Below are 72,089 nucleotides of genomic sequence, written 5' to 3' on the forward strand. Positions count from 1 at the left end.
AAACATCTTCATTAAAGGAAATGAACAACACTGTGTGTTCTTTGCTTTCCCTAATTCACTAATTCATGTATTACACCTTATTCTGCTCCTTCTTGTCTTGTACTAAGCCTTGAGTTTTGTACTCACACATTTTTTTCTTTGCTTGCAAAAGACATATAACATGGCCATAGAAGCCTACTTTGTCAGATTTATAGTAGAAGCCCTTTCTTCCAGCTGCATAAGTCAACTAAGATGTAAAGAGGCAGGAGTAGGACCCAAGAGGTGGCCTCCAGGTAGTGTCTGGGTTTTGTCTTTCTTTTCTGTAGTTTCCACTCACTTGCATTACACTGCTCCAAAGCTGGTCTCATCTGTGAAAGTCACCTTTCTTCCCATTTAGTGAGATAAACTTTTGTTGAAGACACGGTCATTTCCCATGTGAGAATTCTGTCAATCAGGGGAGGAGTCTACATTAATTGTTCCTTTCTTCTTTCATTCTTCAATTCAGACCGCATGATTCCCCAATTACTCATAGTAGGGTCGCTATCAGCACTACACATTATTTTTGTATCTTAAGAGTTGAACTCATAGAATATATTTATATTCCAACAAATTCCAATCATTGCATGCATTAAGAGATTTAGTCAACTCAGTTATTTTGTGGTTCTTTTCCTCATAATGTTCTCCTTGGAGGAGATAAAGATGCAGACAAAGCAGTCAACTCTTTCCTGGCTAACACTTAAATGATAGAAGCCGTTGGTTGGAGTGGTATAGAGAACAGCTGGAGTATATGTCTTCCTCACTCTTTAACTCTGTGCTTTTAAAATTGATTATGAAAATCGTTTATGATGCCATCAAACTAGAAGGTTTATCATGAGCCTTAGTTGAGATAATGCATTTAAAGAATATACCTCAGTGTATGGCACGAAATAGGTACTCCAAACACATCTTTAATATATCACATCAGCTGTCTGAGTAGTATCCCTATTTCTGCCTTGCTCATCTTGTTATTAAAATATTAAGCCAGGCACAGTGATGCTCGCCTACAATCCCAGAGATTCTGGAGGCTGAAGCAGGGGGATTGCAATTTCAAAGCCAGCCTCAGCAAAAGTGAAGCAGTAAGCAACTCAGTGAGACCCTGTCTCTAAATAAAATACAAAATAGGGCTGGGGATGTGGCTCAGTGGTTGAGTGCCCCCGAGTTCAATCCCCAGTACCAAAACCAAAAAAAAGATATTAATACACTAAAGCAATAACCTCTCAACTAGTTTCCTTGACTCACGTTTCACTACTATGAACATAGGTATAGAAATTGATTAGCTAAAATAAATAATTGTAACATGTTATTACCTCATTCAAGGACCTTTGATAATATCCAGCTTCCAGCACAGTAACTGGTATATTTTAATCACCAAATAAATATTTGCTGAGCAAACAAATGAATAGATGGATAAGTGCCCCACTGGAGACTTTCAAGTCCTTCCCCAATGAGACTCTCTACTCATTTATTTTCTCATTTCTATAAACACTGAACATTCATTTAGTGTGTGACTTGAATATGTCATACAGCCTGGGAGTGGAGTGTTTGAATATTCAAGAATGATAAAGGAGCTCATGGTTCCTTTCAAAAAAAACATGTACTTCAACCACATTGATTTATTCATCTTTTGCTTTTTCATTTGCAAGATTATGTTAGTACAGTTTTGCCATTCTAAAAAGCCATTTCTCCCCTTTCATTCCATGCACATTCTTGTTATCCCTCAGGATCCAGCTGAAGTTAAACTCCGCTCTGCATAAATACCTACTTAACAGTCCTGTGTAAAGTGATCTCTCCCTTATTCCTCCTCTCACTTGCTGAGACAATTACTTTTAATTACATCATACTTTACTTTGGATGGGAATCATACGTTATAACTTCTCTGGTATGCTAATACTAACATGTTATTATATAAATACATAGTTTATGCTCTATCTTCTCCTGCAGTGTAAATCCTTTGAAGTCATGTCCTTCGTGCTTAACTTTGTGTTTCTTAGTATCTTGCATAGGCCTTAATATTAATGCTATTTTCCCATAGTGGTTCCTCAGTCAGTATTTTCTGATTGGTCGATGGATAGGTTACTGAAAAATTGCCTTGTCTTTAACAAAGGAATATGTGCCTTCATCTAGAGAGTCAATAAGTGTCGGCCTGTTGACCAAGTACAAATTGATTGTTCAATATTACAGGAAGAATAATTTGTCTCTTGATTGTAACTAAAAATATGCTCCTGAGCATTCCAGAAAAGAGTGAGAGAATAACAGAATTGATTATTTCCTTTTTTGCAGAGAAAGACAGGTTTATATCTCTGTACCTTTTCCCTACCTCAATTCATTATTTATCCTGACCGACTCCCTATTCCTATTTCTCTATTAATGTTTAGCATAGTTATGCATAAACTGGAGTCTCTGGGCCCTTACAAAGTCTATCAATGAATTTCAGCAGCACCTACTTCTATAAAACATTGTCAGAAAGAAAGCCTCACCATTATTTAATGACAAAAAGTGGGGGCTGAAACCCAGACTCATCAAACTGCATAGTGTTCATTCTTCTCACTGTAATACAGTTTGGGTGTTTTCTTAGGTTGTTGATAGAACAACCACTAGGGGTACAGTATTGAGTTCTGTACTGGAATGTCCAAGGGAAGGTTTGTAACAATATCATCCATAAGAGCAAGAACAGCAGAAACAACAACAAATGTGTATATGTTGTTGGAGATGCATCAGGCACAGCTCTAAATGCTTTATATATTAGCCTTTAAACCTCATCCAAACCCATGAAGAAAACAACACTAGGGCTATCCACAATTTATGGGCCAAAAGCCTGTGGAGCCAGACACAGTGGCACATGCTTTTAATTCCAGAAGCTCAGGAGGCTGAGGCAGGAGAATTTCAAGTTCAAAGCCAGCCTCTGCAACTTAGTGAGGCCCTAAGCAACTCAGTGAGACCTTGTCTTTAAATAAAATATAAATCAGAGCTGGGGATGTGGCTTTGTGGTAAAGCGTCTCAGAATTCAAAACCTTGTACACACACACACACACACACAAAAAAAAAAAAAACCTGTGGAACAGAGAAATTTGTCTAAGGACACCATGGTGATGGGTTGGGGACACAGACGCAGGGGAAGGAAATCAAGGCAAAAGCGTCCTGCAATAGGTTTTGTTTCAAGCCATCCTGCATTCAAGACTTCCCTAAATTCCACCTTAGTCATCTTCCTTGGCAGAGTGAGAAATCCATCTGGGGTAGCAAAACATAGAGCCACATAATTCACTCCAACTCCTGACTTAACTTTGAAGTATCAGTCTAAGAATAGACCAGTCACATCAGGTTTGTGAAGATAATCACTTGCTTCCAGACCTCTTAGGAAATAAAAGGGTGTTAGAGGAGGCCTTTCTAGGCTCTGGCATTCTTCACTACCTTAATGTGTTGTAAAATTGAAGTCGCTTGCTTGAGATGTCAGTGAGAAAAAGTGAGTAGCCTTGAAATGAACTTTGACAGCATAAATAATACAGTTGCCCTGTTAGCTAGTGGGCTGTCAATAGAAATCACAGTTATAATAGTTTAGCAGAAGGTATGGTATCTGCTCCGAATTAAAATACTTCACATAAAGTATTTTAATCCAGAGCACTGTATTGCATATATATATGTGTGTGTATGTATGTGTGTATGTGTATATATATATATATATATATCAACCAAAGTTTCAGAGAACCCAGTGTTCAAACATTCCAAGCCAGGATGAAACTAAGCAATCTCTGCATAGACATTGATTCTAGCCTCAAAACGGTTCTAATTATGTTAGATTTCAAGAGACCTGGATTTTAATTCATTTAATTTTATTCGTTTGATTATTTATTTATTTATTTGCTGCCAGGAATTGAACCCAGTGGTGCTTAAAACTGAGCTACATCCCCAGCCTTTTTTTTTTTTTTTTTTTTTGTAAGTTGCTTACAGCCTCACTAAGTTGCTGAGGCTGGCTTTGAACTTGAAAATCCTCTTACCTCAGCCTCTTGAGCCTCTGGAACTAGGGGAATGAGCCTCCCTGCCCAGCCACATATTACTTTTAAAGTAGGCAAAGAAATTAAAAGTCATCTAGGTATATTTTTGCTTCACATACAAAACTCCATCAGTCATATATGGCTTAATGAGGGCCACATAATTCACTCAATTCACTTAATGAGGGCCACATAAGTTCCCCGAGTTCACACCATCGCAGGATAAAAACAAAATGTAAATCTTTACCATAATAGTCCTGCTTTTATAAAAGCAAAATGATCTGTTTATCAAGGTTTATGTCTTTTTCTTCTTCTACTCCTATTCTCCTTCTTCCACTTTTATTTACTACTTTTTTACCTCTACTTTCTTTTTTTTCCTCTCTTTTTTATTAGATACAAATATTGTTATAATTCATCATTATACATGTTAGTAGGGCTGGGTTTTGATAAGGAGCAAATCAGGGGTTGAACCAGACAATAATCATGGTATAGTCCACAGTCAATATTTGACTGTCCTTGCTAATTCATCAAGTATTTCTTCATAATTCACTATGTTATATGATTGTTGAGTGCAAGTACTTTAGAAATACGGACATGGCCTGTTTCCTTCCTAAGAGTAGAACATGTCCATAAATAATGAGACTAGGAGGAAGAAGTAACTGTATATCATCAAAAAGTCATAAATTCTATGCAAGGAGAGCTCAGAAGAGGAAAATTCATTAAGTCCAGGTACGGGGAGTAGGGTGTTCACATGAATGTCAAAGAAAAACTTTTACATGCCTTTTTCTAAACTACCAGAATAACTGGGCATGGGAGTATGAGATATAAAGGATATAGGGAGTGGGGGTAAAAACGTGGGAGGCTAGGCTTGGGAAAAAGCCAAAATATAATGGAGTCACACCCACCCCCTTCCTTTGAATACCCATTAAAGAATTTAATTCCTTCAAGTTGCATCAGGGCAAAAGAATATTTACTGTAGAAGTATATACTTAGATGACTACATGAGGGAGGGAAGGAGGGGGAGATTGGGAGGGGGTTCTTCTCATGTTTCACAGATGTTGACTTTAAGTTTCCACCTGGTAACAGCCTAGGGGCCAGAGCATAAAGATACAAGTCAAAACAAAACATAGAGACTTACACAGAAACAACTCACAGCATCCAGCAAGGGAATTATTAAAAAAAAAAAAAATTCTTTCCAGTGGCTAAATAAATATCTTTCCTCGTATTTGTACTTTCTTTTTTTCCACTTACTGAAATTTGGAAAGAGCCAAAGAATCTATTTGCCTCTTCAAAGTTCTGGATTACATAAAAATATAGCCTAAGAAAAGCAATTTTTTTCAAAATGAGGATTAAACTATATTGTAACCACTTTCTAGTATCTAGGTGTTTTATTTTATAACAGCACAACAACAACAACAGGCAGAAAACAAAACAATTTTTAAATTGTGAGTAATGAAAATAATAAATGACATACTTTTTATATAAATCCCTGGCTTTCTTCCAGGGTACTATAGAAACACATTCAAAATGCACAGAAAGGTCCATAGCATAGTACTTGAATTTGCACAAACCTTGTAAGGTAAGTAAAAACCTGAATGAGGAATTTTGAATAAGCCTACTCAGTCATCTTTGCAAACCACATTTAAAACAACTCCAGGATTAATTTCATTCCACTTTCTGGACTTGTGCATCTTAAAAGCAAGAAAACTTGTCATTCTGGAAGTATAAAGAATGTTCTTGATAAACAAAGCTAGAAAGTTTGCAGAGGGGGGATGGTGTTGGGGGTGGGGAGACAAACCCTTTAGTTACAATATTTTAGGGAAAGAATCGACAATAAGACAAATTTCAAGTCAAGTTGCTCCACTATACTACAAAAGCAGTTTAGAATCTTAAGCAGATGCAAAAAGAATAAAGCAAATGCGGAGGAAAAAAGACCGATAAAGTTTCTGGCTACAATACAAGAGACATATCATTACCATATGATCTAATGTGGGTGTCAGCCGGATTGTGTTCATTGAGGGAAACCTTATTTTTTAACTGTGCTATGGAGTAGAAGCAGGAGGTTTTCAACCTAGTGACAGTCACTGAGCAGCACCTACCCCCTCCTCCTTTCCACACCTGCAAACTCTTTTGCTTGGGCTGAATATTTAGTGTAATTGCATCTCAGCTTTGAGGGCTCCTGTGGCAAGTACCCGGATTAAAAGGTACGGTTTTCAGTAATTGTCCTGAACTCTGCTACAGACTAATAAAACTTCGGTCAAGTCGAGAGCAAAAGGAAATATTTGGTGAGAAAAAGAAAAAAAAAATCATGCTAAACTTTTAGTAATCTTATGCAACCTTTTAAACAAGTATTGCTTGAAAGCAGAAGTTAAATATTTGGTAAAATGGTTGAATGCATTGTTTTACTTTTTTCTCTTCTGTTCTTGCAAAGATGCTTATGAAAAAACTGTAACCGAACACCACGACTATCTATACTGATGTTTTTGTATTTGTACTGATGAAATGTTTAGCTCTTTATGAAATGTTAACAGAAAAGTATTCTAAACTAGCATAGTATTTGTGGTTAGATTATACATTTAAGGATTTATTCCCATCCTGAATTCTTGTATATTTTACAAACTTTTAAAACCTCAGAGAAGTGAACTCTAGTGATTAGCGGTAGAGAGCTAATGTATATTTCTATAACCCCCAGAAATGAATAGAAATTATTACCAGAGGTAAAAAATAAACATTGCAAATACTTATTATGTTAAAGACCTAAGATATTTTTGCAATTGCACAATTCCTTTACTGTAAAGGAGTGTCCTTTTCAGTATTTTAAAGCAAATGGAATTTTATTATAAGGTACATGCACTGTAAAATGAGGGTGTGGGTAATTTTCTTTCTAACTTTAAAACAGGGTAACCTGATGACCACTGGTTAAGTGGGCTCCCAGTGATGTAAATGTCTGTGGCTTTTTCTTCCTCCTGCTGTTTTTAACAGAAAAAAAAAGCCAAATACTTTTTATAGTAGTCCTATTTATGGATAAATGCTGCTATTATTTATTTTAAATTACTTGTATTATTAATGAAGTTTTGAAGTCACCCAGCACTGGGGATTTTAATTTTGATTTGCACTTAATATCCCCCCTTATCATTTAAGGGATATATTTTAACTTTAAAAGTCATACAAAAGGTATAAATGACATTTCATAAATGTTGGTCTGAACTATACAGTGAATTCAATGTGCTGAGGTCATTTTATTATTTTTGATAAAGCATTTATAAGCCATGACAACTAACATTAGTGGAATAATGACACTACATACATTTTGAGAATACTTAATATAGTTGCAAAGAAATGTAAAAAGTTATGTCATTTCAGTAACAGCCTCCTTGCTTTCTATGGGCAAGTTCTATTTGCTGTCCATTTTTTTGCATGTGATTTATTAAGAAAAGAAGGAAATAATTGAAGAAATCAAGACTGTCAGGAGCCTACATTAATCATTTTAAGATGCTGTGTTTTCAGGTACCTATGACACTAATGTAGAAGAAGTTATTTCATGAAAGGATTTACATAAAGTTGCTGGACATGTTAGTCTTTCTTAGGATATTTGTAGTTAAAATGCATTCATATATACAAAGCCAATGAAAGTGATGTCAAAATAAGTCATCGAATCTATGAACTGTGTTACTCAGTTTCTATCAAAAAGAATATTGCACAGAGAATTTGCACCATTTTTAAAAAGAGTAAACAATTCCAAATGATGATACTATTGCTCTGAGCTAATGCTCAACATTTCCTTTTTTGGGTCGTTAGTAAAACAGCCAGGCATTTTCTACTCTGAGGAAAGGATTACAAAATGACATCTGCATTGACTCTCTTTGCTATTTATTAAATCTGCAATTACTTTGCTTCATTTTTTTTCTAAAATTATGACATTAAATATGCAAGGCTAGCAAACTTGTGGTAAACTGTAAACATTGCATTTTAATGTGAAACAGATAGAGGACCTCTCCTTCAGATCAATGCAAGAAAATGTCCTGCCAAAACAACAGTCTCCCCTTAAAGAGAAACTCAACAACTGAATGGGAATGGGCTCAGGAGAACCCCTGACACTGAATTTCAATTGGCAGTGTAAATAATAATATTTATTTTTAAAACGAAAAACCATAAGCCAGTATTGTGTGTATTTCTTTAGACATATTCCAATACTGAATATAAACTAAGAGAAAAAGTGTAAGAAATTGAAAAACATTTTGTTTCTTCTCTAGTGAATCTGGAAAAACTTCCAGAAGACACATACAAATATTTTTTTCCCTTGATTTTCATATGTTTCCATTGGCTCATGTGGCTCAAAACAAGTCTTTAATTCTAATTATGAATGTCCAGCCTTAATATTAGTTCTTATACATGTACAATTCAAAGCAATGATGTTGAGACTAAACATAATATCTGCAATATGTTCTAGGAATTTAGAAGAGTTTCAGTGGCATTTTAAAACACATCTTCTCAAAAATGGATTATTTGTTCTCTAATGCAATCAACCACTTTTTCCTATTCTGACTTATTCAGATTTATCATTGAGTTATTTAGGTCACATCAGCCCATTTAACAATATGGATGTATATATTTATAAGAGTTTGTTTAATGAATAGGTAAATATTATATGCATTTGTCAAAACTGAGCTTTTTTCTTTATTTGACTTTACAAAAGGTTAGTAAAATGTAAAAATAGATAATATATAAATTATCTACTAGTAAAAGTTACCATAGTAAAAAGTAGATAGTATATAAATTATATAACAATCAATTAGGTTTTCCACATGTATTTATTGACATTTTTAAAAATAATCAATTTGGGATTTTAACCAACAGATTTAATTTTTAAATGTGAATTTTTCTTATACCAACCATGTTGAAGCTCTTTCCATTTGATATATGTATATATTTTTTTATTCTAGAAATTTGGATTTGAAGAAAACACTAGATTGTGTCTTAAAACATCAAAATGATTGGTGACTTGGGAAAATATTGAATAAATTATGTTGTTAATAAACTGATGGTCAACTGAGTCATGTGTGTGCAAAACATTGTGCAAGGTTGGGTACAGAACAAGGGATAATAAGACACGCCCTGAAGGACTACATGGTCTAGAGTGGGGGACAGACCAAGCATGCAAAACAAATTACAATATAATGTGATAAGTTCTTTAAAAGAGGTAAGAGTGATGTGCTTTGGGAGCACAGAAGAGGCAGAGAGGAGCATCCTGCCTGTATAAGCCAGGGGACACAGAAGGAAAGCCATTATTTAACTTAACCTTTCCACCCTCTCCACAAGGTAAGTACTGTAAATGGCAAGTGACTTTGAGTGCAAGAGTAGAGATAGGATCTAGTAGGAGAGAGAAAACAGAGAGAAATGTGCCTAGAAATATCAGATGGCACCAAATTATGAGTGGTCTCACATATGGCACAGGGAATGAGGACATTATTGGCAAGCCATCGGAAGCCAACAAAGGAGTTGCAATAGAAATTAATGAGGTTAATTTTCAGAGGATGGCTTGGGTAGAAGAGTGGAAGATGGCCTGGGGTAGAGAAAATGTTCAGGGTAGAAATGAGCAAGCTCTTGCAATTGTTCAAGGCATGATGAGAAGGCCTAGACCAAGATAAATACAGTAGTATGGAGAGATGAGGAATGTTTCCAGAGCTTCATCTGAGATAGGAATTGGTGATCTTTCTTCTGTATTGAAAGAATTTTAACTATGTCATGGTTTGTGATGAGAGTATCAAAAACCAGAATGACTTATAATCATTAAAACTTTGCAAATTAAATGAAAGTATAGTATATCATCTTAATTCAGACAGCAGGTTCAAATAGATTCACAACCTCTTCAAAGTCTTCATAAGTAATTCGCTGTGCAAGTGAAGTTATAATTACTTTATTACCTCTTGAATACATCTTTAATGTTCTCCTTCCTCATAATAAATATTATTTTTTATACTTTCTCCATCTTCACTTTAGTATGGGACATTATATTAAAACCAACTCATGGACTTTGGTCTTCCTATACCTTTCATTTGTTTCTTAGGTTCATAGGTTGTGAAAATAATTGAGATAAATCATGAAGGCGACCCTCATCTTCTTCCTGCTTGCACAAGTTTCCTGGGCTGGACCTTTTCAACAGAGGGGCTTATTTGACTTTATGCTAGAAGATGAGGCTTCTGGGATAGGCCCAGAAGATCGTGTTCCTGAATTTGGAGAAATGGAGCCCCTGGGACCTGTGTGTCCTTTCCGTTGTCAGTGCCACCTTCGAGTTGTGCAGTGTTCTGATTTGGGTGAGTGGCCTACCTAATTTGTCTCTTTCATGGGTCTGGCTTCTCTCAAAGTTGAGGATTTTCGGTTGGTATCTGCAATTCCAAAGACGAGAGACACTGCCACCTAATGAGGAGTAAAGGAAGCAGCATAGGGTAGAAAAGTAGTTTTCAGGTTAGGGACACTTTGTCTTTCCTCCCTTCTTAAAAATCAGGATTCCATCACTTTGCAATCTTGACTAAATCACTTTCTTAAGAAGTCTTTCTGAGCTTCATGGCCCCCTTTTTTTGTAAAATGAAATTTTGAACAAAACTTATGTTTTATGATTCCAGAGGATGGTTCATTTTAATTCTATGATTTGGTGTCATAAAAATTTAGACAGTAAGAAAACCTGGACAATCTCTCTACACTGGATTCAGCCCACATAGCGGAGTTGGACCATGACTTGATCATAAAACTATGGAATTATCAGAAACAAGACAAAGTACATTTTACAACAAAAACTTATCTTCCAAGTACTAAAATGCTCCCTTAATCTCTGGGTCTTAGTGTTGCTTCTACCTATGGTTTTTCGTAATCTGGCTGTTTATATTCTTTAGAAAGTTTCAAAGGAAATATTTATGATTAAAGTATGGTGTAAATATCCAGTGTAATCGTAGAGCATATATCTTTAGCCTAACACCAGACAGTTTGATTTATCTTGTTTTCAGAAACACTTGGTCTGGAAATTCCAAGAGTAATATACTTAAGAGATAAACCTCCAGAAAGTTTGAAGGCCCAATGGATGGGTCAAAGAATAAACTTAGTTTACATGGCAGCCGATTCACATTCTTCCTTTCTTTTGATGTATTTTCTTATTGGAAAAAAAAAGAAAAAGAATCCTCATATTATGATTTTGCCGTGTGTATTTCCTTATGGAAGAAATCCCATAGTGTATAAGGCACTTCTTTCAGAAGCCCTTTATTTATTCAAGACATGCCTGCCAAGAATATTTTGCAGGAAAAAAATTGCCATTAATTTCTACAGTAAAAATAAACTACACAGAAGAACTCAGACAAACATAAAATAAGTTCAACAGAAAGAGCTGAAAAAAATACTTGCAGAAGTTTCATCAATGTCAGTACATATCATATAGCTATCCACAACCTAAATGCTTGTGCACATAATGGTTTTCCAAAGGGTAAAAGGATAAATTCCCTGGCTTCATTCATTCACTCCTGCAATGAAGATACTAAGAGCCCACCATATTTCAATTCTATTCTAGATTATGGGGAAGATGAGGAAGCCATATATGGTCCTTGTTCTTTGGATCTTACCTTTTAGTGGTGGCAACTTCCTTTTTGAATTGCATAGTCACTACAGGGGATATTAGATTACTATGAAATTCTCCAGAAAGTTTTATAAGTGTCTAGAGATAACTTGCATTACTGTCTTGGGCAAGAAATTAATGAGGTTGAAAAAATATGAACAAAATAACACCATTTGATAGGTATACTAGTGGTAAACTCTTTTTTGAAGTTACTAAAATGGCCAAGTTCCCAAGAAGTGTGATGAAGTTAAAATTCACTTTACCTCTGAGAATAAGGTTAAAGGGACTCATTATTACTAAATCTATTATCAAAATGAATGGTTGGTATTTTTGAGAGTGAGCCAGTCACTTTCCATAAGCATTATTTTTGAATATAGGTTCACTTTGCTTCCCTGAGAAATAATTTATAAAGCTGGAATCTGATAAAAGCATTGCACCAGTTTTCAAATTCTCTACTTTTAAAAGGCACAAACCTACTAATAGGTCAAAACTAAATAGAAAATATTTGTCTTAGGAAACATCAAGTACACTGACTTGGAAGACACATAATGCAATTTGTTGTTTTGTTGTTGCTGTTACTGTTTTGTTTATCTTGTTTTGTATTTAGACACTAAAGTTTTCTATATGTTATCTTTTTTTGTTTTGTTTTTTTCCTCTAAGTGCCCAAAGCATACAACATTCCTCCCTTACACATAGATTTTCTGAGTCTTATAGGTTAAGGAAGTAGCCAAGATTCTGACAATGATTTATTTTAAGAAACTACATTTAATTAATAAAACTGAGTTTCAGTGAGCAGTGGGTTCATCCAGGGTACTTTTATTAATTCAGAGATGAATATTGAAATATATCGTAAAAAATTTAATGATGTATTTCTACAGTAGAAAATGGACTTGAAGAGAAGAGAAATCCCCTTGCCTTTAAAGAGAACAGTTAGCGCTATTCAGATTTTCAATTATTATCTGTTACTTACTTTATGATCCTGGAAAGCTGTTGAGAATCTTTACATTTTCATGTGTAAAAGTCAGTCTAGGAGATCCCATTATGTAAGTGAAATACTCACCTCACAGAAGCAACTCAATACATGTCTTGATTATATAATGATCATGTCAAGTAAAAGATAATAGATGAGTTTTTTTAAAAAAAGTAAGAAAAAAATGCGACTTTATTCATAGTAAAGACAGTGTGGTATATTTTGTTTCATGTTCCCTATTGATCTGAGCATGAAGCTTGAATTATTGCAATAAAGAAAAAAATCCAATGCAGTTTATGATGGAAAATGTTGGTTATTTTCTTCATCAATAGCTAATATTATCTGAAGGATTATTCTTGCTCTAGCATTGAATGAAAAGAGAAAAGCTATGATGTTGAAAGATAATAATCCTTGGTTATTATCTAAATAAAATACAAGCAAATGTTTATGTTATAATATTCAACTATTTTTTCCACTAAGAAGTATTTCTGGTAAAGTTAAAGAGTGAACAATTTAGATAATTTTTTCAAAGTTAAGAAGTGAAAACTGTGAAATTAAGTTGAGTAATTAGTCCATGGGCTATTTCAAGTCCCTAGTTGTAACTCATCGTAATATTATCATAATATACTTTTGTAGAGCATGAGGGACTGAGAAAGTACACATGAATTTCCACAGATGGTTGCCAAGTTGTTTTGCATAGTTTGTTGTAATTTAGTGTGTAACTTGAATGGGAATTTTATGAGACCCTTATTTTCTCTCTTTATCTGTCCTCTTCAGGCATAAAATAATTCACTCTTAATCATAGCATTTATAAAAAAAATAAAGGTAGATATAGGACTAGTGACTTCAGAAACCTATGGACATACTCATTCATTTTCATAAAAATACATAAAAATTTTACTATGAATGGGGTACTATGTGATACTTTGATACATGTGTATATTGTATCATGTTTAAATTAGTTTACACATATCTGTCACCTTAGTGTTTATCATTTCTTTTTAGTGAAAACTATCCTAATCCTTTCTTCTGGGTTTTTGAAATGTGTGGAATATTATTGTTATCTCTAGGGCAGCAGCACACCAGAACTTTCTGCTGCTGACTGTAACTTAGTACCCATAGATAACATTTCTTCCTATTCCCACTCTTTCTAGTCCCTGGTAACCACCATTCTACTCTCAGATTCTAAGAAGTTTCCACACAGGAGTGAGATCATGCTGTGCTTGTCTTTCTGTGCTTGGCTTATTTCACTTAGCACAATGATCTCAAGTTTTATTAATGTTGTTGCAAAGGACAGGATTTCATTATTTATGGCTGAATAATATTCCATTGTTGGCATGCATACCATATTTTCTTTACCAACTCATCCATCGATGAGTACTATTCTAACAGGATTACATCAAATTAAAAAGCTTTTGAGCCAAGACACAATCAACAGAGTAAAGAGACATCCTGCAGAATAGTAGAAAATATTTGCAAACTGTAACCATGATGAGGGAGGGTAGATATCCAGAATACAACAGGAACTTCAAACCTCAAAATAAAAAAAAATATTAAAAATTGAGGTTTGAAGAAAAGTCTAAATAGATATTTCTTAAAAGAAGATAGACAGATGACCAAAAGATACATGAAAACATGTTGAATATCACTATCATCAGGGAAATGCAAATCAAAACTACAAAATATTACCTCACCTGGCTGGGTGGGGTGGCATATGCCTGTTATTTCAGTGTCTCCAGAGGCTGAGACAGAAGGATAGTGAGTTCAACCCAGCCTTAGCAAAAATGAGGCACTAAGCAACTCTGAGACCCTGTCCTTAAATAAAATATAAAATAGGGCTGGGCATGTGGCAAAGTGGTTGAGTGCCCCTGAGTTCAATCCCCAGTACCAAAAAAGCAAACAAACAAAAACAATAACAAAAGATATTACCTCACCCCAGGATGAATTGCTATTATTGAAAAGAATAAAGACAACAAGTGCTGGCAAGAATGTAAAGAAATAAGGATGCTTGCACACTCTTGGTGATAATGTAAACTATTACAGTCATTATGGAAAACATTATGGAGGCTCCTCAACAAATTAAAAGAACTAACATATGATCCAACAATTCCAAGCTGGGTTTATATTCTAAGGAAATGAAATCAGCAAATCTAAGACATCTGTGCATCCATGATCATTGCAGCACTCTTCATACAACCAAGAAATGGAGGCAACCCAAAAGTCCAACAATTGATAAATGTAACTCCTTGTCAAATCTTTTTAAAATGTCTTAATATCAGTCTTGTCCTTGTTATCATGAAGGAAGATAGTATTTCTTGTGTGTTCTTTGGTTCAGCCATTCATCTTTTGTGAAGTATTATCAGTTAGCAGAATTTGGTAATGACTTTCATCTCATTGATGAAAGACAGATTAGGCCTGAAAAGTCAAATATAAGTATATATCTCATCTTTTGTATATTTTTCAAACTTAAAATAACACTGATTAACTTTTTTATAGTTAAGTTTCAAAAGATTTGGAGGAGGTTTTAAAATCATTTGATATTGGAAAGGGCTTGGGTCATACAATTAAACACCTCTGAGCTCCTATCCTGCTTTGCCATGGTAAGACTAGAAAATGTGTGTGAAAATGCTTATCATAGCAACTTTTACATATAGTTCATCATTTCTAAATTAACCAACAACCTGAGGTTACTTATGGCACATCCTTTATTTTTTATTTGAAATTGACAGTCTCTCATATATGGTTTGTCAAACTAGACATAAAGAGCACTGTCTTTCTCCTGTCTCCTAAGGAAGGATGTGTCATCTCCAAATATAAATAGATGAGAATTTAAAAAAAAAAATATGTACAGTTATCAAGACGTTTGGTGCTCTTTAATCCAATATTCCTATGAACAAAAACTGCTTGTCTGGAGTTGAGGATGAAGCATGTATTTATTTTATGATAGTAAGTGATTCAAACTTCACATTCTTAACCTTCTGGAAATGGCACCAGAAGATAGAACACATTAAATTTGGTCATGTGAAAGCAACACAATTACCTGCTGGTACCTAAAATGTTCCTCTTAATGTAAAGGATATTTTCATTAAAAAAAACTCAGGGAAACCATAGAATTGTTAAAATTGCATAGTTTCTTTTTAAAACTGACTCTGCTTATGCTGGTGAAAACTTCGTCTGTGATTACCACTTGGGATATATTATGTCACAGCCTGTTGCTGGTCTGGGGAGACTAGTTTGCCCAAAGCAGATCTTATAAAGGAAACAATAAACCATTAGACTTCTCCCCTGAAGTCAATCCATAAGAATAAATCAGGGCTATTTTGCAGGGTGCAGACAGGATGCTAGAAGCTCCCGCTGCCTTCCTAATTTCTAGCTTTATAGCCCAGGGATGCGTGTGGCGGGGGTTAGGGGGGAGTCCCTTATTCAGATTGTCAGATGCATCAAAAGGGCTTCTTCAAAACACACTATAGGAAGAAGGATGTGCAGAGTATGCCCACTGGGTTGCTAAATTAGCATTGGGCAGAGGGTGAGTCTGGACAATCCTCAGGAGAAGCGAGATTTACACTCAGGTCTTACCCAGAGAGCTGAGACTCCTGACTCAGGGGTTAAAGATGGTGAGGAGGAAGAGAGGAATCTAAAACAACTGGATAAGTGTTTGCCTTCCTGACCTGCCTGAGAACTGATGCAGCCCTGGTTTCCCTCTTGGCCCCAGGAGGGAGAGCAAGGCAGCTGTGTGGGATCAAGGCATTTCATTAGACGGCAGCTGGGATGCATTCTCTTTTGGAAGAACATCCTGGCTCCAGGGGACAGGATGGAAATAGGTTAGCTGGAACAGCAATTCCCTGGATGAAAGAGGAAAATCATGAGACCCTGTCATCTTAACTTTTTCCCTTCAAAATAATTACAAGAGGATTATATATTTCCTCAAAAAATGAGGATAAAGAATTTAAACCAGTTTGCAATCCAGTCTCAGTAAAAGGAGAAAGCCCCATAACAACTGCATTGTAATACTCCAGATTTATTTACCCTGGATTTATTCTGTAGACTGCTTTGAGAAAACTTCTCCTGCATGTCTACTTCTGTGCTTTCATTCTATCTATATTCTCCTTGATTATCCTGTAACAATTGATTATATATATATATATATATATATATATATATATATATATATATATAAAATTATGCAATACTTTAAATTACCTCTGTATTGATCTGCTTTCTCCAGCAGAAGGGAAGTGTAGTGATAATTTATATTTGTAACATTCTATACACAATAAAATGTCTTATACTTGATGGGCTCTTAAAAATCAATAAGTAATTAATCAATTAATCGATAAACATATGCACGGCTTGGTGCTTGGGTGAATACTCTATAGTACTCTTGATGCTACCAAACTGGACACCAGAGGGAACATGGCTGATTGGGTATTAGAGAGCATATAAGTACAGTGCACCCTGGCTTCTTCCATTTGAGGATGACTGTAAATCCAGGAAGCTTAACCCTTCCTTAAGTTTGTTTGGAAAGGCAATAGAAATAAAAGAGAAAATTTTCTGTTTCAGAAGCCTGGACTAACTGCTATCACAGTCCGATTACCATTTGTTTTTTAATATGGGAAAAAGGGAAACATGTTTGCCTGAAGTAGAAAACATTTTTTGTTGGCACTGGAGAACCTGAATGTTATTTTGGTGATTTGACAAAAACTGAGGCAAGTGTATCACCACTATCCTAATTATTAAATTGAAGACAGAATTATAAAAAATAAACTGTTGGAAATCAACAAGTATAAATCCTAGAGTTTGGACTCCTGCCACGTGGCAGGAAATAAAGCATGATGTTTTAGGGTAACCTGGCCTTTGTCCAACGTGATGTTTACCAGATTGCTGACATTTACCAGCAGAGCAATGCTCTTCATCACTGGGACTACCAGAAGGGAAAAAAGAAAAGGTAGTACATTTCTTACTAGTCTTTATTCAGAAATGATTTTCTGGTAACAACTTAGTATACTTGTATTTACTTTAATAATCATATTTTAAAGAAGACAAAACTCCTTTTACACAATTTGTCAGAGCAAATAAAATAATTCAGGTTACCTTAGGAAAAAAAAAACTGTGTTATAATAGAAAAATGAAAATTATATTAAAGTTTGTTGAAAACTAAATTTAGGAAATCACTTTATTCCTGTTACTATTGCTGCAGAAGTATTTTATTCCCAAACACGGTAACTTCAAAAAATCATCTTATTTTGCTTGCAATTTGAGGAACAAGATATTTGGGAAGGGCTAATAAGGGTGTTCTCACTTGAGGTTTCTCACTGTTTGCAGTCAAGCATTAGATAGGACCAGAATCATGGGAATGCTTGCCTTAGGCTGGCCACCCGGATGGTGTCCTTTAGACTTATGATGAGCAGTTGGTGCTAGTCACAAGGGACTAGTCAATCTGTTGTCTTCAGAGTGACTCATCTGTCCAGATGGTGGTCTAGCAGTAAACATATTTCTTCAGGCTTCTGGCTGCCCCCAGAGCAAGCATCTCAGAGGAACTATATAGCAGCTGTGAACTAGGTAGCAGCTATGAACTGGGTACCACCTTTTCTGACGTAGCCTCAAATATCATAATACCATTCTACAGCATCCCACAGGTTCACAGAGGCATTATAAGTCCATCCTAGTCTTAACGGAAAGGAAAGAGGATTGCACTTCACCTCTTAAGGGGTTTGGGATGAGTTTTTATATTAGAAGGACATGAAGGATAAGAAATATAATTAATGAAATCTTTGAAAAGTACTATTATTTTGCACATTTGCTTAGATCTTCATGTTTCTAAAGAGAAGCATGAGCATAAGTTACTCTACAGAGTACTAAATAGAGAAGATCCATAGATATTACTTGTCTCTATGAAGGTCAGTACTTATAATTGCAAACTGCTTAAGAAGTTAAATAAATTATATTTAAATTAATTTTAAGCTAACTTCATAGTTACTTAAATCATCTACTTAAGATTGTATGAGCAGCAATCAGTCATGTTATCTGGACTTTGTTATTACTATAGAGCATCTTATTTGAAGCTTATTCTACCTGGCTAACTGATATATCATTTTTAAAATGCTTAATATCTTATTTTCTCTATTGTTTTGTGAATTACTGTAAAATCCATCAATATCTGTAGGAATGATTTTATGAAAATCATATGAAGTTAATATAATTATATGTAATTAAAGACAGTATTTGTTAACTTTGCTTATTTAAGTGGTTAAAAAAATAAGATAAAATAACGGGTTCCATAGAATATCACATAGTTTTTTGCATGGTGATTAGTTTTGGTTCAAATGAGCAACTTTTAATCATCAAAATAATATTTAGCTCAAATGTATTTCTATCCAATTGACCCTAGGCTCAGTTGGTTTCAGATGAAGATATACAGGTTTAGAGATGCAAACTTGAATTCTGGTCATCACTAGTTAGTGGTTGAGGTCATTTTAATCCAGATAATTTTGAATACAGATGGATAAATAAAGACTGCTATTTTTTAGATTTGAAAAATACAGCATTTACACCATCATATGGAATTAAATTAACCAGAAACAGCTAGTGAGGGCCTAGTTACTTATTGGGATTTTTTTGGTGCAGATAATGTGAATGACATATTTGATGGTATCATTTACTTGAGAATTAGAAACAAAATTATGATAATTATAACCAGTTATATCCCAATACTTCTGAAAAAAAGAACTACAATAAAAGTAGGATGTAGAGAGACTTAGTAACAAAATATGGTGGAAAGGATCTCAAAGACATGTTCACAAACTTCCTACCTACGACTGTATTTAAAAATTAATCAGAAAGACACCTGTGTACAAACAGCCAGAGGACATCAGGAAACTTTTGAGGTAATTCATCCTCTTTTTTTCCCACAGGTAGAGACATCTGATGAAAAATGATCATTTGTCTTAGCTAACCCCAAACATGCAGAAACAAACAACAAGCAAAAGATCCTAAAATACAGGACAGTACATCATAAGCTTTAGAAGCAGGGAATCAGTGTTATTTGAAGTGGTAGAGATGAGCATTTATAGAGTGGGGAAGGAAATAAGAGGAAGACTTATTTAAAGCACTGTGAGATGGAAGTAGGAAGAAATGCCTGGATGGAGTTTTCCATGAGTGAGAACTCAAACCATCTTGGTTCTTGGGCTACTTTAGCCATGAGGCACCTAGACTAACCCACCTGGCATTTCTGGGTTTCTTTTTCTCTACCTGTGGAAAAAAAAAAAGAGGATGTGTTAGCTCAAAACTTTTCTTATTTCTGGGACAACTAAATATTTGTGAATGTTGAAAAATTCATTGATTATTAGGGTCAAAACCAAACCTAACAAAATAACAACAACCTGATGTCTACTCTCATAATTGTTTTTTTTAAAGAAGGTGTGTATAAAAAAAAAGGAAATAGTAGTAGCAAGAAATGCTCTCATAAATTGCGGGAGGTACTTTATATTAAAACTAACCAGATTCCCCTTGTTGTTTTTCTTATTTTGATATAGGCCAATAGAAACCTCCTTGTGCATGCTGGAACATTTGGGATCCATAGACTACCTGACATTTTCCCTTTGTGACATTCTAGAAACTCAGCTGTAGTATTTTGCCCGTGGTATTCTGCCCTTAGTTCTTGAACATGCCAGGCAACAGCCCAACACTTGTTAGACTCTTTAAAAATATAACATGATATTGGATGTAATATCTTTTGGATCTGCCCTTAGTTCTTGAACATGCCAGGCAACAGCCCAACACTTGTTAGACTCTTTAAAAATATAACATGATACTGGGTGTAATATCTTTTGGAGGATGTAGATTTGACAGGAGAAAGTATATGTCATGTTGGAATCCAAGAGAGCAATCTTCTAAACACACTTTGTCACTCTTAGCTAAATGAGTTTTCTCTTGTCATTAAACCTTGTCTGAAAATCATCTGGACAAAGGAATGTATCATATTGCCTTACCTGTCACATTGGGCTGTTTGGAAGAAAATGAAATAACATTGTATTTTTTTGAATAATTACTAAAGCCTCAGAAATATAAAGTATTAATAGTAAAACACTCATATATGAATTATCTCAAAAGGATATGAATTTATTAGTGATTCATACATTAAAATAGCTCTATAGGAACTAAGCAGTAAGAATCACAAGGCTGAAGAAGGCATTTTTTAGTACTAAATCTTCAGAAATAAAGAATTATAATTCATCTCAAGCAATTTCTTTTATTAAAACATTCTGAGATAACAACATAATAAAAATTGCCAGTCATTCGGATATATCAATCTCTCCCTCTACATCTAATACTATCTTTGCAGTTTGAATCTGAACAAATGTTAAGTGTAACCAGAATTCAAGTGCAATGATGTGGATAAAGTAAAAACAATGGAAATTAAGACTTATTTTTGACTCCACCAAAATGCCCAAGAAATAATATGTGGGCAGTAACTTTATATCTTTATTGGAAATTATATATTTTCTTGGTTGGATAACAACTAATTATCAAAGATTTGGCAGAAGTGTCCCACCTCTAATTGCATGTAATTAGTAAATTGACATTCTGAAAATGGCAAGGATTATGACTGCATAATGCCATTAAATATCCTCCTACGAGGTAGCTGTTCTGGTAGTTCACTGTTTATGATGGAAAACACTTCACTCTGGCTATTTCTATGGGAACTGTTTCTGTAGTGAGTTCTGTATTTACATGGCATATTGATGTAAGTTCAGAATCACATGAATTTTGATATTGCAATTTATGAAGAGAGTGGTCACTGGATTAGGGACAAGATTATTTTTTCCACTAACAGAACAATGATATCGTGAACAAAAAAATTATTTGGAAAAAAAAACTCATAAATACGTGACTTTAGATATATTTTAAGTCATTTCCATGAAAAGCAATGAGGATAGTTGAAGTATGTCTACCATCATGGTTTATGAATGTATTCTAATTAAAACTCAAAATCGGAAAGGAATTTTCCAAACATAGGAGTTATTCTGCCTCATTATAATTTGATTTTTAATTGAAAAGTTTGGATTAAATTATGTTTTCCATGCAACATGGATAATTTCTGATTTATTCCTACTTTATATTCAGCTGCTAGCAAGTTGATGGTTCCTAGGAGGTACTCAACCACATGCTGTTGAATGAATGAAGACATGTTCTTCAGCACTTCAAGTTACAGATATGATGGAAGATTGCTTCTGTCAAAGACTAAAAAGTATTCCAGATTTATGTTATGCAATCTTAAAATATAGAAAAAATCACATTGAGTTAATAGAATGTCAAATTTATATTTATCATCCCACATCGATAAGAAAAAAGCCAAAGGAAGACCAAAGGCCTCATTTAATAATTTTCCATTAGCTTTCATCCCCTTTACTCAAAGTGGCATACATTTTGAATAAAATTGTTTTAGTGACTAGTGAAATTTTTTAATACCATGGACAAATTGCTTACTCAATATATTTATATTTGTAAACTAACAAAAATAACTCATTTAGACCTAAATGTAAAGTTCAAAAGTAAAATTTTATAGCATTACCTTTAGAGAAGTTATACTATTTATTTTATTCTAATTAGCTAAAAGTTATACTAAAAGTTATACTATTTATTTTATTTTATTCTAATTAGCCTAACATTGATTGATCATAAAATTTCAACTAAAACTAATATTGTTCTGGTATTACAGTTAAAACTGAAAGAATTGATCTCCAAAAGTGTGGAAAAGTTTTCAAGTTGTTGGAGTAACATTTTTCATGTAGTCAACACACATTGATTACATATTTATACAAGTTAAAGCATAGCTCTATGACAGTGTTAAATTATCAATAAAAGCTTTACAGTTGATGATATGACTAAAGTATGTTCTTATTGACAGGGTGTTTATTTAGAAATATATAGATTTACACTTCACTCTTACTAAACAAATGTAGTAAAAAACAGTGTACACTGAAAGATTTGAGCCACACCCTGAGGAAATACAAAATTTCCCCTTTGCATAAAAGTAAATACGCAGGGAGAATATCATGTTCTTCTTATGACTAGGAAATAAAATTGTTTGACTTGGTTAGAGGATAAAACAAACCTTTTAAACTACAAATGATGTAATTCTTAGAAGAAAAATAGTTTGCTGGTAAAATTATCATGGCAACATTGGTTTCTGTATAAATCTAATTTATTTTTTTGTGATTCTGTAGTTATGTGTCCCCTTTTACTGACGACACACTCCTTTTATTCCTATGCTAGGTCTAGACAAAGTGCCCAGTGATCTTCCACCTGACACGACACTGCTAGATCTGCAAAACAACAAAATAACGGAAATCAAAAATGACGACTTTAAGAACCTGAAGGACCTTCATGTAAGAGCAATTTGATTTTTTAGTGATAAAGTGGTATGCTTCAAAGTATTTTTTCCAAACGTAAACTATGTAAGGGCAAAACCATTTATGATAATAAATCAGCACTCAACCACATGTTTATTAAATTCTCTTCCTGGCAGTGGTGGGGGAGCAGAGCAGCATGTTAATTAATCAACAAAAAATCATCAAATGTTCCTCTGTATATTTATACATTTTTAGTATTTAATTTATATCTATCACTTTATATCTTAATCGCCTCACAAGTTTTCATGAGTAAATATATGTATTTTCTCAATTAGACTGTACTTAAATAGTAGAACAAAATACAATATAAATTGATTTTTGTATTTTATTTCTTTGTTTCCTTTCATTCATTCATTTTTCTAAGAGAAGTGAGAATAACCTTGTAAATTCTCAAAGACTGGACCAACAGAAAAAGGAATAATCATTAGTATTTTATCTAGTAAATATAATCATATGTGTATATACACATACATTCACCTATAGACAGGATTGTATTCAGAATCATGCATGCTGCATCCTGAGCTGTGTTTTGATTAAGATTTTCACTTATCTATACTCCATTATGATGTCTAGTCTAATGTTTAGGACCCCCTCAGAAAACAAAAAACAAAACAAAAACAGCATTCTCAAAAGGGCTTCCTGCAGGAGACTTTACAGAAAGAATGGTTTGCAAAGGGGTATGGGAAACAATAAGGCATTGCAAAGCACCCAGCTCCACAAGACTTCAAGGAACTTGTGTTAGTTCCCCATGAGAGAACTGAGTAGCTATAGTCCTGTTCTTTTATTTCCTGCCAGTGTCTCCACTGGCTGAACTTATTTGGGGGCCATATGTGGAGAGCACTGGGTTGGTATTGTCCCTATAGTGAGATCAGTGTCCTAAGACACAGAGAAGGGCCAGAAAGAACAAATAATATAGTTGTAGATGGGAGACAATATGCTGTAAATGGACAATAGGGATATACCTCTAAGGCAGCCTTGTGTAAGAGTAAATCCATGGTCTCTTTATAGAGAGTACTATGAAATTTGTTATCTAGTCCAGCTCCCTACCTATGCAATGAGTATGCTCAACATCTCAGTGTACATTTAGTATAAGTCAATAACATCAATGTTCAAAAGATATACTGTGGAAACCTCACTATGTGTGTTCCACTGTTTGGCCATTCCTGGAGCAGTGGTTTTTTTCTTGGCAAAGAATGGCAATTAAGAGCATCCAGGGAAGGCAGGTCTTATGGGAATGAGGAGACTGGACATCACATGGGCACGATTGATGGATATGGATCTCTAAACTGAATTTAAAAGGGCCATCAGTGAACTTTGAAAGGCTGTGTTAGAGAAGAGGAATTATATTTACTTGCTGCTATACTACAAAATGACAGAATTGTCCTAGTGACTGGAAATTCCAGGGAAGCAGATTTTTGTTCAACATTAGAAATGCAATGAAGCTGTGTGCGGCAGCACATGCCTGTAATACTAGTGACTGTGGAGGAGGAGGCAGGAGGATCACAAAGCCAGGCTTAGTACCTTCACAAGTTCATAAGTAACTTAGTATGATCCTGTCTCATATTATTTTATTTTATTAAAAAATAAAAAAGGGCTGAAGATATGAGTCTGTGGTTAAGCACCCCTAGGTTCAATATCTGGTACCAAAAATTTTTTTAAAAATTATAAAAAAAGAAATGCAATGAAAATAGTTAGAAAATTTTGAAAATTGTTGTATGATACCTGTATATGGAGACAAAGAGTTCATATTTTTCTATAATTAATGCTATAGAAATACATTCTTAAGCTTGATGAACTCTAATTTCACATCTATTTCTTCTAGTCATTATAGAAAGGCTATGTAGTAAAAATAGTCAACTTATAATAAAATATAAATATACAATTCATCATTTGAGTGCTATGTATTAGAAATAAGAAATATAGATACAGGGGATAATGAAATATAAAATAGTAAAAATGGCAACTATATACTTAATGAAATTAACATAAGATTTAGCTATGGATGTACTAAAAGCCCTGGAGGGAAAAGAGTACCATTTAACCATGAGGAGAACATACACCCGATTTTTAAAGGAAGCACATTTTTTTTCCATAAAACTTTTAAGATTGTACATGTAATATATTTTTTTAAATAGCACATAATAAAATAGCCATGGTCAATTTATTGATGTTCAATACTATAAGCCATTATAAGTATTGAGTATTAATAACACAAAGTAACAGAAAAATCAGTCATCATCATTATATCAGAATATCAGGTAGAGTATTAGGAGAATATGGGATAACGGGGATTTAGAAGATGAGCAGAAATTGGAAAGGTAGAGAAAAGAGGACATTTTTTTCTATAAGAGAAAAGCAAAGGCAGAAGACAAAAAGCAGTAGATGATAAAATAGAGGCAGACTAGAGTATGGATGTGGGCTCTGAGATAGTGCAGGACTAGGCCTGAGCAAGAGATTCCATAGCTGGGCTGCTGGGTTCTGTTTCCACAGGTAGTAGGTGGGTCCCGAGCTGCTCACCTGCTCTCTGCCTTCACCTTAAGATTTCACTGGGAGTGAGGGCATGCCGAAACCAGCAAGGTTGTCAGTGACTATTTGGAATACGTTTAAAGAGGTGATAATAAAGAATGAATATCATTAATTTCAGTGAACTAAAGTATATAAAAAGCTTTATTTGCTAAGGTTAACCTAAAGCTACCTTTTTTTTTTAAGGAAGAAAAATTCTCTTACTCTAATCTTAACTTCATATTTAAATATATGCCAAATAGTTTTTTAAAGCTGTTCAATAAGAGACATCTAAATGATGTCTCTTTAAATCCAGTATTGGTAACAATGTGTTCTTTCTTTCCCTAAGTCTCCTTCTAAGTGTGCTTTCAGGCAACCATTACCTTGGCAATCCCCTTCTTTCTACTTCAAAGTGCACATTGGAAGAGACAGAGAGCTTATTAGAGCTTCTAACCTTTCAGAGGATGTCAAACAGCTATTTTTCTCTTACTCTTTCATTCCTGATCTTTACCATCCTTGTTATTATCCAAACAAACATCATAATTTCAGCTAGGAAAGGTACACTTGAATGGGAGGGAAGGAGAGCAATGAAAAATAAGCAAAGTTTAAAATAGAAAGGATTCAACTGGAAAAAAATCTTTATTCTCCAATAATTATATCCATTTGCAATGCTGTGGCTTAATATGAGTGATACTTGTTGCATATTAATAGTTTTATACCTTAGAGTAGAAAACTATATCATCTTTCTTTAAAATAATGGAGATATTGTGTGGCAATACTAACAAAGTATTTCTTTTGAATTAAAATTTAATATATCTGGTAAAGAAGGTGTTTTTAAAATTAAAAATCAACAAAAATTGCCAACAAACAAAAACTTGTCAGCAGTTTCTATATACTAGCTGCTCTTCTTAGTAACGTAGATATATGGAAATATTTAATCCTTATAATTATTCTTAGCGATTAAGAAACAGAACTTGGGTTTAGAATACCAGGATTATTCTTCTCTTGAGAATTTAAATTAAAAATTGTCAATAAATATGATAGTAACCTTACAATATCTAGTACAGTGTAAGCCCTGCACAAGGATGTTATTAAAAGTCAGACTTTAACATTTAACATAATAGAAACCAGATTTTAAGACTATATTGCATACATTTGATTGTATCAACCTTCAGAATTTTTCTCTATGGATGGTAGTCAAAGATGTACCTTGTATTTCTCATGCTTTGTATTTCTCATTGAGCTTCTGCCATTCTATGTGTCTGATAAATATAAGTTTTGCTCACTCGGCTCCTCTGCTTTGACTTGTACTGATTTCCATAGCATTTGCCTGTTAATTTCAATTTTATATTACTTAACCCCCATAAATGCTTTTAACTTTCTGTAATATACATTGGAAACTTTTAGAATTTTTGTATTAATCAACCAATGTATCTTTGGATTAATTAAAAGACCAGGTTACTCATAATAAGTTTTAATTCATAAAATAATGTGAATAACATGAGGATATACTTCTGAAAGCCACTGCTTTCAGAATAGATTCTTGCATTTCTGGGACTGAAATTTTTTATGTATATACTTTTTAATTTTAGATGGACACAATAGCTTTATTTATTTATTTATTTATTTATTTATTTATTTATATGTTTTGCTGAGAATCGAACCCAGTGCTTCACATGTGGTTCAGATGTACGTCTCTGAGCTACAATCCAGCCCTGTGATTGAAATTTTACCATCCTATTACCTCAATTACTTTCCCTCACCCCTGAATTCTCATTAATGCAAAAACATGAGTTCTGCATTTGAAAATTCATGTTTCCTAGACCTTCATAAAATTATCTCAAGTTCCTTAATAAGAGCAGATAATGTGACTTAAAGCAATAAACACAGTGTGGCTCTGTTAGAACAAATATTGGGACAGAATAAAGTGTCCACAACCATGTTTAGAAATTACTATAAATATAGCACTAATTAATTAAAAATAAGTTTTTGCATTAGGAGAACTCAGATACAAAAATCACCAAATACATTGTTTTATAAGGCCTTTTAATTGTAAAAAAAAAAAAAAAGAGAGAGAGAGAGACAAAAAAGAAAAAAAATTGCTTCTTCATGTTATATTGGCTACTTATTTATGTTCTAAACCAATTATTAAAATATATTACAATTTGTAAAAATTAAGAAGCTTTTCTGATCTGAAAATGTCTTCCCTAAGGAAAAAAAAAAAACAATACCTGGCAAGTAAACAAAATAAAGTTTAATTTTTCAAGAAAAGACAAAACAAAGCAATGATCTACAACATAATTAATGTTAATTTGGCAAAAGTTTTTTAAAAAGAGATCAAATTTTGTGAGGCTACAATAAAATTTCAGTCTCTTCAATTGTTGATGATAGTATAAAATGGCACCACCCTCTGTATCAGATTCTGTGATACAGTCAATGACAATGGACCTTTAGGATGAAGACCTGACTGGGGCATGAATGTCTGTTACTAGGAAGTACAATCTTGGGGAGTATTTATTGTTTAAAGATTGCATATGTACATACATATCTATGTATATAGACATACAGAGACACAGATAAAGTGATCATATTTGCTGATTTTTCAGATTTCTTGCAATTTTCCAGATTTCCTCCTCAAGTACCATTAATGGAATGAAGAGACTACATACTTAAAATATGTGTGTGTGTGTGTGTACTTATATATAAAGTAGTTTGGAACTTATGAAAATGCTTCTGTTTTCTATCTATAGGCATTGATCCTTGTCAACAATAAAATTAGCAAAATAAGCCCTGGAGCATTTACACCTTTGGTGAAGTTGGAAAGACTTTATCTGTCCAAGAATCAACTGAAGGAATTGCCAGAAAAAATGCCCAAATCCCTTCAGGAGCTTCGTGTCCATGAAAATGAGATCACCAAAGTGAGAAAAGCGGTGTTCAATGGATTGAACGAGATGATTGTCATAGGTACAGATATTCTTGAAACTTGAAGACCAAGGCACCAGTTGGACCTTAGAGATATCAAGTATTCTTTAGCTGCAGGAAGGTGAACCAGCTGGAGCCTGTGTGCCTGAAACCTACATGGTGTAGAGTAGCAGGGCCCTGGGAAATTGGACTGAATTTGTACTTTACAACATTTTTCTTTCTTGATTTTGAGGATCTGAGGATATAGAGGAGATCTAAGACTGAAGTTACCTTGCTGTGTGCTCAATGTGCAGGATGGACTTAAGTAGTGCTTAATTAGAAACATTTTTGTGTAGGGATTTGCCATATCCTGAACATTCATAAATCATTTGCTTTAAATATTATGTTATAACATTTTGCTGGAAGGATGGTCAAAATATATATAATTATATAACCAGTTTGCAAAAAAATAGATTCAGACATTTTTAGCAACACTTTAAAAGTATCTTAGAAAAGAAATAGCATAATGTATGATTTATAAACACTTTTTTAATGTCAGCATTTTCTGAAAAAAAAGAAAAAAAATTAGATACTTGGTTGCGATTCTTTTTTTGTTTCATATGTCTTTGGTTTTTATGGTTTGATTTTTGCTTGTTTTCGTAATGGAATGTATTATTCCACTTTGCTATTCTTCTGAAGAACATGTTCTTTTATTTCCCTTTTGCTTTCCCATTGTTATTAACCCAAATTTCTTTCTAGAAGCCTGATAGAAAGAGATACTATTCTGACTTATAATATCCTAAAATTCCCTCTAAAATCCTGCACTTTTCACACCTGTAGAACTGGGCACCAACCCGCTGAAGAGCTCAGGAATTGAAAATGGAGCCTTCCAGGGAATGAAGAAGCTCTCCTACATCCGCATCGCAGACACCAACATAACCTCCATCCCACAAGGTGACAGAAACCCTCCCAAACATTCTGAAACGCCTAAGTCCAAGGGATTTGATATTTTAAAAAAGTGGATGTGGACACTTAAATTGTGACTCAAGTGACCAACCTTATTTATGGTAAATCCTCTATCCCTAGAACGGGTCCTGTGGAGCCTGGGTGACTCTGAGACTATCCAGGCTCATTGTAAGGATGGAGAGATTCCTTAAAATGTCCTTTCTACAATGAAAAAATAAACAATGAATTTATATTTGTAATTGTGATATAGCAAGGAGATAGTGGAGTTATTTTAAAAATAAACTGAATGCTTTGGTACTTTGTTTTAAAAAAATGATACGTAGAAGTACCTCTGGAACTGAGACACTTTTTAATTTGTGTCTCCAATTCCTTAGGGAATTCTTTCCATTGTAGGATTTTCCAGTCCTTAATATCTGAAGGGAATCACCACTCTTATTTTGATACCATTGGTTCTAAAAAGTGTGGATTTCAGAATCTGTTTGCTTGAGTTCAAGTTGTCATTGACTCAAGGACCCTTAATTACTTCATCCATAAAGTGAGAACAATATTAATATATACCAGAATGGGTTGTTTTAAAATTAAATAGATAATCAGAAAAAAATCTGGCATTTAGATAAGTAGGGACTAATGTTATCTCCTATTATTCAAAAAATGTTTTCAACCTTCACTTGGCTTAGACAATGTACAGAATATTGGTGACAGAATGGTGAATAGGAGATGCTATCTACATTTAGCAACCAAAAAATAAACAGCAATCACCACAGTCAGAGTAAGCTCATCCTGCCTTTTTCTTGATCTAGGTACAAGATATAGGTACTTATCTGCAGAAAACACCAATTTTACTTTATTGCATCTTCAGAGAAACTTTAATTTCTGAGAGTACATACACCATAGAAGCTTTATTACTACCACTTGTTCTATCTACAGTCATCTCATACAGAGCATGTTTTGGGTGCCCTTAAAAGTAACTGCTGGGGTGGACAGATGGATGAACAGATAGCTATTTCAATTTAAAGTTTACAAGCCATGTTCTTGCTGAGTAACTTGCTGCATCTAACAAATGACTTTTAAATAGAAAATCACCAGTGGCTCCATATCCATAGGTTCAACCATCTATGGATCAAAACAATTTTTTAAAAAAATTTTCATCTAAAATATGTGCTTTTTTTACTCCCTAAACAATACAATATAGCCACTATTTATGCATCATTTACATTGTTTTTTATAAGTAATCTAGAAATGATTTAAAAACAAGAGGATTCATGTAGTATATACAAAAATTCTATATCATTTTATATAAAGGCCTTGAATTCCAGCAAATTTTGGTTCATAGTAAGGTCCAAAAAAAATACCCTAAACCCCTACAGATACTCAAGGACACTGTGTACACACACCAGACAGAAACAAATACACACACACACACACACACACGTAAAAATATATAGATGCAGATTAATATATCTGACCTAAAGGCATACTCATAGGAGGTGAAGCAGCTGGAATTTCCCCATCACTTCATGTTGCCATAAAAATTTTATTAAGCATTTTCTTTGACTTTGTAATCCCTCCTGATACCTCCTATAAAATATCCCTAAGTGACACCTTTCATCAATGATATGTTTTCTTTTACTGTCCTAAATTTTCTTTCTCTCCTGCTTTACTCTTTTTCTTATCATTTCTGGCTTGCTTTTATTTACTATTTTATAATAATATAGAAGTTGTAGTAACTACATTGTATTAAGCACTTGCTGCTAGTATCATGCCAAACACTTTTCATGGAATCAAAAAACATCCCTATATGGTAGTATCATTCTTGTTCTGTAAATGAGGACAAAATGAGTCTTAAAGAAGTGAAATAAATTGTGAGCAATGTCATAGAGTTAGGAGGAAGTATCACAGTGAGATTCTCTGGACTGTATTAGAGTTCGTGTGATTAACTACTTTACTCTCTTGCCATCCACCATATTTATGTTCTGCATATTTATGTCTATCTAAAATAAGAATCTACTGTTAGACTGGGCCTCTTATGCCTGCCTGCGTATTATCCATGTCCTGATTATAGTTTCTCCCACTACTTATTGAAATGTAAAGGTGGGATAGTGTAGTAATTATAAAATCTAAATTGAATAAAAACAACACAGTGAGAGAGATCTCAGCCACTTAGCAATTCTTCAATTTTGCATTAATTATTCATTTCTCTACAAACATCAGTTTTTCTAACTATAAAATGAAGGTATTAATAAAACCTACCTTCTAGGATTATTACCTAAAGTAATATTTATATACATATAGTACCCACACCTGAGTAATCTTCATTTATTTTTATCTCATAAAACAAGGAAAAGGAAAAGAATTAATAAAATTAACTGGAGAATATGTTTTCTCAGTCACATACCAGAGTGGCTAAGGGTAAGAAGAGTGTGTATAAATTTGCCTTTCTCTGTCCTGTTGCAAAGATTTTTCTATAGACACTCTTCTTCCTGGTTCTAACTTTATTTTGGGGAAACCAACACTAAAAAAGGAAGACACTAAGAAACCAAGAGGCAGTAATAGCTGTGGGATAAATGGTGCACTAGAGGCAGTGCATTTTAAAGAAATCTTTTCCTGATGATAAAAAAGAAAGAATGTGTATTCAGTTGCTTTGATATATCTATATCTATATCTATATATATATATATATATATATATATATATATATATATAGAGAGAGAGAGAGAGAGAGAGAGATAGATAGAGATAGATAGATATAGAAAGATAGATAGATATAGAGAGATAGATATATAGATAGAGATATAGAGATATATAGATATATAGATATAGATATAGATATATATAAATTGCTTTTCTCAGAGGATAATGTAAAAATGTAAGTGCATTATTCTAAGGAGAATTAAGTGGTTTAAATCCTTTATTGTCAAAATGGCTACAATTCCTAGATTCTATTCATAAGAAAAATGCAATTGTTTTTTCATTTCCTCTAGTTGAAAACAGTCTATTTTAACTTCCTTTGGCTATCTGGGATCATATTCTACTCTTTACCTAAGATACAGATGGCCTACAAAATCTGTAATTTTGAATCTCTGTTTCCTCACTTATGACAAGGGATTAATTATCAATAATTTATACAGTGAGGGAATAATGAAATTGAGTTAGGACAAGTGCCATAGCAGACACACTATTTCCTTAGCATCTTCCAAAAAAAAAAAAAAAACATATTTCCTTAGAGAAGCATATTCATATATTCATTTTTTGGTCAAATACAGAAAAAAATTATTGCATTAAATAGAAAATATTGACATAATTCAGTGGGATGTAATGAAAGTTTCACATCAAATGTAACCTGTGATTTTCCAAACTTATATCTTTATAGGCAAATATGCAAGACATTTTGCAAGTCAGATTTTATTTGTTCATGTAACAGATTTGCTATTTTTTTTTAAGTTCTTGCTATTCTTCTAAGTGGAACAATGTGCTATTTAAAAAGCTGTATAAAAACATAATATATCCTCAGATGGCATGAGGAAATGAAAATAAAATATTTAAACTTTTATATATATACTACTCAGTCTTTGGACATTATAGCCATTCCGGAAGTACTATTCCAAGACTTAGTGGGCATATTGGATCTTAAAATTATTTCTCCAGGTGCTCTACATATGGCAGATGACTTGGTTATAGGCCTGTGCTTTCTTCTCATATAAAGAATCGGCCTTGATTTAATACATTCAAGTAAGCTTTAGCTTCTTCTACACAACCAGATTTCAGAGACATTTGGTGATTTTTATGGAAAGATTGGTAAGTGTAAGACCACCATAGCTTATCATTGTGGGTTATAAATGATTCTCATTAATGAAATGCTTAGTTAAATTTACATATATACTTAACCAATAAATCATCCCTTTGTTATATTCAAATGCTCATCTTTTTTTTTATGATGTATTTCTTTTATCGGTGGCAGTGTTAGCCCATTAAAAAAGGTAGAAAAAAATAGTGAGTTTCAACATTAGATTGCACTTTTGCCATTGCTAGTACAATTATCACGTGACTAGAACATTTTATGATTTTGTTTAGTCCATCTAGGAGAAAAGTAGGAAGGTTTTCTACTACTTTCAAAAGCATGCATCATTATAAATGGGATGAAGGAAAAATATGAAAAGCAGAACTAATTCTTCAAACCTCATTGTATGTTTAATGGCATAAACTCTCATTGAGTCTTTCTACATTCTGTACTTAGGTTTATTTGCTAAGTTAACATTTCACGTTTCTATATTCCAGGCCTTCCTCCTTCTCTCACCGAATTACATCTTGATAACAACAAAATCACCAAAGTGGATGCAGCTAGCCTGAAGGGACTGAATAACTTGGCTAAGTAATAATCTTTTTTCATTACTCATTATCAGAACAATGACTAGGCATAATCAGTGTCTGCATTCTAGAAGATAGAAACATGATGATTGGTTTTTATTTAATATTTGCTACACTTTATTGTTGTTTCCAACAAATTCAAACTTTGGTCTATATGATTATTTCTTGAGAAAAAAAATCAATGAAATGGAATGCCTACTATAAACACCAACCTTGACCTTGCATTTTTGTGAATACTGTATAGTTTTAGGTATTACATACCGGGTATTTTATTAACAGATTTTATTTAAATGTGTTTATTCAGTATATTCTAACTTGGTATCAAGCAGAAAGTTAACAAAATTGTAAGTGTCCCAAATACAAAAATGCTGTAAAATGAACATTACCAAAATCTAGAAATGTTGGACATCCTACATATCACTGCTAGAGTACTTATACTGAAATTCTCTAACCTCTTATTCTCCAAAGTTTATAATAAAATGCATCTGCACAATAAATGTAGGCCAACTAGAAATTATTTTTTTATTATTTTGGGTGGTATTGTTTAGCCTTCCTTAACTTTGTTTCTTTCTTTGTAAACAATCACTAGTGTCTGCTTCCTATCTTCAGTCTCTCTACATTTGCAATCTGGCTAATTATAAAAAGAGGAGAGAGCTGGCAAACTCTGGGAATACTCTGTTCTTGATATGCATACATTGCCGAATGTCCTTCAAGAGTATATTCCCACCATGGTTTTATGCCAAATCAACTCACTCCTCTCTTTACATATAAATTTCATGGGAGATAAAAATACATAACATGCATCATTTTATCTCTGATAAATATCTAAGTCCAAATAGATGTTTAAGGTGGCTTTTCCCATTTCTGTGGATAATACCCAGTGGAGTGGGCTGAAGATAAGCACATGCATGTGAATAGAGTTGACATATATTAACCCCAATGTCTCAAATAATAAGAAAAGCTTCATTTAGACCTGTTTGAATGCTATTCACTAATATAGAAAACATTCTTCACATAATATTACACATCACCTACCTGTATTTGTAGATCAGGTCCCCCTAACTACAGAAATGTATATTCAGATAAACTGCATTGTTTATCAAGATCATTATTATTGGATTATTATAATTATTATTGTTGTTGGTGGTAGTAGTAGCAGTAATAGTAGTAGGGAAAACAATATTTTAAAGTTCAATATATAGTAAATGAATCATTATAAGTGTGCTTTTTTAGAAAAAAAAAAGAATAAATTCATTTTTTACTAAAAGTGGTAAGGAGATTTTAAGATTCTCCACTTGAACACTGATTTCATATGCTTTGTATCAAATACAAAATACAAAAGAGCTAATAAATATTGAAAATGTCAACAGAAATTTATATTTCTCTTCAAATGAATTTTGAATTCCATTCATTGCCTTATTGGCCAAGCAAACATTATAATTTCTTGAATTCATTGAACATATTTTTTTTCAGAATCAAATCCAAAATCTTTTGATTAAACCATGAAATAATTATGTTGTTTATTGCTTACTTATGTTAGAACAAGAAAAGTATTTTGATGTTGAAAATTAAAATGGTGAAATGAAAAAAAAAAAAACCACTGACCACAGAACATTGTTTTAGGGTAAAGGTTACCATTTGTAGTAAAGAATAAAATTGGAGAAATCAGTGCATGCCCTTCATCAGAAGCATGAAATTTTTATTTATTTATTTATTTATTTATTTATTTATTTAGGTAGGTAGGTAGTTATATACATGCATGCATACACCATCATCACCTTTACTAAATGAACTATTCCTTGATGATAAAAATCATTTTTGAACTATTTCACCTCATCATTTCTACAGTAAAATCATGCATATACTGTGTTCTCAAAACTACTTTTTTGAAGATTGGGGATGTGGCTCGATGGTAGAGCACTCATCCAACATGTGTGAGATTCCCAGTACTATAAAAAAAAAAAAAAAAAAAAAAACGTTGATTGAATAGATAAATAAATGGTTAAGTAATGATTTGTATTATGAAAATCTTCTTTGAATAACTTCATGAGGAATGCTCTATTTTCAAATTTAATATTGGGACTTGGAGTATTGTAAGACACAATAGACACAATTCTGGAATAGAAAAGGAAAGGTCAAAAAGAAGACAGGAATGTTTCAAGACTGAGTGTAAAACAAACTTTTCTGAGCCAAGATGCCAGCTTAATAATCAATAGCTAAGACAATACAGTACTGATATTAATAATAGCCTAAAAGCAGTTAACCTTAACCCTTATTTCAAATATTAATCCGTGATTAAAACTGGAAAATTTTGATACCTAAACCAGCATCTGAATTCTGAAGGAGCTCAAATCAGAACTAGCTGGAGCGTAGGAGAAACCATCCATGGCCAATGACTAGATCTCTTCCTTTGCACTTAGGAAATCTGACATACTGTCCCTCACCCTCCTTGGAGTGTCTGTCTGTCTGTCATTCTCTCTTTCTCTCTCTCTCTCTGTGTCTCTCATGTGTGCGTGTGTGTGTGTGTGTGTGTGTGTGTGTGTGTATGTTTCTTTATTTTGCTGTCTCATACCTGGTATCTTCTGTCTGCCCTTTGATTGACATCACTTTGCTTTTCATTCCCAGAGTATTATACAAAATATTCATATCTCTAAGTCAACCTCTCCTGGCCTTGAAATCCGTGAAGGGACATTGCAGAACCCCCACATATTATGCATTTAATTTTTTTAAAACTAGGAACCAAGACTTTGAGTGAATTAAATTTGAAGGAACATGTATTAGGAATGTCAAAAGGGGCAAGAGAGGGAGATCTGAGTCAAAGACCTGGGTCAGAAGCAAGAATGCTGGCAGCAAAGCAGAGTTTGAAACTATTGATGGTCAATGAGGAATATTTTTGATCTAGAAAACTGAAATTTTCTAGAAGGTGGGTTGTCAACTTTTTAGAATTTGGCAGCTTTTATCATCTGTGAATAAATTTATATGATAAATGCACTGTAGCTCCATTTTCAAAAAAACAAATTGGTTGTGCCATTTCTGTTGGTTCTCTCTCAAATGAATTTAATGTGTTCATTACACATGGAAATCCATTTTGTAGCTATTTTTGAGCATGGCAAGCACTACGTTAACTACCAAGGTAGTTACTGTTCCAAAGGAGAGGTATGCACATCCACAGGCCTTTAGAATACAGAACAGTCTGTTATGTAATACAAGCAGTTGACCACAGGATGCTACAGAGCATTTAAGAGAGGTGCCTGTCTAATCTTGTTCTGTTAGAGGAGTCTCAAAGAAGGTAACACTGAGCCATTAAGAATAATGGGCTTTGTGTAAGTTCAGAGAGATCAGATAAAGCATTGTAAACAGTGGGAATAATACAACAACAAAACCAAAAAATTCCCTTTTCTATTTACTTGCCTAATCATACAATGCCTGCACAAAAGACACCTGTGTTGGGGTATGTGTTCATTTCTGCTTTGCTTTGCAGGTTGGGACTGAGTTTCAACAGCATCTCTTCTGTGGAAAATGGCTCTCTGGCCAACACTCCTCACCTCAGGGAGCTTCACCTGAACAACAACAAGCTTCTCAGGGTGCCTGGTGGGCTTGCAGAGCACAAGTACATCCAGGTGATGCATAAGCAAATACTCACTGTGAGGGATTCAGAGAGCAGACCCTCCCTCCTGGAGGCTGGGAGGCAGGAGGATCTGGTTAGACATGGTTTCTACAATGTTACAGTCAGCTAAGCTGCTGTACCAAGTCACCATAAACGGGGTGGCTTAAACAGCAAACACTCATTTCTCACTGTTCTAGAGGCTGGAAGTCTGAGATCAGGGTGCTTTGCATATTATGTTCTAGTGAGGGCCCTGTTCCAGGTTGGAGAATGCCAACATAACATTCTGTCCTCAAGTGACAGAAAGACAACTAGCCAGCTCTATGGCCTCTTCTTATAAGGGCACTAATACTATTCATCAAGGCTCCTCCCCCATGTCCCAATGACCTTCCTAAGGCCTTACCTCCTAATACCACCATGTAGGATTAGATTTCCAACACATGAATTTGGGAGGAGATACAAAATTCAACCTGTTTCTCAGAAAGACATATTTAATATTTCCACATAAATATTCATTTTCATTTTGTCAAAGAAAAAAAAACATCGAAATTACTATTTTTAAATTAGTGCTATTCTTTTGAACACACTACAATGCTCGCTGTGAAGATACAGCTTATTATGAAGCAGCATCATTTCCAGGCACTGATCAGTGTAACAAATGCACATTGTTGCACAGGATGATATAATCACTGATACACTGACATGAACTAAAAATAGTAGTTTTAGCTTTTATCTTCAGCAGATATGATATCGCTCAACAAAGAATGTTTAGCTAGTAGTATAGCTGAATTAACTATATAGAAATTACCAAATTATAGTGCTTAATAAGAATAAGAAGATAAGGGTCAATGGTCCACTTTAATGATAGTGTTTTCCATTCTGCAAATCTACAAATTAAAGTAAAGCTTATCAGTTTAAGTAGTGATAATAATTTTATACATATATAAATTTCATCATTACTTTGAAAAAATAAGTTATTCAAACATTCAATTAAAAATTCAATATTGCTTGTAAAATTTATATATATCCTTGTTTTATCTAATTTTTCAGCTTTTTAAATTGAGTTTCTTTCAGAAGTTTACATAGGTACTTAGGTCTGTCATGGTGAATCAGAAACACTATCTTGACACTTTTTTTATTGTCAAGTCATTTTATACAGTTGCCCTTTTCAAAATCTAATATCTAAATTTTGCTTGGGGTTCAAGATACATTAATCTTTTATTCTAATATAAACAATGTAAATAAATTACAAGTCACTTATTATTGATTTGTGACAAAACTCCAACTTAAATTGACATAGGCCAATTTATACTAACTCAATTTCTATAACATGTTTTATAAGTAGGAAGATGAGACTTAAAATAAACATTTCTCTCTTTTTTTTTTTTTGGTGCTGGGGATCAAACCCAGGGCCTTGTGCATGCTAGGCAAGCACTCTACCAACTAAGCTATAGCACCAGCACCTAAAATATTTCTTGATGGTTGATTTTTTTTTTTTCAACAGGGTCTTTGGTGATGCTGGAACAAGTAATAGGCAGTATTAAGTAAAAAAAAAAAAAAATGCTTCAAAGACTTAATAAGACTAGATATTGTTTCTATTAGTTCTTTGTTGCTGTTGAGTTTTTGCTTGCTTATGTCTTTATATCCTTGCATGATCATTTTCACATTCTTGATTCCTATTTCTCAAGTGTCAGGCAGGACACATTATGAACTTCATAAGTTTTAAGTTCATTAGGAACATTTAAAGAATGCAGTAGACTAGAAAACAGCTGATCACTGTATCATATTTTTTTCATATGCACAGATGCATACATGCTAAAATTCCAAACATAATGCATTTATTATTTATTGTGAATCATAGAGAAAAATCATGAATGGAATAGAGTGAAGCTCTCTCTGATAAGAAAAGATTGATCACATGAGCTAAGTGCCTACAGATGTCTTGTAGCTTATTCCAAGTGGAGGAAGCCTGTGTGTGATAACCTGCAGAGGAACCATAGTTCCTAGTAGTAGAACAGCAAGTTGACAGTTATGATTGGTTGATCAGTGAAGGGAAATGAAGTCAGATCATGTAGTATTTGTAGGCTATTGTGAGAACTTTGGATTTTTTAACATGGGAAGGGAAACCACTGGAGTGTGGAGGCAAAGAAGATAATAATGTGTAATAAAGTTTTTAAAATAATTTATCTGGGAGGTAAATTAAACCATAAAAGTTAGAAGGCAAAAGATAAAGCAGAAAGAATGACTAGGACAACTTTAATAGTCCAGAAATAGACAATCGCAGTTCAGAGAATGTTGTGCGAGTAGACATGGGAGATCTGGCTGGTTGTGTACATTTTGGAGGCTGAGCTAGCAGGATTGTCATGAGGGTATAAAGGATAAGAGAAAGGGAGGCTCATGCATGATGATAAGGATTACAAACTGAGCATCTGGAAGATTGGCATGTTATTTACTGAGAAACAGAAGATGAAGAAGGCAAAGGCAGTTTGAAAATGAAGGGAGAAAGGAGAAGTTTGATTTGTGCACTGCTAAGTTATTCAAACTGAAGGATGAGAATATTAAAAATGAATATTCTTCTTTAAGGCTGAGTAATATTCCATATATATGTATACCACATTTTCTTTATCCATTCACTTGTTGAAGGGCACCTAGTCTGGTTTCATAGTTTAGTATTGTGAGTTGAGCTGCTATAAACATTGATGTGGCTGCATTACTGTAATACACTGATTTTAAGTCCTTTGGGTATAAACCAAGGAGTGGGATAACTGGGTCAAATGGTTGTTCCATTCCACGTTTTTTGAGGAATCTCCATAATGTTTTCCATAATGATTGCACTGATTTGCAGTCCCACCAGCAATGCATGAGTGTAACTTTTTCCCCACATTCTTGCCAGCATGTGTTGTTGTTTGTATTCTTGATAATTGCCATTTTGACTGGGATGAAATCTTAAAGAGAAGTTTTCATTACATTTCTTTTAATTGCTAAAGATGTTGAACATTTTTTCATATACTTCTTCTGGGAAGTGTCTGTTCAGTTCATTAACCCATTCATTTATTGGGTTATTTGCTTTTTGGTTTTAAGGTATTTGAGTTCTTTACATATCCTGGAGTTTAATGCTCTAAGTAAGGTGCATGTGATAAAGATTTTCTTCCTTCCTCTAGACTTTCTCTTGAAGTTATGGTATCTGCCAGTAAATGGATGGAGATGCAGAATATCATGCTAAGTGAAATAAGCCAATCCCAAAAAACCAAAGGCCAAATGTTATCTCTGATATGTGAATACTAATTCACAATAAATCAGGGTAGGGCCTAGGGAAAAATAAGAGTTACGTTAGGTAGAGGGAAGTGAAGGGAGGGGAGGAGGTTTGGGGGTAGGAATGATAGTAGAATGAATCAGACATTATTACCCTATGTACGTATATAATTATACAACAGGTGGGACTCCAGATCATGTACAATCAGAAGAATGAGAAATTATACTCCATCTATGTATGATGTATCAAAGTGCATTGTATTGTCATGTATAACTAATCAGAACAAATTAAAAAATGAATATTTACATGAAGGGCCTCGAAATATTTAGAAGAAAACAATCATTCTCTCCTGTTTCATGTTGCAGGTTGTCTACCTTCATAATAACAACATCTCTGCAGTTGGAGCAAATGACTTCTGTCCACCAGGATACAATACCAAGAAGGCTTCTTATTCGGGAGTGAGTCTTTTCAGCAACCCAGTCCAGTACTGGGAGATACAGCCATCCACCTTCCGGTGTGTCTATGTGCGCTCTGCCATTCAGCTCGGAAATTTCAAGTAACTCCCAAGAAAACCCTAATTTTCATAACCTGGCAAGATTCTGTTCATGCCATTGCTAAAAAGAAAAAAGAAAGAAAGCTAGATATTGGAAACTTAACTGTATTGTGGATGTTTTCCCACATGACTTATTATGCATAAAGCCAAATATGCAGTTTAAATAATTGCCTACAATAAAAATAATTTGCCTGACATTTTCAGAATCATTTTTTGAAGTTTTCTGTTGATGTTAACTAAGCTACTATAGGTATTTTTATTTCACCAAGTATAAAATTTGGAGTAACTATATATGTCAAGAATTTAATAAAATGTGTTCTTTTAATTTTTAGAAGGAATCAGAGTACCAGTCTTCTGTAATTCATAGGGCAATTGGCTCTTTTGACCTAAAGTCAAAAGCGAAATGCTAATTCTGTATTAATTTGAGTTATTAATGGTAAAGCCTAATTTGAATATGGAAATTCAATACAGGCTGTGTCAAAGTTTTGCTAATGTCATTATTTTAAAGAAAATAAATTAAAAATGCATTCAAAAATTGATATTGTATAAAAGCTTAATTGTAAACATCTCCTAGACTCAATTTTCTGAATAGAGTTATCAACAACAGCACAGATTGTTAAGTTCTTGGTCACTTCTTCTATCCATTTTTGATATTTGGGTATGGCACCTGTTTACAAGTCAGCTTTTTCACTGTTGTGACTAATGGACCCAACCAGAATTATATAGAGGAGGAAGAGTTTATTTGAGGGAATCATAATTTCAGACATCTTAGTCCATAGAAGGCTGACTCCATTTCTTGGGGCTCAAGTTAAGGCTGAAAATCATGGCGGGGTGTGTGGGAGTGGGAAGCAGTTCACATCATGGTGATCAAGATGCAGATGCAGAGAGAGAGAGAGAGAGAGAGAGAGAGAGAGAGAGAGAGACTCTATATACCAGATAGAAATATATACACCAAAGCCATGCCTCAATTTCCACCTCCTCCAGCCACACCCTACCACCTTATTTAATTTCATCAGGGATTAATTCACCAATTAGACTAACCTGCCTGAACATTTCTACAGTTACTAGATATGGTAGAAATATCCATTGCCTTCAGTTAACCACTGAATTTAGAAACTCTTTTCAGTAGGATCTGGAAACATCTATCAAAGCAGCCCATTAAACAAGCCCAGAGGATGGGTTGATTTACTAGGAGTAATTATCAAATAATACATCTATATTACCAACATCTAACAAGCAAATTTGTGAACACAGATTCTTATACAAAGCTGGATTTTTTTTGTCATTGCAGATCCCATAAAGAAACCCAAACTGATTTAAAATATAAATGTGAATGCAAAATAGTTGTGCCTTCAGATGAGCCTTCAAGTATAGTATGATCAGAACTCTAGCCAAATTTTTCTGCCATTCCTTCAAACTTTCTCCTTCTTTTCATTGTGTGACTGGTTTTCCTCATGGTTCTATAACATGAATCCCCATCTCTTATTTCCCCACTCTGAACAGAAAATCATACTATCTTAAGATTTATAGGAGTATCCCTGAGTTTTTCCCTAATTATTATATACCATCACCAAAACTTCATAGAGCAAATATTACAAATGCTATTTTGCAAAGAGGTAAACTGAGGTGAGAAACTGAATAACTTTTCCACAGTCAAATACCTGGAGCTGGCACTAGTGCTATAATCTTGCACAAGTTGGAATGTGTTGGAAAACGTAATTAAATTTGGAGGGTTACAATTAAGAAAATTTAATGAAGGAATTATTCTAGAGTGTAGACAGAGTTTACTATAGAAACAAGGGATGGTGAGGTATCCAGAGATTGGCTATGATGGGAAGCTGTTCCTATCCATATGGCAAAATGGACATCAAAGGAGACCACCAAAAACCAAGTGAAGATGGAAGATCTCTAAGCCCAGACAGCCTTGATTCTGCACAGCATGCAACATCTGCCACTTGTGTAATACTAAGGCAGGGTACCTTAGTACTTTGTTTCACTTCAGATCACCTGCTGGTGCTTCCACTAACCAAATCCAATAAAGAGATGAACATCAAGAAATCAGGGGGTTAGGGCTGGGGATGTGGCTCAAGCGGTACCGTGCTCTCCTGGCTTGTGCGGGGCGCTAGGTTCTATCCTCAGCACCACATAAAATAAAATAAAGATATGTGTCCACCGAAAACTGACAAACAAATATTTTTAAAAAATTCTCTCTCTCTCTCTCTCTCTCTCTCTCTCTCTCTCTCTCTCTCTTAAAAAAAAAGAGAAATCAGGGGGGTAAGGTGAGGGAGAGAAAGGAGAAAAATGGATCTGTTCAAACATATGGAGAAGAACCAGTAACTAAGATGGCCCAATGAGTTCTTCAAGCCACAGATAAGACTACACTTACATCATTACTTGGAGGGTTGGAGAGGAAGGGAGGGGCCATGGGGTTATTAATGAACTCCCATTATAGGCTCTTACAGACTTTTCTGCAGTGATCTGAGGTACAAATCAGTTTTTTTTAATTTGATAAAAAGTTGTCAAATGTTTAGCTGAATCTTGTTTTTCTTTATGAAACATCGGGTTGTTTTTAAAATGACTATGACTAAAGAAGAGTTTTGAAATGCAGGTGCCATATAAATAATAACATTTATACTGTTGATACTATGTATCAACTGTTGACATACAAAATTTTATTAGTATTTACAGTAAACCTATGGACTATATGTGGATGTTTAATATCCTTTTTTTCAGATGAGAAAAGTGGGTCTCAGAGAGCTCAAATAATTTGCCTATGGCCCATAATACAAGCAAGAAAGGCAGACTTTTCATCAGTTCATTGTGTTGGTACTTGATAAAAGAATGCGCTCCTGTCTAACAGTTATATATTACAGAATATATATAGTATTTTCCATCTTCTTTGTAATAATGAGTAGCCCACCAGCCTGAATGAGCACCCTTACATTTGAAAAATGATGAATTTGCTCACAAAAAATTTAAAATATTTTACAATATTATTCAATGTTGCAAAAGTTCCTTATCAACAGTATCCAGTATGGTATAAACTAAAGCACTCATGACTGTTGAGCACTAGAAATGAATTAATGAAGTTGAGAAACTTATTTTAAATTAGTTTAATTTTAATGAATTTGAATTTAAATAACCACTTGAAACTAACTGATATTATATTGAAAGGGCAATTCTATTCACTATCAATTAAATTTAAATATTACTTGCACGGTATAGAATGGACTTTCGTCCGAGCAAAAATATTTATTAGGACTGTGATAGACCCTGGGGATATAAAATTAATAAGATTCCATCTTGATTTAAGATAATAATTATTTAACAGAAAAAAAATGATAATTAAAATAGAGCAGGGTAATTATATCTTAGAAATATGTTCAAGTTACCGCAATGGCTCAGAAGAGGGGTGATGAGTTTTGCGAAGGGTGGTAGAATGAGTGAAAAGGAACAGGGAATACTTCAGAGAGGAGCCAACAGTTTAGGGGTGTTTATGTAGGTGCCATGAGAATTCAACAGGGAGATATAGTGGAAAGGGGGAGACTTGAAAGACGCAGGGGAATGCCTGGACATCTTCACAGGATTTTCTGTTTCTTTACCTTCTTCTCAAGTACAGACTGTAGTTTACATTTCCATTTATAAATACACAGCTAAAGAGAACATCAGAGGAAGTCACCATTTTCTTTCTTTCTCTGAATTTGAAGAGGGAGAAGGAAATATCTCTTATGTTCTCTCTTCTCTCTCCTGAAATATTCTATATTCATGTCTGAAGTTAAAAAAAAAAAAGTGTCCTCCATAAGAAGGCATTTGAGAGCCATGATCATCATTGGAATGAATATATATGTGTATGTATGCACACACATATATATATATATGAAGGGTAGAAACAGAAGAAGGGAAAGATCATGCTGGATTGTCATCTGTCTGTAGGGCAGATCATTCAATACATCTTTTCCATTAGTAAAGCTATTTCTATTTTTATACCACACCAAGAAGACATAGAGGCCTGATTCTTCATTGACCCTCTTTTACATAGCAACACAATTTCCTGTTTCATATATATATTCATATGTATGTGTTGTATGTGTGTGCATATATACATATATTTATATTTCTTTTTCTTTTATTATTAGAGCAAAACCTTGTGTGACATGCCTTTCTATCTGTTGTAGCAATGAATGACGTGCTCTCCATGTCACAGCCCATCTCTTGAAGGAGTTCTAAGGGGGGAAACCTGCAATTACTCTGCTGTTTAAATCATGTCCTGTGTATTAATTGTCCTATGTGGAAATAAAAACCTGGGATTTAATAGGTTAAGAATAAGTAGGCAACTAGGGGAAAGATGGGTAGAAACAGAAGAAGGGAAAGATCATGTTGGATTGTCATCTGCAGGGCAGATCACTAAATACATCTTTTCCATTAATAAAGCTATTTCTCTTTTTATACCACACCAAGAAGACATAGAAGCCTGATTCTTCAGTGACCCTCTTTTACATAGCAACACAATTTCCTGTTTCTTATGTATCTTTCCTTTGAAAATAAAGATAAACACACCTCATTCTATATTTAGCCTTTCTCTGCCTTATTTTCTGTCTATAAAACAGTAATAATAATAACAGTACACCTCTTATAGGTTGAAACATGAATTAAGTGAGTTAACATAATGTAAAACTCTTAGATCAGACTCCTGCACATGGAAAGGGTTAAAATACACTTGCTTCTATTGCTGTTGGTATTGCCCAGGCAAGTAGTTTGGGGGTCAGTCATCTCAAGGGCAATTCTATGCCTCAGGTGCAGACTTAGGTCTGAAATTCTGCATTTCAAATAAGCTCAGAAATGTTGTTCCTCCTTGGTGCATGCCTTGAGGAACAAGGCCACAGTCTTCTCTTTTCTTGTTGAACTATGTCTTTCTCATCTCCTGTTCATTGGCCATTGTGAGAAACCCCTGCTATATGAGATACCCAGGGCTGCTGTCAAAAAATACTACCAAGGGATTGCTTCAAAGAATAGATATGTTTTCTTTACATTCTGGAGGCCTCTTTTAGGTTCTGGGTGGTTTCCTGGGCTTATGGCAGAAAAACTCCAACCTCTGGCTCTATCTTTCTGTGAACTTCTTTTCTTATATTTCTGTGTCTCTTCTCCTCTCCTAAGCAACTACATGGACAAGGGCTCCCTCTAATTCAGTATGAGATCATCCTACCTTGATTATATCTGCAAAGACACAATTTCTAATAAATTCACATTCACTGGGGGTTAGACTTTGAACATCTTTTAGGGAGAGACACAAAGTAACAATAACACCCACTTTCTTTATTCTTTATAAATTTTTCATTTACTTCTTTTTTTTATTTGAATTAAATCTTTAATGTGACTGTGTGTGATTTACATCAAAGGTTAGAAACTGAATTTACCTTTGACTCTTTTTGGTCCTTGATACATGTATGCTACACCCAGACTTTACCACTTTCTTAGGTGCTGTCATCTTAGAATATTCAAGTGACCCAAATATTCCGGAACACCATATTTATGTTCTTTTAATGCATTCTTCATCAGTGACTTTGATCTGGCAATGAATGTTACTCTGTCATTCTTTATCACACAAATCAGGCATTTCCTGGGTCTCTGCTTTCTTTCTAGCCCCTTTGTTTTACTGACTCATCACAATTATCCTTTTTTTTTTCAAAATTTTTCCTTCTCCCTTCTTCATAATATTGTGCCAAAGAACTCCTTTATTCCATGATTTTATTGCTAAGGCAGATGTAAGATATCATCATCTTATCTTAAGGCAAAGAAGAAACGCCTAATCCCTCAAGTAAATTTAATTGTCTTATGCAGCCATTTCCCATTCTACCCAGGTCTGGTGCAAGACTGCTTCCACACACACAGAGCTCTTTACAAGACCTCCTTGTCCTTCAGATGCTGATCTGCACCACAGGGATTATAGTTCACTGAGTTAATGTCACAATGATTTCTCTCTTTGCTGCCCACATTTTAATTCCCACCCTTTTAAAATTTAATTTTCTGTGTAGAATTTATTTTATTGGCTCTGTGTATGTCTTAAATCACACCATCTGTCACAAATACTTCAAGTCACAGGTCCATGGCAGTCCACAAATGGAAAACAAAGTGAAATCATGAGAGGGAAAACACTCATTAAAATCACATACAGCTATAAATATCCTGTAAAGTAAAACAAACTCTGATGAGGTTAAATTATACACACACACACACACACACACACACACACACATATTAGGTACAGGCTACAGGTGATTTAACTCAGAGATACTTAAACCCTGAGCTACATTACCAGACCTTTTTAATATTTTATTTAGAGACAGGGTCTCGCTAAGTTGCTGACACTGGCTTTGAATTTGTGATCTTCCTGCCTCAGCCTCCTGAGCTCCTGTGATTACAAGTGTGCACCACATCACTGGGTTAAATAATCTAGAAAAAGAGGAAAGACCGTGTGTTCCCCAGGGTAAGACAAACAGAAAAAAACCAGGTTGAGATGCCTCCTAAGTAAATGACACTCAAGTCAGGTGTTAGACTTTGGTGGTCAGAAGACTTTCTCTCTAGGTCAGTTATTCCACTAGGAATAGTGAAGGCCAAGTTGATGTTTGCAGATCATCAGGTGCAAGCATAACAACAGAGATCAATTGAAAATACTATAAAAGTATTAAAATAATACATCTCATCTGTCCTGGTTTGATATGTCTGACAGCACTTATTACTTTATGTATTCAATGATATTTATTCATGATCTTCTGTGTATCTGACACTGCACTAGCCTGAGTCGCAGCAATGGATGATGTCTTGCCTTCTTGCATTGCACATCACAGTGGGAGGAGGCCTTGTAAGGCATAGCAACGAAAGTGTAGATAAGAGGACTGAGGAATCATAAGAGCAAGAGGGTGAAACATGCCACTTTTATATAATATAAGGAAAAGAGCCTTGTAATCACAATGACATTTCAGCAGAAAATGTGAGCAAAGTACAGTGAATAAAGAAAGATATGACCCCACGTCAGAGAAGTGAAGGGAACTGAATCCTGTAGGACTTCTCAGCCAGTTGCAAAGATGGGCTTTCACATTGAGCAAGCTTTGGAAGAAGATTCAGCAGAGGAATGACTTGAATGGATTGTCTTTGAAAGGAAGCTCTGCCTGCTAAACTGCAGAGGGACAGGAATAGGCCAAAAAACAATGTTCATGTTGCTACTGAAATACACAAGCAGGGAGATAATGGTAGCTTTGACCTGGAGGAGCAGTAGACAGTGTTGAGAAGGGATCAGAACACAGATCCGTTTTAAAGATAGGAGAGTGATGGCTGAGTTATCATAATGGGTATGACAGAGAAAGAATAGAAGCAGAGGTGATTCCAAGAGTTTTGGCCTGAGCCTCTGGAAGGATGAAGTCACCGTAATAAGATGGAAGACTGAGGAGGTTGAGTTGAAAAGACGGGAAATTGAAAATTTGGTTCCAAATGTGTTTTCTTTTGAGATACACATGCAATTTCCCTGTGGAGCTCTCAAGGTCTACTTAGATTTGGGACGTTGCTACAGACACAAATTCTGAAGATGCCAGAATAGAGATTGTGGTCTGTCTTTATCAGCAAAGAACTGACTCAACTTTATCCAAACTAAGCAGTCACACTGTACATGTTAGTAACACATTTTGCAGGGCCAATTCTGGTCTTTTGCAATGTTCTCGTGGTTTCTAAGACAAATAAACGCAGTATATATTTTCCTCTGGATGCCTTTGCTGTGATTCTGTCAGCATTTCCAAAACAGATCTCGCTTGGAGGACACCAAGAAAGAAAAACCTCTCGAGAGAGGATTTTATTGCTTTTTCAAACATTTCTTTGTTTTCTCTTACGAGTTTAAACTTGTATAAAAATACTGTAATTTCTACTTCACTCAAAAGTTCACATTAATAAAAGTTTGCTTGGTGCCTGCCTTGACTGTGGGTTGATAACGTGCTAGTGGTTTGACAGTTATAAATAAACAGCCCTGAACAATAAAGAAAGCATAGTCCTGAAACTGCATGTGGTCCCAGTAGACCTCAGGCACTGTACCAACACGTTGAACTAAAGAACCTTGGAAACACATATTAATTCTACAGCTAAGGCCCTTCTCCATGAATTCCTAACACAGAACAACTCCAGGAAATTCTTTAATAACCTCCATTAATCATTAGTTCATGAAGAGCCCACATGACCACTGAAGCTGACACTGACTGATTTGAAAAAAATGTAAAAAAAAAAAAAGTGAGTAAAATTATTTACTTTTCCTCCTCTTTTCACAAAACCAGGCATGTATGCATTGTGGAAGATGGGGTTAAGCTGTTACGCTTACCTGAAAGAAAATAAAATCTTCATTGATTGACCACTTATTTATTTTATTCATTCATATATTTGTTGAGAACTTAGAATATGACAAGAATTATGTTAGGTCTGGAGAAACTAAAAATGAAATATGTATATTTTGTTCCTCCTAGTAGATAACTTTGGAATGTGAAAGTGAGATTTTATTTCATAAGTTTTACAACAAATAAAACAACAATATCTAAGAAGGCTCTGAGAGGAAATGAAAGACAAAAGTATGAAGTACAGGTTCATGATTAAAAATTATAATGCCAAACAAATTTCCTGCTGCTGTCCTGACTTAGGAAAAACATCTGGAGCACTTTAACAAACACCAGGCCACCTACAAGTCACAGGACAAAGCTTTTACTGAGGTCCAGGAAATGATAAACAAAGCTTAGAGGGCCAGATGTTTCTGGATGCTGTTATTTTGCCCAAGACTCTTCTCACACTATCCAGATTGCTAGGTGGATTTTTTAAAGACATTCCTTTCTAGCTTCATCGACTCCCATTAATAAATACACAAGAGTTATATTTTCGAAAGAATGTTAAAAGAGTTAATCGCTTTCTGGAAGGAAAGTTAATGCAGAAAACTCTGCTTGAGTAGGCTGTCTGATTTAATCCAAGCTTAAAATCTATTGTCACCCTCACAGAATCTACAGTTTCTCCCATTTCTCCAGATGCTAGTTTCTTCTTCTCAATCCCTTTGCATAAAGTGTGCCTTAGACCTTATATGGGAAAAGCTGGAAATCAGGTACAAATGCAGAAAACAGTATTTTTGTAGGCTGCAAATATCCCTTAACATTTGGTCCATTTTAATATATATTTTTAGCTAATACACAGAAACATGAAAACTATACATATTAATGGACTAATGTGCAGTTTGGTACATGAATCCATTTTGCAAAGTTTATCAGGTAAAGCATGTCTGTTTCCTCAAATAGTGCTTCCTTATGGTAAAAACATTCAAAATTATTTCTTTCAGCTTTTTCAAATATTTAGTACATCATTGTTATCTATAGACACTTGTTGTGCGATAGCACACCAGAACTTTTTCTCCGGTCTACCTATAACTTAATGCTCATCCATCAGCCTCTCACCATCATTCTTCCATCTGCTAGCCCCAGCCTCTGATAACCACCATTCTTCCAATTTCTGTGTCAGTAACCATTTTATAACCCACCTTTGAGTGAAATCATATGGTACTTGCCTTTCTATGCCTGGCTTCTACTATTTATGATCTCAAATTCTATTTGTTGACATATATGCAATGTAATACTATTCAGCCATAAAAAGAATGAAATCCTGTCCTTTGAGACAATATGGATGGAGCTGGTCTGGTTTTGGCTTTTGAAAATATCTGTTCGCTTGGTTTTTCAGCATCAATAATAACTATACTACTACCATTGCTACCCTGCATTCTACATGGTTTATTAATATATTCACATGTGGAATCTCATTGCTACTTCATGACTACCATTGTAATTAGGCTAAGAAAAAGACAATAAATAAGTATTTTAAATGGATTTTGCTAGAAATGTCAATAGTGCCATGAGATAGTATGGCTTATGCTGGTCATGTTTAATAGCTGAGGGAGAATGTGATGGTGGTCTAAGTATATCGGGGGAACCATGCATGAAGGCCTGCACTGTAGCAGGAAGGTTTTCCAGTCATTGAATGCATGATCTTGAAGGAGATCGTGGTACCCTGCTTCTTCCTTTTATCCCCTTTATACACCCATCCATGAGTTGAATTAGTTTCCTCTGCCATTGTGTACTCAAGCCAGAATTTACTGTGCTAATACAGACCCAAAGCAATGGGCTTCCAAACCTATTAGCCAAAATCTCCAAATCTGTGAGCCAAAGTAAACCTTTCCTCTTCTTATGTTGACTTATCTAAGATATTTCTTATGATAATGGACTCTAACACACATGTTGTGATATCTTTTGTACTAAATCTAAGCATTCTCTGTACTTTGCAGACTTAAGAAAATAATCCATCTCATGTATAAGGTAGACTTAATTCTTCAACTAGTATTGAAAAATTTTTACCAAAAGATCAAAGAGAGCTTGTGAAGAAGTTCAGGTAGAAACAACACAAATGGAAGTAGTCCTTAAAATTCCCTTTCATATGGATTCTTAGATACACACAATGAGGGGATTTCATAAAATTCTAGCAGTCATGTAGGATGAGGTATTCGATCCATTGTGTGTGTGTGTGTATGTGTGAGTGTTCATTAAAGAAATGGCAACTCAAAATGGTTGGACAATTGAAGGGCAGTGAACTTCTCATTGCATCCTGAGATATTTTTGAGAGCCACTGTAAAGTTGGTAACATTAGATCTGACCTTCTCCACCTTCTAAATGAGACACCAAACATATACAAGTTTTAGTTAAGATGATAATGGCTGCTTTAGGGGGAAAAAAGGAAGGTTTCTTCCTTTAATTGAATCTAATAAAAGCAAATTCCTTGGTCATACAACATTTCAATATAGATATTCCTGGTTGATACACAGGTTTCTTGTAAAAGGCAGGGATCCAGAAGTTTTCTAACTTTTGGCTCTACTTTCCTAAGAGTCTTGACTTTCTTTGAATTCCGCGGGCAGATGAGAGTTACAAAATAAGAAGACCCCTTCTCATATACTCCTAAGCCTCCAAAAGACATTCCTCACTTTGCCTCACATTATATTGATGAGTTTTAATCAGGACATCTACTTTTGCCAGAGGAAGGCTACAAAAAGAAATCCCTAATGAGAAGGCAAACTCCCAGATGAAGTGCAGCTATATATACAATATGAAAGAGGTAGTATTAATTTGTGGGAGGATCCTTCCCAGAAGCGACCTGTTTTCAGCAGGATAGTAAGTTAATTATTGACTTGTCCCCAGCGCATTCCCCTAAATATCTCAGACACAGAAAAGGACTGGAGAGGCCATGGAACAGAATTTTCTTGCAATTGGGAAGAGACATGGAAAGAATGTAACAGTCTTTCATCCATACTTCCCACTGAATTATCTTACTACGAAACTATTGTTCTTTTGTTAAAGTGAGGAAACCAAAACTAAGTTAATTAATTTAAATTAATGTGGCTAAAAATAACTAATTTAGCTAAAATCAACTTGTGGGATAGCAAAATTTTAAAATTTCCTCCTTTGTTTCCAGTTAACATTTTTGGTACTAACTTTAGGATCAGAGTTTCCAAAAGTACATATAAAATTGGATAGAAGATAGTATTCCATATGCAATGATGTCAAATTGGATATAGGAAGGCAATTCATCCTAGAACAACTTCTATAAACTTCTTGTTTTTATATTTCCTAGAAGACACAAAAATTGTGTACTATGGAGCTAATTCTTAAACATCCCTTTTACTGTGTTGGCCAAGACAAAAACTTCCTCATTAGTCAGCACATACATATTCAAGAAAATATTACAAGAACCCCCCAAACATTGCACACTACTTTGTTCTCCTCCTTAATATCTAAAACAATTGTTCTTTAAAAGCTGAAAGAAAGCCAAAAAGAATGTCAAAATTTTGTTAATGGGCAAAATTCCAACCTGGACAGAACTCACATAGAGATGAGATAACATTTCAAAAACAGCAATAACCTTTGTATAGAAAAAAAAAAAATCTGTAACAGAAAATAAAGACTGAAATTGTGAAAAGAAAGCATTGTGTTAAAAAGAATTTTTCAGGGTGCATAAATTTTGAAAGTCTTGCCTTCTACTTTAAATTAGTATTGAATATGTAGTGTATGAAATAGTGAAAAAGAGGGAAACAAGGTTGTTTAAATGAAAATGAATATGAGAAGAGAAATTCAAATCAGCAATGTTTTTTTGTTTTTTGATTTTTTGTTTGTTTGTTTTTGGTTAACTACTAAGGCAACCAAAAGTAAAAAAAAAAGGGATGATTAATTCAATGAGATGACAAATAAAAGTGAAGAGGAATCCATGCTATGGCTAATTGGTGTTCTTTAGAAAGGAAGTATTCCAAAAAGTGCAGAACACATCAATCAAAGGCAAAATGGCGGAAACATTCTTTGAGTTGAAATTTTGAATCTGCAACCTGAACACAAGCCAAAGAAAAAGCAAAAAAAAAAAAATAATAATAAAACCTGGTAAAGTACTTGAAGGTCAAACATGAAAGTAATTTAAAAAAAAACATTATTTTAATGATAATAATTATTAAAATAATAAATTATGCTTATTAAACTATTTAATATTGTTTAATAATTTTTATTATTAAATTAATAATAAGTAACATTTATTATTTAAAAGTAATACTTTTTCCACACAAGTATCATGTGGAAAAAAATAACATTAGGAGACTTTGTATGAAAGAAAAATAATTACAACTGTTTCATCTTCTCCACAGCACTTAAGTTCAAAAGAACATGGAAAAAAATAGATGATATTTAATAGAAAAAAAACTTTTGACAATATCTATGTGCTTCTTTATGGTATTTTTCCCAGGACCTGGATTACAGTAGACAATCATTAAATACTTGTTAACTAACTGAAAGAAGGAATAAATATCAATATGAGGGGAACACATCTTTTGACATCACCAAGGAATGGAATAATAATATTGCTAATAAGCCTCCTGAATGTTAAACAGAAGGAATGGATTTATCTTTTCTTATGCATTTTTAAAAACTAATGAATATACCTGGTTTTAAACTCTATTTTCTTCTAATCACTGTTAACATTATTAGATTTGTTTGCATAAGAGATTATAGTATGATTTTAATTGTTTTGGAGTTGTAGAAATGAGCATAAGTTCCCACTTATCTATATAATGCACACCATTTATTCATTCATCCAAAATCTAGGAAGCATTTTTGATAATCCCTCAGTTAATGCTATCGACATAACAGCCAGAACATATCCTCATCGTGTGTCTTTATGATACATCTCTGCCTCTACCACCCCATCCAACACCATGATCTCTCACCTGGGCTCTGAACTAAGCAATGACTTTTCCACACCCCTCTTACAACCCCATTTATCCACTCAGCAGCCTCAGTTCTTTTATAAAAATGGATCATATCACTCCATGCTATGAACCAACACTCAAGGGCTTTCCATGATATTTAGACAATGTAAATGCTGTGGCTGTAGGGGATCATTTCTGTGTCCAAAAGTCTGCACTTAAGTCATCCTCCTACCATGCCAAGCTTGACATTCCTCAGGACATTTGTACTTACTGCTTTCTCTGTCAGGGACACCTGTCTTTTCCCTGGCAGCCATTTATAAAACAACATAGATACTTGTCACTTTCCAATCCTTTATCCTATTATATTTTATTTCTCATAGCAATTATTAGTTTTGGAGATCATATTACCTACTTACCGATTTATTAACTTTCTTCTCCCAAATGCATAAGCTCCTTGAAAGCAGAGACACTTTCTGTCTTGTTAGTTGCATTCCCACAACATAGAGTGATTCTAGACACACCACTGGGCATTCCAAATTTGTTACTTTATTAAATGAGTGAATGATAAAGTAAATGAATGATTGAACAAAGGAAACTATTTGATAAAACACCATACTCACCGTCATAATTATTCAGAAGATTTGGAATTATTATTAAAAACCGTGCAAACCATCTGCTTTTATTTAGCTCCTTTCCCTTATTTTGGAGTGATGGGGGCTAAAGTGGGGTTAAAGGAACATTTTATCACTTGGGTTCCAAGAGAGGAAATGGAGGGAGGGATCTGGATACTTGAGGGGCAGCAAGTTCAAGGTTACAGTACCAGTACATTTAGCGTGGTCTTGACTTCCTGTAAATATCCACACATACTTGCACCATGGAGTCTGTGTGCGGTTAGCACTTGGTTAGCACTTTAGGTAATGAAAATTTGTCCTTTCATCAAGATTACTTCCATGTTGCTACCAGAGTCCAAAGAGTGATTAAAGGAAAGAGGGAAATAGAGGGGAGGGAGGGAGGAGGGAAAGGTAAGGAAAGACTGGGAAAAGGAAGGAAGGGGGAGAGAAAGAGAATCCATCTATCCATCTATCCATGCACCCCTCCATTTCAACAGATGGACCAAATTAGAAAACGCAATGAAATTCTCGGGTTTGGTTCCGTAGAAAACTGCACTTGTGGTCAAGTACCACATTGTTTTAAGCCAGCAACATGAAGGAAAGCCACTCTGGCAACTCCCAAGTTGTGTGAGGGTTGGTGACTTAGGCAGATACCACAGGGAATAGCCCTCAGGAACTGTGGCATTTCTGGTCAAATGGAAAATGAGAGTTAATGAAGTTTAAAAACAGCCACCTCAACGATTCCATTTTGCAAACTAGACCAGGTCTTGTCTGAGGTTTGCTTGTGTTTACCCTAGACTTCATGTCTGAAAAGCTTTCTTTGGTCATTGGACTATAAGTCTATTTAAAAATAGTATTTTTTCGAGATGAGGTAATGAATTCTGAGTAACTAGATTATTTCCTTTAAAACATAGACATAGGTATAAAAACAAGGGGAAAAGTGATTGATGACTTACATCATAATATTTATCACACAATAGAAAATGTGGTGGCATTTATGGAATATACAATTTACTTTATATTTTTTACTTTATATTTTCCCAAATTGGTATCAGAACATGTAATTTTATTTCATAAAATTATCATAGCTGTCAAAAGATGAAAACAAAATAAGGCTTTTGAAAGTTCATCCAGATTGTCCCAATTAGTTTCATGGGTGAATTTTTCACTTTATTTCTTATTGGCATAGGAATGTAGAAATAAGATGAGATAATGGAATCATTATCACAAAAAGGGGTCATGAAGTTTATCGTGCATCTGCCTTTAAAAATATCTTGTTGATATACCTATTAGACTGGCATCAAGTTTGTATAAAATTATGATGCTAAACCTAAAGTTCAAGAAAATATTTACTTCAAAAATGTTACTTTCATTTTGCTCCATTGTTAGGTGAGTAGTCCTATCTAAGCATGTTGTTATAAAATGCAAATATAAATTATTAAAATTTTATATTGCATATTTAATGATTTATATTCCTTGAATAGAAATGTTTCTACTTCATTACATAATACAGGAACAATTTTTAACAACTCATATTTCATTATGTAAATAATCTATTTAGTCACTTATCTGTGCTCTTATTACTCATTTAAAATTGTTTAATGTTGCTACTATGCAGTATTAAATATGGTCCTAATGATAAGCTGTTTAATATTTTGATATCTAGATATTGAAATTATCAGATGAAATAAATTAATATTTTGTTACATAATGGTAATAAAAATGTTTCTTAAATGTACATCATTATAAAATAAAATACATATATTCAATTTTGTTATTTCCATAGGTCCAAAACACTACCATATTTCAGCAGGCATTTTCTACCCTTGCAACTATTTTTGCTATTGTGCTTTACCTGGTTAATTTTTTTTTACTTCATTAAAATGATAAAGATCACAAAAATCAAAGAAGTTAAATGACCACCCTGGAAAAATCAAAACCAAACAGAAAATTAGTAAAAAAGTAACATTGCCACCTGTATTCTAGTCCTGTCTTCTTACCATTTACATGTAACTTTCCTGTTAATGATATATGTTACATTGGCAAAGAGAACCTCTTAAATCTTTGAGAATTAGAGCATGACTGTTTTTTTTTTTTTTTTTAAATACAAATTGGTGAAGAAGTAAAAGTTTTAAGGATACTGTGATGCAAAAGGCTACAATATAAATACTTATATGATACAGCTTGAAAAGTGTGGGGGAATTCTTACTCCCAAATTCTTCAAAGACCCTGCATCATTACTGAATGCCTCCGTTATGGTTTAATTCTTTAAATGATTGTAAGGGATTCCTAATAAATTTCAGAGCCTTTTGGTGCATAGAATATTTTGATCCATGACTACATTCATCCATGGTCTTCATGGATGAATGTGTTTGTTCACTCAAGGAGTATTTGAACTTCTACCCTGGGAAAGAATATTATGACTGATGTTGGAGGTCTCACCCTGCACACAATTACATTGAAGCAGGTAGGTATGGTGCATTCTGATAACAGACACAAGTGCACACATACATGTACAATAAAAATAGGCAGAAATCTAAATAATAGGAGAATCAGTGATTGATACTATGTCAGAAACAGTAGAGTAACTGAGATAGGTAGCCAGCATGCTGAGACACTCCAGGGCTTGTACATACTAAGTATGGTAGAAGAATCTGAATGGAGTTGGGTGTGGTGGAGAAAGTACCCAAGATGACCAGTACTCAAAGGCAAGGAGACACATAAGAGGAAAAACTATCAACTTAAGCATGATAGAACCAAAAAATCATGGAATTTGGAGGCAGAAGTCCTGTTTCTGAGGTTTGATTTGCTACATCTTTCCATTTTATTTTGTGAGGTTTTCATAAGAATCCAGTGAAATAATGCACGTGAAAGGGCTCTCTATATTATAAATCACTGAGAAAATGTTAATGATTATTATTATCTTTGGTGAAAACAGGAAGTGGGTGAGTTTCTCTGGCTCTCTTTCACTAACATGAAAGACTCTTTTAAGGAATAAAGGATTAAAATAAGCTACTTATGGAACTCTGCTTAGATGAGGAAGTGTGTTTAGATAGCCCAGATTAAATCCAGAGCTTTTAGTGTCACAGTCTACAAATACAAAGTAATGTTCTCAATATTAGATACTTGTCTTTTTTCTTTTTTTCCAAGGTGACAACATGAGATGATGATTCATTTCAAGATTTCACCCTGAGTCATGATCAAGGCGATCACAAATAAATCCAGAGTAATGGGCACTCTTGCCTCCCTCTTTGGATGCTGTGTCTACTGTGCAGCATCACTTCTGAGAACAGCAATCCACAGACCCACAAGAAATTTCCCAGTGTACTTCTTAAGTTATTCCAAAGTCTTTTCCCACAAAGGACATGAACCAGACCCAGAATAAATCCATTACAATTTTATTTTCCCTGGCTTACAAAGGAATACGTATTAAATTAACAATGTGGAGATGTTAACAGCTGAATTACTCTACTAAAGATCACATCTCAATTCACCTTTTTTAAACAGGATTTTAACATAAAATATCAGCATAAAAATCCACATTTTCTAATATTGAAGTGTGAGGTAGAAGATACTATCTGATATGGCTACAAATGATTTTTTAAAAGTTATCAAATATATGAGAAGTCAAGGTCCTAGAAGCAGAGTTTCTTCTAATTAAACACCTTTGTAGAGTTTATTTTGGTGGATCTATGATTGCACAAAAATGTTTTGGAAACTAGCATAGACAGAATAATGGATTTTCAGAGACATCCATATTTTAATTCCCAAAACTTGTGAGCATGTTACCTCATATGGCAATGAAGAATTAAGGCAGCTGATGGAATTGAACTTGGCAGTCACTTCCTTAAGAGAGGAAGTTTTTCCTGTGTTATCTGGGTGGGTCCAATGGAATTCCAGAGTCTTTAAAAAATGGAAGAAGTCAAGTGAGTGCCAGAGTGACAGGATGGAAGGGAAGCCCATTGCCCTTGTGACAGTCAGCTTTTTCACTGCTGTGAACAAAACATCTGACAAGAACAAACTTAGAGGAGGAAAAGTTTATTTTTGGACTCAGAGTTTTAGAGGTCTCAATCCATGAACAACTGGCTCCATTCCTTGGGGCTGGAGGTGAGGCTGAACATCATGGCGGAAGAGTGCAGCTGAGGAAAGCAGCTGGAAACATGGCACCAGGAAACAGAGAAAGATAGCTTTGCTCAGAAGGAAAAAATATATACCCCAAAGCCATGCCCCCAGCTACCTGTAGCCACACCCTACCTGCCTATAATTACCAATAAATTAATCTCTCGCAGGGGATCATTCACTTATTGTAAGGTTCTCATAACCCATTCATTTCACCTCTAAATGTTCTTGCATTGTCTTACACAAGAGCTATTGGGGGACAGATATCTAAATCATATTACCATGGCTGTCTTTGAAGATGGTGGTTGTAAGTGTTAAGGAAGGTGGGCTGTCTCCAGACCTGAACAGATAAATGGGTTCTATCTCAGGACATAGGAAGGAGTGCAATCCTGCTGACACCTTGATTTTAACTCCCTGAAACTAACTTTAAAATTCAGGGTTCCAGGGCTAAAACATAATATATTTTTAAATATATGTGTTATTTTGTAAGTCCACAAATTTGTGGTAATTTTTATTATAGGAGTAACAAGAAACTAAACTACGAATTTGCCTGGGTTTCTTGCCCCTTTCCCTTACTATACTCCAGGTACTCTATCCTTGGTTCTGTAATTGCAGAATCAGTGACCTAGCAAAAATTTGATCAGGAGTCATTGACAGGTACATCAATGACCTAAGACCCATGACTGACGACAAGTTCATGAGCCACAAGTTCTAGTTGCATAAATCACTCAGTGAAGACATCCAGAGGAACAAAAGAAAACTATTATGCAGCTCCCTAAGGCCACTCCTTCGCCCATTTCACTGCCAGTGGGAGGATTCACTAGCTTCCTCACATCTAAATTCCATCTAAAGAAGACAATGGTGAGATTATTAAACCTGAGAAGGTTAAAGTCATTTTAACAAATTGAAAGTATCCGATTAAATAGAAATAAACAAAATGCCAGTTACTAATTTCAAACTTCCTACCATCCAGTGTTGATGAAAGGAAGAAAATATAAAAAGTGAAAAAATGCCAATTTTTCATACATCTGAATATGGTATGCTAATTTTCAGTCAACATCAAACAAATAACTCAACCACCTTCAAATAATATTAAAGACCAGCTAGGTCTTTTAATATCATTCTTTAAATTTGCATTTTTTTGTGAGCAATTAGGTAAAATGACACAGGCTATGCTGAACTTATCTCTGTAACCCCTGTGCATAGCTTCAGTTTTATTAAATTTGAATTTCCTCAGTGTATTTAAAATATTTTATACAAATATATTAGGTAGAGACAATATTTCTAGAAAAGAACAGGAAAGTCACAGAATTTATAAAAGAACACCTTGATTAGTGTAGGAAACTAAAAGAAATCAGGGATTTAAAATCCAAGGTCCCTAAGAGATTATTTCAATAGTGGAAACTAGGGAGCTATTAATGACTTGCTAACTTAACACCTTCAGACTTAGGATGGTGAGTTTTTCTGCTACTTCGCAGAGATGAAAAAATAGAGGCATGGGTAAAGTATAACTTTCCCTACTCCCCTGATTGTCCTATTTACTTTGAAAGCTTGTTAAAATGTAGATTCCTCAGCCATGCATATTCAATCAGGATCTTCAGGGGAAATCTCTCTTGGGAATCTATATTTTCTAAAGTTACTTGAAGGATTTCAATCAACAGCCAACTTTAAAAAAGACTCCCTATTTCAAAATTTGACATACTGCCAACCCTAACTAGAGAAACCAAAACAACATGACTCTTTTTTAAAAAATAAGGAAATATTTAAATAAACAAATCATTGCCAAGATTAGCATAATGTATTCACCCAATTTTCTCCTTGGAAACTTTGGAAAAACTTTTATTGACATCAAGGTAATTCCATTGTTGTGCAAAGGAAGAAATTTTGCCTGGGTTGGATGAGTATACAAAAATATATATTTTGCAGAAGGGAAATTTAGAAACATTCTATGGTTTCCCATATTGAAATAATTGACATTTAAACATCTTTGTGGTTTCAGAATAAGTTAACTATGACTTGTTTTTCAAAACCTCAGAGCTATTTTCTGAAACTCCCTTCTGAAACTTAGAGTAAACCATATAACCCTGAAAATGTGTTTCATCTAAAAGTATATTAACTAATTAATCTTAAAGCTCAATAATTTCCTTGCAAATATAATAGAGGAAGGATATTTGGAATGGCAGGTATGTTTTAAATTTCAAGACCAAAACTTTTAACACTAAAATAATGAGTACTTTTGCCATTTGCTCTTACAAGTTGAATTGTTTTTAGTGGAAAGTATTTTATAATGAGTCAATATTATGTCATTTTCCAAACATCCTACATGACTTTGGTACTAAAAAAAAAATGCTTGAATTATTTAAATCTTCAAAACTTTACATTTTATCAGGATATCCTATTAAACTCCTAAGAAAGTGTTCATTTATAAATAGAGGGTTAAAATATTTTTAAATGTATACATTATTTATCCACAGATTTAAACTATTCTGAGTCATCATAGTTAATCTGGTGAAAAAAAGGATTTATTTCTAACTTTGAGTATTGCTACAGAACTTCTATTCATGAATCCAGTTAAGGTAATCAGTCAAGCCCCCAAAGTATTGGCTCTCTCATTCATGTGGGTGTTAAGCTTTTCCTCTTCCTTGAATTGGCTGGACTTCTCTCTTGGCTAATTCCCCCTCATCTTTCACTTTGAAGCTTTTCTTGATCTTCCCTTCTTGGGTACCTTTTTCCAAAACCCCTGGGTGAGGTTGATACTGCTTCTCTCCAGTCTCAGCATATCATATTTTTCTTCCTGTGGAAGAAGTTGCCACATAGGACCATAGCTGAAGATTTATTTGTGTCTTTTTCACCTAGACTTTGTAATTCTCGAGGTCAAGGGTTGTATTCTAGTACAAAATGTTGGCCAAGTGGTTTTATAGTCATATATGGACTGATAAATACACGATGGAGTTAATCCAAGAGGCAACTGAGCATTTTAAAGAGTATCTTAAACTTATTTCATTGCTTTGAATTGATTATAATCCAAATTGCAATTGGGGGAATAGCACTGTTAATTTTTTATTATATATATTTTTTTCTGAGCAAAGGATCTTTTAAGTTCTTTACTTGACCCTAAATACAGAGGTGAAAGGGATAATTTTATGCAGTTAATTCATTTTCCTTGATTATACTGCCATTGCATATGGTCCATCTCCAATGTCACTTCTCTGATTCAAGCCACTGTTGTCAATTCTTACCTGTACTAATGCTGTTGTGCACCAACTGGACTTCTTGCCTCTTTTTGTCATGATATAAGAAGTCACTGTCATTTCAAAACACTTAAATAAATGTTCAGAGTGCATAATGTTCCAATGTGACCACTACATGAGCTGGTCATCATTCCATGTACTGCCATATGCTCATGCCATTCAACCAAAGAGGTTTTACCATCAGAGCCTTCTTCAAAAATCCGGAAGCCTCTTCCTCAATCCTTCTTTCCCCTACTACCTCCCTTTTTCCTATTTAGTTTAAATACAAGTTTGCCAAGAAATAGGCCTTTTCAGCTTTGCCAAACTTGTACAGATGCTAAGCAACATATGATGGGAAATATCCCGATAAATCTACCATAAATTGAAAATATCATAAATTTTGAGAATATCAAAATATCATAAATATCTAAAATGCAGGTAGGGAGTGCTATTCAGTGGTATAGCACTTGGCTAGGATATGTGAGGCCCTGGTTTCAATCCCCAGCTCTACTGTGGGGGGGAAAGTATCTGATACACTTAACGTATAAAGCATTCATGCACAAAGCTTGGCCCCTGTTGTGACAATGTTGAGAGAGATGAAACCCTAGAGAAGGTTATTAGATCACTGGGGTCTCTGTCCTGAGAAAGGATACATGAATACATATGACCCTGTTTTCAAGAAAGTACTTTAGTGTGAAGGAAAGCCTCCCCATGTTCTTGGCCCCTTACTCACATGTCTACTTTTCCACATGGTGTGATCTAGCCAAGAGGGCCTTAACCAGACCCTAAATATAGGGCTGACAAATCTTGGGTTTTCAACCTCCAACACTGTGAGCTCAATAAACTTCTTTTCTTTATAAAGTAATAAGCATCAGATATTTCATTATGGCAACAGAAAACAAATGAAGACACTGAAACATGATAGTTTAGCAACACAAAACACAGAATTAATTATGTACCCTCACTGTGTGACTTACTGAGAATTATGGTTCCCTGGATGCATATCACATTCACATCATCGGAATATGAAAAAAAAATGTGAGTCAAAATACTGGAGGTTAGAAACTGTCAGTAGTCTCTTTTCATTGTTTCTTTCTTATTTTATTTTTTAACACTTATAATAAATTTATCATTTTATTTGGCTTTGCACCTTTTAAGATATCTTAATATAAGTTATTAATAGAAATATTAGCCTATTTTATGTTTTGTCTTACAAAAATAAATTACTAAACACCATCAATTTCTTAAGTACTTTGAAGTATCACCTCATTTGCTATTAAACATTTCCATGAGAGAGGTAATTAACCCTAGTTTGCAAATATGGAAAATGAGAAGTATTTTATATATATATATATATATATATATATATATAGAAAGAGAGAGTTGCATAGCAGACAACAGAAGAGAAAGAAACAAAGATCACATCTCAGAGAGCTTGCTGTTTGTGTGCTATGCACTGCCTTCCTTGTCCCTCCTCGATCATGCTGAAAGCGGAGGACCTCTGTCACAATAATAGCAACTGATGCTGAATGCTCCCGCTGTGCAAGAATTCTTCTAATAATTTACCTGCATTGACTCCTTAAAGCTTACAAAGTTAATTTTTTATTACTATGCTCATAATTTCATTAATATGCCACTATGATAATACCCATTTTATGTGGTGCTGAGGATCGAACCTGGGCCCGCACGCATGCCAGGCGAGCGCGCTACCGCTTGAGCCACATCCGCAGCCTCTAATGCCCATTTTATAGATGAACACATTGAAGCTAAATAAATTGCCCAAGATCAAAGAGTACATAAATCATGGCATGCTTTCAATGTATTTACTACAATGTATTCACTAAAGACACTTACACTGATTATTGGGGCACAGAAGAAGGGAATACACAGAAGAAGGGATGTTATTACTTTCTATTTTTAGTAAATGTAGTATCCACTTTATGTGTTTTGTTTTTTAATTTTCATATTTGAAATGATACAGTGCATGTCTTCCTATTTCACTTAAATTATATCGTGGGCTATGTGCAATCATTATATATATAATAATAGGCTTATATAAACCATGACATCTGGAGGATGTGCTTCAGAGTGGAGTTTATCTGTTAGGAGAGCTGTAGATCCTTCTTAGAGAAATTTCTAGGCTTGAACTTTTTACTCAAGGAAAAAAAAATGATAAACGTGTATGTCTTGTGATTTACCTGCTTTCTTTTAGAATAAAGGGAAGTTTGATTCTTTCCTGCTTATCTTATACAAGGAAATTGAAAACTCTATTGGCATTGCTTATAGAATTATGTTTTCTAGATTACCTCCATTCATTGATTGAAACCAAGGTAATCTGGAATAAACTGCATCTGAAGAAAAGACAGAAGAGATTTTAAATTCTCTGATACTCGGAGGATCTATACTCTCCCATGAATCTCATAATGTGGAATTTTCAAATGTAAATTTATTACTCAGATTCAGATAAACACACACACACATACACAAACACACATACAGAAATACTAAGACACTCTCTCTTTGGGTATTGAAACCTAATATTATAAAGATGTCAGCTTCTCCAAAATCAGTGTGATCACATTCAAATCCAATTACACTTTTTCATTATGAAACAAATATCTATAAACATTTATCTGAAAATTAGAGATGTTGAGAGTCAGAAGCAATGTTCTGGAAAAAAAAAATTCAAACTAGAAATGAAAAAGCCATTGGGAAGTATTTACAAAAATGGAAGAGACTAGGATTGCACTGCGGATGCAAAGTCAATACAAGAAATCAGTCAGCCACTTACCAATGATATTCATCAAAGTGAATTCATCAAAGTAAAGGTATATCCAAAATGTGTAGACAGCTAATGACACATCTGCAAAAAAATTCTCCTTACTTGAAAATATCTATGGGTAACTCTGCAAGAACTAGCAATATTTGTTTTATGAGACATCATTTTTAAATTAAAAATGTGACTGGCATACAACCTACAATTTATCAGATTAAGGTATTTGATAAAAATATTCTCAGAAATCAAAGTGCATCTTTGACTTCAAAGAAAATAGCAGACAATATTTGACAAAACCTGAGCTTTCAAGCAAAAATTAAGATTTTAGAAATCAGAGTGGATGTAACTTGATTTGATTTAATCATCAGTATGATTTAGGTTCCATATTTTAAATAACCTTTAAAAAACTACCTCATTTTGAGTTTAGATGCCTGATTGAGGAAGAGTATTTTTAATTGCCTAAAAAATTATTCATATATTTGTTTACCCAATTATATATTTTTATAGGGTGATATTTTCTTCATATGCATCAGACAATGTAACATCACAACAAATTGAATAAGAAAGTAGATATAAGAATCTGACTCACTTCTATTGATCCATACATACAGTAGATTTGCAAATATATTAGAAAATTCTTATATATTCCACTCTTCACTAGGCTTTTTAAAAAAAAATTAGATATTTTTACAAAAATATCATTTATGCTAACATGAAATGTATTTATTATTGTATCTTAAGCAATTATTTAAATGCAACATCTCTTTTAATATTGAGTATAGTAGCTAATGAAAGATGAACCCTCAAATATATCCTCAGAGTTCTCAAAATAGGAATAATTTTTAATGAATATTAAAATTATATGAAAAAAATATTTGAGTAGTACAAGAATGTGGAATGAGCCTTTCAGTTAGAGAAGACAGATGGTAACTGCCCTGAAGTAGCAACAGTCTGGGCACAGGGTGGGGCAGAACATTGAAGTGTAAGGAAAAGGAGGAAGAAAATGGTAACAAGGAGCTCACACACTATACACTCTCAGATCCTACAAGGTCTTATAAACCTAAAGTTCTGTAGTGACGAAGGGAGGTTGGCTTTCGTCTCTCAGAGAGAACATGCAGAACTTGTCATTCTACCTGAACTATTTCACAGAAAATATGTCTTCCAGTTCCATCCATTTTTCTGTAAATGATAGGATTTCATTCTTCATAGTTAATAATATTCCACTATGATATGAAGGGATGTTGGAAAATGGGTACCAAAACACAGTCAGATAAAAAGAATAAGTTCCAGCATTCTACAGCACACTGGGATGACCACACTTTATAATAACCTATTACTTATTATATAAACTCCAGAGAAGAGTGACTGAAAGCCTCCAAACATAAAGAAATGATGGGAAGAGGGAAATGTTAATTATTGATTTGATCATTTCTTTCTGTAGGCATATGTTGAAATATCAAACTGAACTCCTATAATTTTTATATATTAAGCAAAAATAAAATAAATTATTAATTTTACCAGAAATTATTTAGGAAATAAAATGGGATCTCAAAAATTCTAAACATAGCCATGTTCAATTTTCTTGAATGAAGGTTCTACAGTATCAAATGGTACACTGTGTCTCATGTACCACTGATCGGTAATAATCAGAACATTCTGTAAATGAATAAGGAATCATTACAAAATATTAAAATAAGTATAAATCATTCTCCAGAAAGTCTTCTCACCTTTGGAATTCCCCTAAAGCTATATTGCATTGCTGTACATAATGTGTTCATTATAGTACTAAATGCCATAATAATGAAATAATTTTGAAAACTCAAAGTCCTTGAAACCACTGTAACAGTTACCATCAAATGAGAGCATAGATTAGTTATGAGATACCCACATGGTCATACTCTGTAAATATGTAAAATATGATGTAGAGTTATATGTATTGAAATAGCAAAATATGTAATATATGAATTGCATGTGAAAAATTCAGGATGCAGAAGTGAGGAGGAGAATGCAAGGAGAGATTATTTCTCCCCAAAACAGACTAGTGATCATGCATCTACCTAAGTGAAGGTATCTGAAGGCTGAGTTATCCGTGCTACCTTACATGCTGAAAAGTCAAGGAAATCAAATTCTATGGTGTATATGTCATATGTCTAAAATTTCTTAAGTAATGAAATCTGAAAAGGGATACCTTCTAGAAAATGGGATTAAATAGCCAGGTGGGCGAGGGATCATTGCACATTTAACTTATATCAGGGGGTGCTGTTTAATGTTGCAGTATATTGTATTTATATTACCTTACCATTATAACGCAAATGTATTAGTAAAAACAAAAGACACTTTATTAATAAAAATTCTACAACTATCCTTGTCCAATATCAAGACAAATGGAGGTAATCATAGAATGAGTTTAAATCCACGTAGTTATATGAGGATAAACACTATGCAGATGAAAGACACTTTCATGGTTCATAAAATTCTCAAGCTAAGAACAGTCATATTAATTTGAGGAAAGAACAAATCAAAATGAATTCCTTTATTATCTCATTTGAAAATAAACCACTTAGGGTGTTTTCATTTAAAATAAATCTACTGAAATAAGTGGTATAGATAGAACATGTACAACCAATTTAAAGAATAAAATTCCATGATCTGTGTTAATACTTTACAAATTATAAAACAATGTTTAATATTGAAAACCAACAACTACATTATGGTACAACCTATGTAGCATAACTTCATGTAGCATATAACAATAACATTAAAGAAGAATATTTAATGAAATAGAAAAACATCCACAACTTCCTGTTATATAAAAATGGGTGTGAAACCATAAGCATTGTATATAAATAAATGTAAAAACAAAAATATATCTCACACACACACTCAAAAGTATCTCTCTCACACACAGTGACCTCTGTGCTAGAAAATTAATTTCTTCTTTTCCCCCAAAAGAAATTTCCAAATATACTCAAAATTTTAATATTTTTTACCCTGTATTTACCAAACACACTAAAACAAAGTGCTTTTTATGAAATCTGTAATAAGACAAAATTTGAGTTTGAAATCCCAATGTATAAAATAATAAAATAGCACTTTTTTCTCTAACAAGGACTTATCATCTTATCATGGTATTTCATATTACTCCATGCTCTCAGATAAGTGATGTCTGTATATACACTCATGTATCTCTATATACACACTGTAGGGAAGCAATACCATCTATCCATGAAAAAGAGAAAGAACGTCTCAGTTTGTTCAGATGGAGCACTGCAAGCATATTAACTCTTCACATATGGAAAAAACATAATGGCAACAGAACTTTGGGGAATTTGTTTAATCACCAATGGATGATCTCTGAGGTTCATTTCATATAGAATATATATAGAAGTATTAGTCACTTATATCTTGCTAAGCACTATAGCGAAGGCCCAATACATAAAGGGGTACTTTGATACCAGAAGCATTGATGTTCATCTCATCCTACACACTGTAAAGATGTAGACATCAAAGTGTCAAGATTATACATTTCTTTTTTTTTTTTTTAACCATTCATTAGTTTCATGAGAACATTTAGAACTTGGTCTATTGTTCCACACAGCCTGGGTTCTTTACTACTTTCCTGTTTTAGGACTACCTTTTCCATTTACCAACCGGCCTGGGACAAGCCCATCTCCAGCAGAATGACAGTGGCAAAGGGAAAACCTGAGCAGAAGTGGTATGAGGGCTCTGAAAGTGCAGGGTTGGGTTAGAATGAGGTGGGTTAAATAGTTATGATGTTCCTCAGTGTCCTTGATGGTCTGAAGTGACAAGGAATCTGGTAGCAAGACTGAGGCAGACAGCCCAATCACTTTATTCTGTGTTCCCATGAAACAGATTCACCTCTAACACCTGCTCTCGCAAAAAAAAAACAGTGAATTCTATTTGCCAGGATGGAAAGTTCACACATCACCCAAAAGTTGGGAAGTGTGGATGTGGTTGTTCCCTGGCCCGTGACTGTGGGATGCACAGGGAAGTTACCACTTAGTTAACATTTGGCTTTTCTTAAAATTTATTGCCCATTTAATATTTATGCATTTTTCAACATAAAGAATACCTATAAAATATTTTAAACTATAGAATTAACTACCTTGGCTCTGCTCCATTCTGGTCACCCTTTGCCCAATGGGTGGAAATATTCATGGTTTTGGTCTTCCAAATTCTTCCATTCACTTGTTAGGTGACTTTGAGCAAATTACTTAGGCTCTCTGAATGTTTCTACTTCTGAAAATATGAAATAAAATGTATTATGAGAAATTTTAAAGTATGAAATTTAAATATGACATATGTGAAAAAACTAGGAAAAATGATAGCACATAATAAAGATGTCATGAAATTAATTTTATTTCTTTCTGATAAACTTAGCAAATATGCTTTAAAATGTGCTAAATTAATCAATTTATCAGCTTCATAGTACTGAGTTATTTACAAAGCACATAATTAAAGTATCAGTTTCACAGTGGTCTAAATTGAGTTTGATGCATTAAAAATCTATTACAAATACATCACAAAATATTTATTGCTTTATAAAGAAAACTCCTAAGGCATAAAGAGCTGGAATTTCTTAAAAAAAAGATCTAAGATTATAGAATTCAATACTTTCAAAGTTAATGTTTGCAGTTGCTCTATCAAGCCTCTTATAACAAGACCACTTAGTTGTATGATTCGAGTATCTTTCCCCACCTAATTCCTTCTAAATTTATTTCCTTTATTATAAAACTTATACCTTCAATAACTTCCTTAAAATAAGTCAAATTTTGTGCTTGTAAATCATGTTACAATTCCATGAGTTACTAAAAAGATTATTTTGTTTTTCAATTGATCTCTTTCAAATATAAGGCATTTATTCGGATTTTCTTTCTTTTTTCTTTTTTTTTTTTTTTTGGATAAATGCAATAGTGGTCACGGAGTTTAACTTTTCATAGGTCTTATAGCTTAAAAAATGTTCTTGTTATTTTAAAATGAAAAAAGAAACTTACAATGTGGAAACCAATATTAACATACCTTGTTGTGTGTTCTGTTATGAACATGAGAAAGTGAATATTTTGAAGGGAAAATCCTATAAATGCAACTGATATAATAAAAAATGAGCTAGATAAGAACTTGAGAAGACCTATTCTTTACTAAAAGCATGCATCAGGAACTGACAATGAAAGACCTATCAAACCAGGACTTGGGAAATTACATCTTTAAATAACTTTTTGGTTTCAGGAAAACATTACTAGCATAGAGTGACAGAATGAAAGATTATTGCCTTTTGATATTTTATTATACTTTTTTCCCTGTTCTTTAAATTCTTTTTTGGCATTAAGCAGCAGAATATTCTCTGCAAGTAAGGTTTTGGGTGAATTCCTAAAGGAAATCCACAAAATAAGAAACAGGCAAGACATTGTTGATTAGTTCCAGATCTGAATAACATAAAAAGAATTCCCTTTGCATAAGAAGTTAAATGAAAATGTTGTTATTTGTCATTTGTTTTAGAGTGGTTATGAAGCATTTTGCAAACATTAAAAACTAATGTGTTATCATCTTAACAAAAGTTTAATTTAGTCCAAGTAAATCAATATAGATTCCCAGAGTGATGAACAAGAAGGTATTAGTTTATCTGATGCTGATTTGCATTTTCTCAAAATTATTTGCTCTGTTTATGATATATGAGAACTTTAGATGAACATAATAGTTGGCCAAACAAATCACACTTAATTGTTGCCACAGCCACAGAAGTAAAGATTCTAAAAGACACTTTCTCACTGAGTTGCCTCATCTGGAGCAGGACTCAAGTCCTGGTTAAAAGCAATGGTATTTGAGCTAGTTAAGCAAGTATCTCTCCCTCATTCCATAGGGAATGAGCTGGGCTGTGGTTGCTCAGCATGTCCACCTGCACTTCGTTAGAGAGCAGAGTGTTAACATGCCACACCACAAGAGCCCCACAATGACATAACTCCATTCAGAGACTGCAGTGACTCTGCTGGTCCCCCCCACCCTCCTCAGCTCTGGTATCACTAAGAATCTGGCAGCCAGTTCCTTCCCGACAGAGTTTACAGCATATATTGGTGGATTCTTGTCCCAGTGCATCTGCTTTAAGAATTAAAGGAAGCAGTGTCAAGAAATCAAGGTAAGTGCTGTTTTAACTATAGCCCAGGGGATGCTTACTGTTTGGGACAGTGTTTATTGTAACAGAAACAGAAAAAAAAAAAAAAAATTTCAGAACAGATTTGCCAATGGCTATTCAAATGCAAACCCACCGTTCTGACCATTTACTTTCTCGTTTTGTTTATTGTGTTTTCTAAATGTTTAGGTTGTATTGATTGGCAAGGGGAGTGACAAAATGTTTCAAGGTTAGGATGAGAGAAGAGCTAAACTAGACACTGTGAAAGAATGGAAATTAAGTGTTTGCTCTTCAGGCTAATGAGTTATATATGTTAGTATTGTAGGAACCTAATATTGGAGCATAGAAAGGTCACTTCAATCAGCATTCAAAATGTTTTGTGATATAGACATAGTTTTAATTTGTTACAAATCACCATCAATAGTTTGTGTTATAAAATGTGAGCTAAAGGATTTACAGATTGCTTTTTTCCTATTTTGTGAATTTTAAAAATTTGGATTATGTTGAATCTATGCTTTAAGGAACATGTTTTAAAGAATTTCTGGGAAATGATTTATTTTTGGAAAAAAAATTCCTCTATAACCACAGGTATTTTGAAAAAAAAATGGAGCAAAAAAGTACAGTGTGATTTTTCTCATAGTGGAGGCATTATATGGGTTACAAACTCTCTTTGAATTCAGAGCCCTGGTTTTTACTCTGACAAAAAATTTGGAAGCATTTTTGGTTACTACTCCAAACTCACATTATAGTTACCATGACTGTGCTGGTGGATACTCAATTT

General features: G+C 34.0%; 2 protein-coding genes across 4 annotated transcripts in view; both read left to right on the top strand.

Moving 5' to 3' along the window:
* The first annotated feature begins 5,857 nt into the window (after nt 1–5,857).
* On the top strand, nt 5,858–41,669 carry Dcn (decorin). 3 transcript variants are annotated; one of them, XM_027928877.3, is made up of 8 exons: nt 5,858–6,208; nt 10,072–10,318; nt 22,850–22,962; nt 28,239–28,452; nt 29,230–29,343; nt 33,631–33,724; nt 37,202–37,340; nt 40,943–41,669. In XM_027928877.3, the coding sequence occupies exons 2-8, from the start codon at nt 10,105–10,107 to the stop codon at nt 41,135–41,137; spliced, it is 1,083 nt and encodes a 360-aa protein (XP_027784678.2). In that variant the 5' UTR covers nt 5,858–6,208; nt 10,072–10,104; the 3' UTR covers nt 41,138–41,669. The 3 variants fall into 3 exon arrangements, with proteins under 3 accessions (XP_027784678.2, XP_071465753.1, XP_027784671.2); XM_071609652.1 differs by lacking the exon at nt 5,858–6,208 and adding an exon at nt 6,212–6,289; XM_027928870.2 differs by lacking the exon at nt 5,858–6,208 and adding an exon at nt 9,077–9,323.
* Nucleotides 41,670–71,030: 29,361 nt separating this feature from the next.
* Lum (lumican) overlaps nt 71,031–72,089 on the top strand; it is a 7,538-nt gene continuing 6,479 nt past the window's right edge. Inside the window, exon 1 of the mRNA XM_027930149.2 lies at nt 71,031–71,314. The gene's annotated coding sequence lies outside the window, so the exon portion shown is untranslated. The remainder of the gene's footprint in view (nt 71,315–72,089) is intronic.

The sequence above is a fragment of the Marmota flaviventris genome, chromosome 3 (assembly GCF_047511675.1).
Source record: "Marmota flaviventris isolate mMarFla1 chromosome 3, mMarFla1.hap1, whole genome shotgun sequence".
Classification (NCBI taxonomy): Eukaryota; Metazoa; Chordata; class Mammalia; order Rodentia; family Sciuridae; genus Marmota; species Marmota flaviventris.

Coding starts and splice junctions, on each gene's coding strand:
- Dcn (XM_027928877.3), top strand. CDS start 10,105: ATGAAGGCGACCCTCATCTTCTTCCTGCTTGCACAAGTTTCCTGGGCT. Junction 10,319..22,849: donor TGTGCAGTGTTCTGATTTGG/GTGAGTGGCCTA, acceptor TTCCTATGCTAG/GTCTAGACAAAGTGCCCAGT. Junction 22,963..28,238: donor AGAACCTGAAGGACCTTCAT/GTAAGAGCAATT, acceptor TTCTATCTATAG/GCATTGATCCTTGTCAACAA.